Source organism: Pseudorca crassidens, chromosome 15 (genome assembly GCF_039906515.1).
Source record: "Pseudorca crassidens isolate mPseCra1 chromosome 15, mPseCra1.hap1, whole genome shotgun sequence".
Lineage (NCBI taxonomy): Eukaryota > Metazoa > Chordata > Mammalia > Artiodactyla > Delphinidae > Pseudorca > Pseudorca crassidens.
Genome location: NC_090310.1, coordinates 69,001,467 through 69,073,555, shown reverse-complemented (window position 1 = coordinate 69,073,555; position 72,089 = coordinate 69,001,467). Strand labels below are relative to the sequence as shown.

General features: G+C 41.3%; 1 long non-coding RNA gene and 1 pseudogene across 1 annotated transcript in view; one reads left to right on the top strand and one right to left on the bottom strand.

Annotated features, from left to right (window-relative positions):
* LOC137206449 (uncharacterized) overlaps nucleotides 1-4,421 on the bottom strand; it is a 10,838-nt gene extending 6,417 nt beyond the window's left edge. The window contains exons 1-2 of the long non-coding RNA XR_010934653.1: nucleotides 4,409-4,421; nucleotides 1,392-1,439 (exon numbers count right to left, since the gene is read on the bottom strand). This is a non-coding gene — a long non-coding RNA (uncharacterized lncRNA). The remainder of the gene's footprint in view (nucleotides 1-1,391; nucleotides 1,440-4,408) is intronic.
* A 29,875-nt stretch (nucleotides 4,422-34,296) lies between these two features.
* LOC137208062 (ubiquitin-like-conjugating enzyme ATG3 pseudogene) lies at nucleotides 34,297-36,791 on the top strand (annotated as a pseudogene).
* The last annotated feature ends 35,298 nt before the right edge of the window (nucleotides 36,792-72,089 follow it).

Here is a 72,089-nt window from a genome sequence, read left to right as displayed (position 1 = left end):
GAAAAAAATGCTGCCTAAGGAAACTACTCTGCTCCAGGTCTGAAACTCACTTCTAAATAAAGATATTAACTCATAAATACAGGGGTAAGGATTTTGGCCTTACTGAAGCTGACTTACTGGAAACAAGAGAAATAAACACATGCATACACATATTCACACATTCACATAATGTATTTAGAATTCAGATTTTTAAAAGCCAGGACTGTTGAAAATATAAAATAAAATCAGTCATAATTGTAATTGCAAATAAAGTTTGCATCTTGCTAGCAAATGTGGGCTATAAAAATTCCAAGATTTTGTGGTCTGGTTGAGGGCAAGACTATTTCCAGAGCTTCACACAGAGACACAGACAGCCATACAATCCCATACTCATAAAACACACACACAAACAGCTACGCATGCACATATACAATAACACAATGCAAATTTATTCACACACAGGTATATACACTGGTGCTCATGCTCTCATGCACAATGACACATTCACCCATATATTTTCACAAACACACTTATAATTAATCAAGTGCACCATCCCAGGTATCGCCATGGTAAAAATAAATGAATACATATTATAGATAAATACCAAGAACTCTGAAAACATCAATACAAAGGCCCTTATATACAAACAAACCCACACATACAGAGGCAAAGTCACACGATGAAAACAGAGGCAAGATGCAAATATTAATACATCCTATTCACTAACATACCATTGAATGAACACAAACACAAGAAACATTGGTACACACATACTTACAGGTATATGCAAACATAATCTCACATACACACACGTGCCCACCCACCTATGTACTCTACAAAGTCACAGATGCTCCCTAACCCCTATCTGCCTCTTCCACTTAATTGAGTACCACTCTTCCTTCTTCTTCTGTTAGCCCTCCTTCCATTCCAAGAACATCCTAAATTTTCTCCTGTTCCAACTCCTTTGCACATTCTTCTCCCCCAGCTCTTCATATGGCTGACCCTCTCTCACCCTTCAGACCTCAAGTTCAATATCACCTCCCCAGTGGAGCCTTCCTCCACTACTGCATCATTAGATAGGTCCCTTAGTTAACCCATCGTGTACTTTGTTTGGGTCCTAATAGGACTGCGTGCAACTTTGAAGTTATACATTTTTGTGTGATTGTTTATTATCTGTTTCTCCCACTAGACTGCAAGAACCATGTCAATTTCACTCATCATTTTTATCCTGAGTCTAGAACTGTGCCTGGCAAACCGTGGGCACTCAATAAATAGCTGTTGAATACACAATGCTTGGAAGGAAACCAATAAATAATGTATTTTCAAACTGGCTACATTGGGGAAATTCTGGGAAATAGTACAAATTATCCCACCCTAGGAGCAAATGGTCTGGGGCATTTATATACCAATACCTGACAGTCACTGATTGAGGGCTGTTTCTGGAACATCCATCCAGTCAGCTGTTAAAACAAGGCAGAGCAAATTTTCAGGGTTCTGGGAGGGAAAGCCTTTAGGCACAGAGATGCAGATTCTAGTAGTTTAAAGTCAGTGAGAGCACATTTAAAGATTGAAGTTGGCGCAGGACACCAATAGTTTCTTCTACCAGCCCCCAAGCTAGATTATCTTAACTGATGAGAACCGGCAGAGAGTAGGTCTATGGGAAAGGGGACCCTCTCGTGACTGTGGTTGGAGGTGACAACAGGGGAAATAATTCTTTAGTTGGCAACACTGGGGTGCCAAATATAATGGCAGTTACCAGGCCAAACAGACAAAGCCACTATGGCTGGTCTTTAGCTAGAGATGGCTCATGGCAAGTCAATCCCAAGAGAGGAGAGATGATTGCTGCTAAGATAAGACGTTGCACACTTGGAAAGTTCCAGGCCCTTTTGAATATAAGACTCTCCAGCTGCAGGATGGGAAATCCTGTGGTTAGGACTGTGTTTTGCAAACAACTCTAAGCCTTTGAAATACATGTGCAAAGCAAGAGTCATTTGGGGATGGATGGAAAATGTAACAGACTCAGCTGGTCTTTTTTGAGACACATGATGTACTGCATAGTAAACCTCATGACAGGGAAGCAGGCAGCTGTATTTCCTGCCTCTTTGTTCCCTGTCCATTTCCACTGCACCCCTTGCCCTCAACACTGGTGCTGATGCCAAGTATAAAGTCAGTTTTTCTAACACAAATAGAAATCAGGTCACAATCATTTTACTATGGGGTCCAGTCATCACCAGGGACAGAGACTATGTCACCTGCACAGATGTCCTGGGTTTACAAGCTGAACTATTCAAAATGCCAAACTCCTAATGAAATCACACATAGGGAGGGATGTTCACTTAAGAAAGCCTTCAGCTTCTCTTACCTTCTGAGATGGCCCACACTCTGTCTGTGGAGCGTGTTTCTCCCTAAATAAATCCACTTCTTATCTAAAAAAATAAGAAAGGCTTCTCTGCCCATAGTAACTCATGATGTGTAAGAGCAAGACATTGATGTATTATAATTAAACTCCTTTTTTAAAAATGCGTATAATTAACTCATGAAATCCAGTTCTGGAGGAGGAAGAGACGTTCTGGAGAACCTGCTGTGAGCAACGAAATTTGGGCCTCATAGCTGGATATCTCTAAACTATGACCCAGTTTCTACCACCCCACCACCAGCAACAACATCTTGGTATCCCCATAAAGGGCTCACCCTAGGTGCTCTAGATCAGTGGATCCCTAAGTATGGCTTCTGGACCAGCAGCATTAGCAACAACATCCCCTGGGAACTTGCCCAAATGCAAAATTGGGGGGCCACCCCAGACCTAATATCTTAGTCAGTTCAGGCTGCTGTAACAGAATATCATCAGAGACTGGGTGGCTTAAAAAACAGACGTTTATTTCTCATAGTTCTGGAGATTTGGAAGTCCAAGATCAAGGCATCAGCAGACCTTCTGTCTGGTGAGGGCACTCTTCCTGGTTTGCAAATGGCCATCTTCTCATTGTGTCCTCACATGGTGGAGAGCAGAGAGAGGGAAAGAAAGCTCTCTTGTCTCTTCTTATAAGGGCACTAATCCCATTCATGAGGGCTCCATTCTTATGATTTAATTACCTTCTAAAAGTCCCATCTCCTAATATTGGGAGATAGGATTTCAACATATGAATTTGGGGTGGGAGGACTACAAACATTCAGTTTATAACACTTACTGAATCAGAAGCTTTGGGAGTGGAGCCCAGCCACCTGTGTTGTAACAAACACTCCAGGTGAGCGTGTTGTACATTCAAGTTGGAGAAACACTGCACTAGATTAGCAAGCAGAACTCTCCATTTTCCCACCTCCTCATCATTTCCCCCTACACCCAAATAATATTGCTGCCTTGGAAGAACTAGGCAGTCAGATCTTGTCACACTTCCAAGGATGTTGCATTCAAAATGCTGTGAGCCAGATGAGTTTTGTTATATTGGTCAAGCATTGGCAATGGTTCTGGAAACAACAGCTGCCCCTCCCCAGACACCCTGTTGAATATCCCCTGGGCTACACTTATCCAGCAAAGATTTCAGCCTTTTAAAGCTGATGAGTTACCTCCCCTCAGCTGTCTGAAGTTCTTTACTTAGTGATAACTTTATTTTAAATAATTACTATAAAATAACAAGGATACAGAAGTGTGCAGAGATCATACAAAACGTTTCCATAAACCCATGTAATCACTACCCAGGTCAAGAAGCAGAATATCCCTGCAGCAAGAACATCCCTGCAGCTTCTATAATAATTAACCATTTTTACATCTTCCACCATCAATTTGTTTTACCTGTCTGAATACTTTATATGAAAGAAATCAGGACTTCCCTGGTGGCACAGTGGTTAAGAATCCACCTGCCAATGCAGGGGACAAGGGTTTGAGCCCTGGTCTGGGAAGATCCCACATACCACGGAGCAACTAAGTCTGTGCACTACAACTACTGAGCCTGCGCTCTACAGCTTGCATGCCACAACTACTGAAGCCAACACACCCTAGAGCCCATGCTCTGCAACAAGAGAAACCACCACAATGAGAAGCCCATGCACCACAGCGAAGAGTAGCCCCCACTCGCCACAACTAGGGAAAGCCCACATGCAGCAACTAAGACTCAACACAGCCAAAAATTAAGAAAGAAGGAAAGGAAGGAAGGAAGGAAGGAAGGAAGGAAGGAAGAAAGAAAGAAAGAAAGAAAGAAAGAAAGAAAGAAAGAAAGAAAGAAAGAAAGAAAGAAGGAAAGAAAGAAAGAAAGAAAGAAAGAAAGAAAGAGAAGAAAGAAAGAAAGAAAGAAAGAAAGAAAGAAAGAAAGAAAGAAAGAAAGAAAGAAAGAAAGAAAGAAAGAAAGAAAGAAAGAAAGAAAGAAAGAAAGAAAGAAAAAGATAACAGGGCTTTAAATAAAAAGGAAAAAAAAAAGAAATCACACAGTACGTATACCTTTGTGTCTGCCTTCTTTCATTCAGCATTATGACTGAGAGATTCATCGAACATACCAAGAGTATGAGTTTCAAATACTTCACATCTTCGCCAATATTTGGTAATGTCTGTCTTTCTCATTTTAGCCATTCTGGCAGGAGTGTGGAGCTCTCTTATGGAGATTTCAATCTGCATTTTACCAATGACTAATAAGGTTAAACATCTTTTCATATGCGTGTTGACTACTTGGATATCCTCTCTTGTGAAAGGCCTGTTCAAGTTTTATGCCTATTTCCTTTTGGGTTGTCTGTTTTTTTCTTACTGATTTATAGAAGCACTTTCTATATTACGGCTAAGAGTCCCTTGTTGAATATGTGTATTTTAAATATCTTTCACACTGTTGCTTGCATGTTCACTCTCTTGATGGTGTATTTTGATAAACACAAGGTTTTGATTTTAAAGAAGACCAATTTAGCATTTTTTCTTTTTATGGGTAGTGTTCTATCTTCCTTAAGAAATATTGGTTTACACTAAAGTCATGAAAATATTCTCAAATTTGTCTTTATAAAGTTTTAGTTTTTTTACCTTTTACATTTAGAACTATAATGCATCTGGAATTGATTTTTATGTATGATGTGTGATACAGCTCCAGATTCATTTTTTTCCATATGAATATCCAATTGACCCAATATAATTTATTGAAGAGCATTCTTTCTGCACTGCAATGCAGTGTCACCATTGTCATGAATCAAGTGGACATATATGTTTGGACATATTTATAGATCTCTATTTGTTCTCTATTTTGTCTTGTGTCAATACCATACTGTCTTAGTTACTGTAGCTTTAAAATAAATCTTGAGATTGTGAGTATAAGTCTTCCAACTTTGTTCTTCTTCAAAACTATCTTGGCAATTCTTGGCCCTTTATATTTCAAAAAAAATATTAGAATTATTTTGTGATTTCTGAATACACACACTCTCACACACATACACACACCATGCAGACATACACACAAAAGCCATGAAGATTTTGAATGGAATTGCAGTAAACCCATAGATTATTTTAAAGAATTGACATCTTTACAATATTGAAACTTCCAATCTTTGAACATGTTAGTTATATCACTTAGTTTATTTATTTCTTTAATTTTTCTCAACTATATTTTATGGTTTCCTATGGATAGGTCTTGTAAAACTTTTGATTTATTCCTAGATATTTGGCAGGTTTGATGGCATTGTAAACTATAGCACTTTAATCTCTTAATTTTCTACTTGTTCACAGTAATAGAAACATAATTGATTTTTAATATTAACTTTTTATTCAGAGGTCATGCAAAATTCACTTAGTAAGTTTTATAGTATCTGTGTACATTATTTTGAATTTTCTACATATACATTTATGTCATCTACATATAATGAAAGTTTTCTTTCTTTCTACTCAATCTTCATTCCTTTTATTTCTTTTACCTGACTTATTGCATTTGATAGGACCTCCAGTACAATTTTGTCTAGAAATGGCAATAGTGGCCATCCTCAGCTCATTACCAATTGCCAGAAGAAAACTTTCAACACACCACTATCAAGTATTATGTGATGTATGCTATAAGATTTTTTGTAGATATTATTTATCAGATTTTGTGAATTTCCTTCTATTCTTAGATTGCTGAGAGTTTTTATAATGATCAGGTGTTGAAATCTTCAAATGCTTTTACTGCATCTATTGAGATGATCAAATTTTTTTTCTCTTTTATCTCATTAATGCAATAAATAATATTATTGGTTTTTAATGTTAAATCAACTTGCATTCCTGGAGTAAGCACAACTTTATCTAGACATATTGATATAACCCTCTTTATTTACTACTGATTTAATTTGCTAATATTCTGTTTAGGATTTTTACAGCTATACAGAAAAATTGGCTTATAGTTTCCCTTTTGTGTAATGTTCTTGTCAGGTTTTACTGACCTTATAGCAACTCTATTTTTTCTATTTCTAATTTTTGCAAGTATTTGTATAATATTGGTATTATTTCTTCCATAAATGTTTTTAAAAGTTCATTGGTAAACTGATCAGCACTTGAAGATTTTGTGTGTGTTGAAAGATTTTAAATTACAGTTTAAATATCTTTATTAACATGTCACTATTCAGGTAGTCTCTTCTTGGTCAATTTTTTTTTTTTTTTTTTTTTTTTTGCTGTACGCGGGCCTCTCACTTTTGTGGCCTCTCCGGTTGCGGGACACAGGCTCCAGACACGCAGGCTCAGTGGCCATGGCTCATGGGCCTAGCCGCTCCCCGGCATGTGGGATCTTCCCGGACCGGGGCACGAACCTATGTCCCCTGCATCAGCAGGCAGACTCTCAACCACTGCGCCACCAGGGAAGCCCTTCTTGGTCAAGTTTGATTAATTATGTCATTCTTGGAATTTTTATAATTCATTCACATTTTAAAACGTATTAGCATAAAGTTGTACATTATATCCTGTATATCTGTATGAACAATAGTAACATCCCCTTTCCCACCATAAAATTGTAATTTGTACCTTCTCTAACTCTTGTCTGCTTAGCCTTGCTAGAGATGTGTATATTTTATTAGTCTTTCAGAGAATCAACTTTTGGTTTTTGTTTTTTTTCCCCTGTTGTATATTTGTTTTCTAATTTATTCTTTTTAAATTATTTTCTCTATTGCACATTCTTTGGGTTTAATTTGTTCTTTTTCTAATGTTTTGATATGAAAAGAATCATGAATTTCGAGCTTTTCTTCTTTTCTTATATATGGATATAGGATTGTAAATTTCCTTCTACCACAACTTTAGCTGTATTCCTCATGATTTTATATGTTCTACTTTTATTATCATTCATTCCAAAATAATATCAAATTTTCAGTGTAATTTGTTCTCTGACTCATAGATTATTCAGAAATCACTTGTTTAATTTCCAAATATTTGAGCATTTCTCATTTTCTTTTTGGTTCTTATTTCTAGTTCAATTCCACCCTGGTCAGAGGACATGTGCTAAATAGTTCTAATGCTTTAAATTTGGTGAAACTTGATTTCTGTCCCAAAATATAATCAATTTTACTAAATAGTCCATGTGTGATGTTAGAAAGTATTCTATTAATTTTCAATTGTATTCAACTAAGTCAGCTGGGTCTAGTCAATTAAGAAAATTAGACTAATTTATGTAAATGAGCACAAGTGTATTAATCAGATCTTTATTGTTACAGGTATACTTCTAAGATATTACGGGTTCACTAGGGGCAGGATGGGAATAAAGATGCAGACCTACTAGAGAATGGACTTGAGGACACGGGGAGGGGTAAGGATAAGCTGGGACAAAGTGAGAGAGTGGCATGGAAATATACACACTACCAAATGTAGAACTGATAGTTGGTGGGAAGCAGCCGCATAGCACAGGGAGATCAGCTCTGTGCTTTGTGACCACCTAGAGTGGTGGGATAGGGAGGGTGGGAGGGAGGGAGACGTAAGAGGGAAGAGATATGGGGATAAATGTATATGTATAGCTGATTCACTTTGTTATAAAGCAGAAACTAACACACCATTGTAAAGCAAGTATACTCCAATAAAGATGTTTAAAAATAAATAAATAAAAATTTTGAAAATTAAGAAAAAAAGATATCATGGGTTCAGACCACCACAATAAAGTGAATATCAAAATAAAGCAAGTCGCCAGGAAGGGAAGATGACGGAAGAGTAAGACACAGAGATCACCTTCCTCCCCACAGATACACCAGAAATACATCTACACATGGAACAACTCCTACAGAACACCTACTGAATGCTGGCAGAAGACCTCAGACCTCCCAAAAGGCAAGAAACTCCTCACATACCTGGGTAAGGCAAAAGAAAAAGACTAAACAGAGACAAAAGGATAGGGATGGGACCTGCACCAGTGGGAGGGAGCTGTGAAGGAGGAAAGGTTTCCACACACTAGGAAGCGCCTTCGCGGGTGGAGACTGCGGGTGGCGGAGGGGGAAGCTTCGGAGACGCGGATGAGAGCACAGCAACAGGGGTGTGGAGGGCAAAGAGGAGAGATGCCCGCACAGAGGATCGGTGGCGACCAGCACTCAGCAACGCAAGAGGCTTGTCTGCTCACCCGCTGGGACGGGCGAGGCTGGGAGCTGAGGCTCGGGCTTGGTCGGAGCGCAGGGAGAGGACTGGGGTTGGCAGCGTGAACACAGCCTGCAGGGGACTAGTGCACCACGGCTAGCCAGAAGGGAGTCCGGGGAAAAGTCTGGACCTGCCAAAGAGGCAAGAGACTTTTTCTTCCCTCTTTGTTTCCTGGTGCACGAGGAGAGGGGATTAAGAGCGCTGCTTAAAGGAGCTCCAGAGACGGGCGCGAGCCGTGGATAACAGTGCGGACCCAGAGACAGGCATGAGACACTAAGGCTGCTGCTTGCCACCACCAAGAAGCCTGTGTGCGAGCACAGGTCACTATCCACACCCCCCTTCCGAGGAGCCTGTGCAGCCCGCCACTGTCAGGGTCCCGGGATCCAGGGACAACTTCCCCAGGAGAACACACGGCGTGCCTCAGGCTGGTGCAACGTCCCACCAGCCTCTGCCACCACAGGCTTGCCCAGCACTCCGTGCCCCTCCCTCCCCCTGGCCTGAGTGAGCCAGTGTCCCCGAAGCAGCTGCTCCTTTAACCCCGTCCTGTGAGCAAAGAACAGACGCCCTCCAGAGACCTACATGCAGAGGCGGGGCCAAATCCAAAGCTGAGCCCCAGGAGTTGTGCGAACAAAGAAGAGAAAGGGAAATCTCTCCCAGCAACCTCAGGAGCAGTGGATTAAATCTCCACAATCAACTTGATGTACCCTGCATCTGTGGAATACCTGAATAGACAACCAATCATCCCAAATTGAGGAGGTGGATTTTGAGAGCAAGATTTATTATTTTTTCCCCTTTTCCTCTTTTTGTGAGTGTGTATGTGTATGCCTCTGTGTGAGATTTTGTCTGTATAGCTTTGCTTCCACCATTTGTCCTAGGATTCTATCCATCCGTTTTTTTTTCTTTAAAAAAATATTTTTCTTAATAATTATTTATATTTTAATAACTTTATTTTATTTTATCTTACTTTATTTTATTTTATCTTATTTCTTTCCTTCCTTCCCTCCTTCTTTCCTCCCTCCCTCCCTCCCTCCCTCCCTTCTTTCTTTCTTTCTTTCTTTCTTTTTTCTTTCTTTCTTTCTTTTTCTTTCTTTCTTTCTTTCTTTCTTTCTTTCTTTCTTTCTTTCTTTCTTTCTTTCTTTCTTTCTTTCTTTCTTTCTTTCTTTCTTTCTAGTTTTTCTCCCTTTTATTCTGAGCCGTGTGGATGAAAGGCTCTTGGTGCTGCAGCCAGGAGTCAGTGCTGTGCCTCTGAGAGGGGAGAGCCAACATCAGGACACTGGTCCACAAGAGACCTCCCAGCTCCACATAATATCAAACAGCGAAAATCTCCCAGAGATCTCCATCTCAACACCAGCACCCAGCTTCACTCAATGACCAGCAAGCTACATTGCTGGACACCCTATGCCAAACAACTATCAAGACAGGAACACGACCCAACCCATAACAGAGAGGCTGCCTAAAATCATAATAAGTCCACAGACACTCCAAAACACACCACCAGACGTGGACATGCCCACCAGAAAGACAAGATCCAGCCTCATCCATCAGAACACTTGCACTAGTCCCCTCCACCAGGAAGCCTACACACTCCACTGAACCAATTTTAGCCACTGGGGACAGACACCAAAAACAATGGGAACTACGAACTTGCAGCCTGTGAAAAGGAGACTCCGAAAACAGTAAGTTAAGCAAAATAAGGAGACAGAAAAACACACAGCAGATGAAGGAGCAAGATAAAAACCCACCAGACCAAACAAATGAAGAGGAAATAGGCTGTCTACCTGAAAAAGAATTCAGAATAATGATAATAAAGATGATCAAAAATCTTGGAAATAGAATAGACAAAATTCAAGAAACATTTAACAAGGACCTAGGAGAATTAAAGATGAAACAAGCAATGATGAACAACACAATAAATGAAATTAAAAATACTCTAGATGGGATCAATAGCAGAATAACCGAGGCAGAAGAACGGAGAAGTGACCTGGAAGATAAAATAGTGGAAATAACTACTGCAGAGCAGAATAAAGAAAAAAGAATGAAAAGAACTGAGGACAGTCTCACAGACCTCTGGGACAACATTAAATGCACCAACATTCGAATTATAGGGGTTCCATAAGAAGAAGAGAAAAAGAAAGGGACTGAGAAAACATTTGAAGAGATTATAGTTGAAAACGTCCCTCATATGGGAAAGGAAATAGTTAATCAAGTCCAGGAAGCACAGAAAGTCCCATACAGGATAAATCCAAGGAGAAATATGCCAAGACACATATTAATCAAACTGTCAAAAATTAAATACAAAGAAAATATATTAAAAGCAGCAAGGGAAAAACAACAAATAACACACAAGGAAATCCCCATAAGGTTAACAGCTGATCTTTCAGCAGAAACTCTGCAAGCCAGAAGGGGTTGGCAGGACATATTTAAAGTGATGAAGGAGAAAAACCTGCAACCAAGATTACTCTACCCAGCAGGGATTTCATTCAGATTTGATGGAGAAATTAAAACCTTTACAGACAAGCAAAAGCTGAGAGAGATCAACACCACCAAACCAGCTTTACAACAAATGCTAAAGGAACTTCTCTAGGCAAGAAACACAACAGAATGAAAAGACCTACAATAATGAACCCAAAACAATTAAGAAAATGGGAATAGGAACATACATATTGATAATTACCTTAAATGTAAATGGACTAAATGCTCCCACCAAAAGACACAGATTGGCTGAATGGATACAAAAAGAAGACCATATGTATGCTATCTACAAGAGACCAACTTCAGACCTAGAGACACATACAGGCTGAAAGTAAGGGGATGGAAAAAGATATTCCATGCAAATGGAAACCAAAAAAACTGGAGTAACAATTCTCATATCAGACAAAATAGACTTTAAAATAAAAACTATAACAAGAGACAAAGAAGGACACTACGTAATGATCAAGTGATCGATCCAACAAGAAGATATAACAATTGTAAATATTTATGCACCCAACATAGGAGCACCTCAGTACATAAGGCAAATGCTAATAGCCATAAAAGGGGAAATTGACAGTAACACATTCGTAGTAGGGGACTTTAATACCCCACTTTCACGAATGGACAGATCATCCGAAATGAAAATAAATAAGGAAACACAAGCTTTAAATGATACATTAAACAAGATGGACTTAATTGATATTTATAGGACATTCCATCCAAAAACAACACAATACACATTTTTCTCAAGTGCTCATGGAACATTCTCCAGGATAGATCATACCTTGGGTCACAAATCAAGCCTTGGTAAATTTAAGAAAATTGAAATTGTATCAAGTATCTTTTCTGACCACAACGTTATGAGACTAGATATCAATTACAGGAAAAGATCTGTAAAAAATGCAAACACGTGGAGGCTAAACAATACACTACTTAATAACAAAGTGATCACTAAAGAAATCAAAGAGGAAATTAAAAAATACCTAGAAACAAATGACAATGGAGACACGACGAACCAAAAGCTATGGGATGCAGCAAAAGCAGTTCTAAGAGGGAAGTTTATAGCAATACAATTCTACTTTAAGAACAGGAAACATCTCAAATAAACAACCTAACTTTGCACCTAAAGCAATTAGAGAAAGAAGATAAAAAAACCTCCAAAGTTAGCAGAAGGAAAGGAATCATAAAAATGAGATCAGAAATAAATGAAAAAGAAATGAAGGAAACAATAGCAAAGATCAATAAAACTAAAAGCTGGTCCTTTGAGAAGATAAACAAAATTGATAAACGATTAGCCAGACTCATGAAGAAAAAAAGAGAGAAGACACAAATCAATAGAATTAGAAATGAAAAACGAGAAGTAACAACTGACACTGCAGAAATACAAAAGATCATGAGAGATTACTACAAGCAACTCTATGCCAATAAAATGGACAACCTGGAAGAAATGGACAAATTCTTAGAAATACACAACCTGCCAAGACTGAATCAGGAAGAAGTAAAAAATATGAACAGACCAATCACAAGCACTGAAATTGAAACTGAGATTAAAAATCTTCCAACAAACAAAAGCCCAGGACCAGATGGCTTCACAGGCGAATTCTATCAAACATTTAGAGAAGAGCTAACACCTATCCTTCTCAAACTCTTCCAAAATATAGCAGAGGGAGGAACACTCCCAAACTCATTCGACAAGGCCACCATCACCCTGATACCAAAACCAGACAAAGATGTCACAAAGAAAGAAAACTACAGGCCAATATCACTGATGAACATAGATGCAAAAATCCTCAACAAAATACTAGCAAACAGAATCCAGCAGCACATTAAAAGGATCATACACCATGATCAAGTGGGGTTTATTCCAGGAATGCAAAGATTCTTCAACATATGCAAATCAATCAACGTGATACACCATATTAACAAAATGAAGGAGAAAAACCATATGATCATCTCAATAGATGCAGAGAAAGCTTTTGGCAAAATTCAACACCCATTTATGATAAAAATCCTCCAGAAAGTAGACATAGAGGGAACTTTCCTCAACATAATAAAGGCCATATATGACAAACCAACAGCCAACATCGTCCTCAATGGTGAAAACTGAAAGCATTTCCACTAAGATCAGGAACAAGACAAGGTTGCCCACTCTCACCACTCTTATTCAACATAGTTTTGGAAGTTTTAGCCACAGGAATCAGAGAAGAAAAGGAAATAAAAGGAATCCAAATCGGAAAAGAAGAAGTAAAGCTGTCACTGTTTGCAGATGACATGATACTATATACATAGAGAATCCTAAAGATGCTACCAGAAAACTACTAGAGCTAATCAATGAATTTGGTAAAGTAGCAAGATACAAAATTAATGCACAGAAATCTCTGGCATTCCTATACACTAATGATGAAAAATCTGAAAGTAAAATCAAGAAAACACTCCCATTTACCATTGCAAAAAAAAAGAATAAATATCTAGGAATAAACCTACCTAAGGAGACAAAAGACGTGTATGCAGAAAATTATAAGACACTGATGAAAGAAATTAAACATGATACAAATAGATGGAGAGATATGCCATGTTCTTGGATTGGAAGAATCAACCTTGTGTATATGACTCTACTACCCAAAGCAATCTACAGATTCAATGCAATCCCTATCAAACTACCACTGGCATTTTTCACAGAACTAGAACAAAAAATTTTCACAATGTATATGGAAACACAAAAGACCCCAAATAGCCATAGCAATCTTGAGAACGAAAAATGGAGCTGGAGGAATCAGGTTCCTTGACTTCAGACTATACTACAAAGCTACAGTAATCAAGACAGTATGGTACTGGCACAAAAACAGAAAGTTAGATCGATGGAACAGGATAGAAAGCCCAGAGATAAACCCACACACATATGGTCACCTTATCTTTGATAAAGGAGGCAGGAATGTACGGTGGAGAAAGGACAGCCTCTTCAATAACTGGTGCTGGGAAAACTGGACAGCTACATGTAAAAGTATGAGATTAGATCACTCCCTAACACCATACACAAAAATAAGCTCAAAATGGACTAAATACCTAAATGTAAGGCCAGAAACTATCAAACTCTTAGAGGAAAACATAGGCAGAACACTCTAGGACATAAATCACAGCAAGATCCTTTTTGACCCACCTCCTACAGAAATGGAAATAAAAACAAAAATAAACAAATGGGACCTAATGAAACTTCCAGGCTTTTGCACAGCAAAGGAAACCATAAACAAGACCAAAAGACAACCCTCAGAATGGGAGAAAATATTTGCAAATGAAGCAACTGACAAAGCATTGATCTCCAAAGTTTATAAGCAGCTCATGCAGCTCAATAACAAAAAAACAAACAACCCAATCCAAAAATGGGCAGAAGACCTAAATAGACATTTCTCCAAAGAAGATACACAGACTGCCAACAAACACATGAAAGAATGCTCAACATCATTAATCATTAGAGAAATGAAAATAAAAACTACAATGAGATATCATCTCACACCAGTCAGAATGGCCATCATCAAAAAATCTAGAAACAATAAATGCTGGAGAGGGTGTGGAGAAAAGGGAACACTCTTGCACTGCTGGTGGGAATGTGAATTGGTTCAGCCACTATGGAGAACAGTATGGAGGTTCCTTAAAAAACTACAAATAGAACTACCATATGACCCAGCAATCCCACTACTGGGCATATACCCTGAGAAAACCAAAATTCAAAAAGAGTCATGTACCAAAATGTTCATCGCAGCTCTATTTACAATAGCCCAGAGATGGAAACAACCTAAGTGCCCATCATCGGATGAAAGGATAAAGAAGACGTGGCACATATATACAATGGAATATTACTCACCCATAAAAAGAAAAGAAATTGAGCTATTTGTAATGAGGTGGATGGACCTAGAGTCTGTCATACAGAGTGAAGTCAGAAAGAGAAAGACAATACCGTATGCTAATACATATATATGGAATTTAAGAACAAAAAAATGCCATGAAGAACCTAGGGGTAAGACAGGACTAAAGACACAGACCTACTAGAGAATGGACTTGAGGATATGGGGAGGGAGAAGGGTAAGCTGTGACAAAGCGAGAGAGTGGCATGGACATATATACACTACCAAACGTAAAATAAATAGCTAGTGGGAAGCAGCCGCATAGCACAGGGAGATCAGCTCGGTGCTTTGTGACCACCTAGAGGGGTGGGATAGGGAGGGTGGGAGGGAGGGAGACGTAAGAGGGAAGAGACATGGGAACATATGTATATGTATAACTGATTCACTTTGTTATAAAGCAGAAACTAACAAACCATTGTAAAGCAATTATACTTCAATAAAGATGTTAAAAAAAACAAAAATAAGAATAAAAAAATAAAGCAAGTCACACAAACTTTTTGGTTTCCCAGTGCATATAAAAATTGTGCTTTAAAAAAAAAATTATGCTTACACTTTACTGTATTCTCTTAAATGTGCAATAGCATTATGCCTAAAAAAAAATGTACATACCTTATTTTAAAATAATTTATTGCTAAAAAATGCTAACCATAATCTGAGCCTTCAGCAAGTTGTAATCATTTTGTGGGTGGAGAGTCTTGCTTCAGTGTTGATGGCGACTAACTAATCAGGGTGGTGGTTGCTGAAGGCTGGGGTGACTGTGGCAATTTCTTAAAATAAGACAACAATGTGCATAGTATCTCCAAAATTATTATAGTAATCACATCAAAGATCACTGATCATAGTGCACCATAACAAACATAATAACAATAAAAAGTTCAAAGTATTGTGAGAACTACCAAAACATGACACAAATACACAGTGAGAAAATGCTGTTGGAAAATGGTGCCAATAGATTTGCATGATGCAGGATTGTCACAGACCTTCCATTTGTAAAAAAAATACAATATCTGCAAAGTGCAATAAAGTGAAGCACAACAGAATGAGGTATACCTGTACTGATTTTTTGATCTGTTTTTTTGCCTCTCAGTTCTGAGAAAATTATTTTGAGTTGGCCAAAAAGTTCGTTCGGGTTTTTCTGTAAAGTCACCCACTATGATTGTTGATTTATCTATTTTAAATGTTTTGAAACTATGTTAATTAGTTAAATATGAACTTAGAATTGTTACATCGTCTTGGGGATTTGACCCTTCCATCCTTAGGAAATGCCTATCTTTAGATCTGGTAGTACTTCTTTTCTTAAAGTAGGCCTTGTCTTATATAAGGATGATTATCCCAGATATCTTTTGCTTAGTTATTGCACCCTTTTATTTTCAAAGTTTGTGTGCCCTCATATTTAAAGCAAATACTTTATAAGCTGTATATGCTTTTATGAAAAAAATTTGCTTATAATTGCAGAATTTAGGCCATATACATTTAATAAAATTAAAGATATACTTTGACTTAAATCCAATAATTTACTATTTGTCTTCAGTTTTTCCATCTATCTTATGTTCACTTATCTCTCCTTTCTTGCCTTCTTTGTGATTAATCAAGTATTTTTTGTTATTATAATTCCATTATACCTTCAATTAAATTTTTAGCTATATATTTCTTTACTCTTCCTTTACAAGTTATCCTAGAGATTACAACATCCTTGAATTATTAGTTGTATTAAAGTTAGTAGTATTACCTCTTTTATTTTTGGTCATGGGATTGAACCCATGCCCATGCCCCTTTCAGTGGAAGTGCGGAGTCTTAACTGCTAGACTACCAGGGAAGTCCCAGTACTTTTACTCCTTCCCAGGTATTATGAGAACCCTAGAATACATCAATTCTATTTCTATCTCTGCTTTCTTTTGTTTTAATATTGCAATGACAAAACATTATTGCCATTTATTGTATAATCAATATTTATTTAGATGTGCCCACATATTTACCCCTCCTGTAGCTCTTCATTCTTTCATAATTTCCATGTTTTTGTCTGGAATTATTTCCCTTCTGCCTAAAGAACATCCTTTATCATTTCCTTTAGTTCATACTTGTATAAATTATATCAGGTTCTGTTTACACGAAAATGTATTTATTTCTCCTTCACCTTTAAAGAATATTTTTCTGAGTGCAAAATTCTTGTTAACAATTATTTTCTTTAATATTTTAAAGTTATTGTTTCAATGTGTTCTGCTTGCATAATTTCTGTTACAAAATCTGTTCTAAGTAGTATTTTTGCACTTTTGAAGGCAATATGTTTTTTCTCCTTTGGTTGCTTTTAAGATTGTTTTCTCTTCAGTTTTTTTTTTTTTTTTAAACATCTTTATTGCAGTACAATTGCTTTAAATTGTTGTGTTAGTTTCTGCTGTATAACAAAGTGAATCAGCTATATGTATACGTATATTCCCATATCCCCTCCCTCTTGCATTTCCCTCCCACCCTCCCTATCCCACCCCTCTAGGTGGTTACAAAGCACCGAGCTGATCTCCCTATGCTATGTGGCTGCTTCCCACTAGCTATCTATTTTACATTTGGTAGTGTATATATGTCAATGCTACTCTCTCACTTCGTTCCAGCTTACCCTTCCCCCTCCCGTTTCCTCAAGTCCATTCGCTACGTCTGCGTCTTTATTCCTGTCCTGCCCCTAGGATCATCAGAACTTTTTTTTTTTTTTTTTAGATTCCACATATATGTGTTAGCATACGGTATTTGTTTTTCTCTTTCTGACTTACTTCACTCTGTATAACAGACTCTAGGTCCATCCACCTCACTACAAATAACTCAACTTTGTTTCTTTTTATGGGTGAGTTTTATTCCATTGTATGTATGTGCCACATCTTCTTTATCCATTCATCTGTTGATGGACACCTAGGTTGCTTCCATGTCCTGGCTATTGTAAATAGAGCTGCAATGAACATTGTGGTACATGACTCTTTTTGAATTATGGTTTTCTTAGGGTATATGCCCAGTAGTGGGATTGCTGGGTCGTATGGTAGTTCTATTTATAGCTTTTTAAAGAACTTCCATGCCGTTCTCCATAGTGGCTGTATTAATTTACATTCCCACCAACAGTGCAAGAGGGTTCCCTTTTCTCCACATCCTCTCCAGCATTTATTGTTTGTAGATTTTTTGATGATGGCCATTCTGACTGGTGTGAGGTGATACCTCATTGTAGTTTTGATTTACATTTCTCTAATGATTAATGATGTTGAGCATCCTTTCATGTATTTGTTGGCAATCTGTATATCTTCTTTGGAGAAATGTCTATTTAGGTCTTATGCCCAATTTTGGATTTGGTTGTCTAGTTTTTTTGATATTGAGCCTGCATGAGCTGCTTGTATATTTTGGAGATTAATCCTTTGTCAGTTGTTTCATTTGTAAATATGTTTTCCCATTCTGAGGGTTGTCTGTTCATCTTGTTTATGTTTTCCTTTGCTGTGCAAAAGCTTTTAAGTTTCATTAGGTCCCATTTGTTTATTTTCTGTTTTTATTTCCATTTCTGTAGGAGGTGGGTCAAAAAGGATCTTGCTGTGATTTATGTCCTAGAGTGTTCTGCCTATGTTTTCCTCTAAGAGTTTGATAGTGTCTGGACTTACATTTAGGTCTTTAATCCATTTTGAGTTTATTTTTGTGTATGGTGTTAGGGAGTGTTCTAATTTCATTCCTTTACATGTAGCTGTCCAGTTTTCCCAGCACCACTTATTGAAGAGGCTCTTTTCTCCATTGTATATTATTGCCTCCTTTATCAAAGATAAGGTGACCATATGTGCATGGGTTTATCTCTGGGCTTTGTATCTTGTTCCATTGATCTATATTTCTGTTTTTGTGTCAGTACTTGATTACTGTAGATTTGTAGTATAGTCTGAAGTCAAGGATACTGCTTCCGCTAGCTCCGTTTTTCTTTCTCAAGATTGCTTTGGTTATTTGGGGTCTTTTGTGCTACCATACAAATTCTGAAATTTTTTGTTCTAGTTCTGTGAAAAATGCCATTGGTAGTTTGACAGGGATTGCACTGAATCTGTAGATTGCTTTGGGTAGTGTAGTCATTTTCACAATGTTGATTCTTCCAAAACCAAGAACATGGCATATCTCTCCATTTGCATAGTCTTTAATATCTTTCATCAGTGTCTTATACATCACTGCATGCAGGTCTTTTGTCTCCTTAGGTAGGTTTATTCCTAGGTATTTTATTATTATTTTTTTTTTTTGCAATGGTAAATGGGAGTGTTTCCTTAATTTCTCTTTCAGATTTTTCAACATTTGTGTATAGGAATGCAAGAGATTTCTGTGCATTAGTTCTGTGTCCTGCAACTTTACCAAATTCATTGATTAGCTCTAGTAGTTTTCTGGTAGCATCTTTGGGATTCTCTATGTATAGTATCATGTCATCTGCAAACAGTGACAGTTTTACTTCTTTTCTGATTTGGATACTTTTATTTCTTTTTCTTCTCTAATTGCTGTGGCTAAAACTTCCAAAACTATGTTGAATAATAGCAGTGAGAGTGGGCAGCCTTGTCTTGTTCCTGATCTTAGTGGAAATGGTTTCAATTTTTCACTATTGAGAATGATGTTGGCTGTGAATTTGTCATATACGACCTTTATTATGTTAAGGTTAGTTCCCTCTATGACTACTTTTTGGAGGGTTTTTATCATAAGTGTGTGTTGAATTTTGCCAAAAGCTTATCATATGGTTTTTATCCTTCAATTTGTTAACATGGTGTATCACATTGCTTAATTTGCATATATTGAAGAATCTTTGCATTCCTGGGATAAACCCCACTTGATCATGGTGTATGATCTTTTTCATGTGCTCTTGGATTCTGTTTGCTAACATTTTATTGAGGAGTTTTGCATCCATATTCTTCAGTGATATTGGCTGTAGTTTTCTTTTTTTGTCCAGTTTTGGTATCAGGGTGATGGTGGCCTCGTACAATGAGTTTGGGAATGTTCCTCCCTCTGCTATATTTTGGAAGAGTTTGAGAAGGATCAGTGTTAGCTCTTCTCTAAATGTTTGATAGAATTCCCCTGTGAAGCTATCAGGTCCTGGGCTTTTGTTTGTTGGAAGATTTTTAATCTCAGGTTCAATTTCAGTGCTTGTGATTGGTCTGTTCATATTTTCTGTTTCTTCCTGGTTCAGTCTCAGAAGGTTGTACTTTTCTAAGAATTTGTCCATTTCTTCCAGATTGTCCATTTTATTGGCATATAGTTGCCTGTAGTAATCTCTCATGAGCCTTTGTAGTTCTGCAGTTTCAGTTATTTCTCGTTTTTCATTTCTAATTCTAGTGATTTGAGTCTTCTCCTTTTTTTTCTTGATGAGTCTGGCTAAAGCTTTGTCAATTTTGTTTATCTTCTCAAAGAACCAGCTTTTCATTTTATTGATCTTTGTTATTGTTTCCTTCATTTATTTTTCATTTATTTCTGATTTGATCTTTATGATTTATTTCCTTCTGCTTACTTTGGGGCTTTTTTGTTCTTCTTTCTCTAATTGCTTTAGGAGTAAGGTTAGGTTGTTTATGAGATTTCCCTTGTTTCTTGAGGTAGGATTGTATTGCTATAAACTTCCCTCTTAGAACTGCTTTTGCTGTATCTCATAGTTTTTGGGTCATTGTGTTTTCATTGTCATTTGTTTCTAGGTAGTTTTAAATTTCCTGTTTAATTTCTTCAGTGATATCTTGGTTATTTAGTAGTGTATTGTTTAGCCTCTATGTGTTTGTATTTTATACAGGTATTTTCCTGTACTTGATATCTAGTCTCATAGCGTTGTGTTCAGAAAAGATACTTGATACAATTTCAATTTTCTTAAATTTACCAACGCTCTCCTTGTGACCCAAGATATGATCTATCCTGGAGAATGTTCCATGAGCACTTGAGAAGAAAGAGTATTCTGTTGTTTTTGGATGGGATGTCCTATATATATGTTAAGTCCATCTTTTTTAATGTGTCATTTAAAGCTTGTGTTTCCTTATTTATTTTCATTTTGGGTGATCTGTCCATCGGTGAAAGTGGGGTGTTAACGTCCTCTACTATGATTGTGTTACTGTCGATTTCCCATTTTATGGTTGTTTTCATTTGCCTTATGTATTGACGTGCTCCTAGGTTGGGTACATATATATTTACAATTGTTATATTTTCTTCTTGTATTGATTCCTTGATCATTATGTAGTGGCCTTGTTTGTCTCTTGTAATAGTCTTTATTTTAAAGTCTATTTTGTTTGATATGAGAATTGCTACTCCAGCTTTCTTTTGATTTCCATTTGCATGGAATATCTTTTTCCACCCCCTCACTTTCAGTCTGTATGTGTCCCTAGTTCTGAAATGGGTCTCTTGTAGACATCATATATACGTGTCTTATTTTTGTATCCATTCAGCCAGTCTATGTCTTTTGGTTGGAGCTTCTAATCTGTTTACATTTAAGGTAATTATTGATATGTATGTTCCTATTACCATTTTCTTAATTGTTTTGGGTTTGTTATTGTAGGTCTTTTCCTCCTTTTGAGTTTCCTGTCTAGAGAAGTTCCTTTAGCATTTGTTGTAAAGCTGGTTCGGTGGTGCGGAATTCTCGTAGCTTTTGCTTGTCTGTAAAGGTTTTAATCTCTCCGTCAAATCTGAATGATATCCTTTCTGGGTAGATTAATCCTTGTTGTAGGTTTTTCCTTTTCATCACTTTAAATATGTCCGGTGACTCCTTTCTGGCTTGCAGAGTTTCTGCTGAAAGATCAGCTGTTAACCTTATGGGGATTCCCTTTTATGTTATTTGTTGTTTTTTCCTTGCTGCTTTTAATATTTTTTCTTTGTATTTAATTTTTGATAGTTTGCTTAATATGTGTCTTGGCCTGTTTCTCCTTCGATTTATCCTGTATGGGACTCTCTGAAATTCCTGGACTTGATTGACTATTTCCTTTCTCATATTAGGGAAGTTTTCAACTATAATCTCTTGAAATATTTTCTCAGTCCCTTTCTTTTTCTCTTCTTCTTCTGCGACCCCTTTAATTCGAATGTTGGTGCGTTTAATATTGTCGCAGAGGTCTCTGAGACTGTCCTCAATTCTTTTTATTCTTTGTTCTTTATTCTGCTCTGCAGTAGTTATTTACACTATTTTATCTTCCAGGTCACTTATCCGTTCTTCTGCCTCAGTTATACTGCTATTGATTCCTTGTAGAGAATTTTTAATTTCATTTATTTTGTGGTTCATCATTCTTTGTTTGCTCTTTAGTTCTTCTAGGTCCTTGTTAAACGTTTCTTGTATTTTCTCCATTCTATTTCCAAGATTTTGGATCCTCTTTACTATCATTACTCTGAATTCTTTTTCAGGTGGACTGCCTATTTCCTCTTCATTTGTTTGGTCTGGTGTGTTTTTACCTTGCTCCTTCACCTGCTGCATATTTCTCTGTCTTCTCATTTTTCTTAACTTACTGTTTTTGGAGTCTCCTTTTCACAGGCTGCAGGTTCGTAGTTCCCGTTGTTTTTGGTGTCTGACCCCAGTGGGTGAAGTTGGTTCAGTGGGTTGTGTAGGCTTCCTGGTGGAGGTGACTGGTGCCTGTGTTCTGGTGGATGAGGCTGGATCTTGTCTTTCTGGTGGGCAAGACCGTGTCCAGTGGTGTGTTTTGGGGTGTCTGTGAACTTATTATGATTTTAGGCAGCCCCTCTGCTAACGGGTTGGGTCGTGTTCCTATCTTGTTAGTTGTTTGGCATAGGGTGTCCAGCACTGTAGCTTGCTGGTCGTTGAGTAAAGCTGGGTCTTAGCGTTGAGACGGAGATCTCTGGGAGACCTTTCGCCATTTGGTATTACATGGGGCCTGGAGGTCTCTGGTGGTCCAGTGTCCTGAACTCGGCTCTCCCACCTCAGAGGCTCAGGCCTGACACCCGGCCAGAGCACCAAGACCCTGTTAGCCACACAGCTCAGAAGAAAAGGGAGAAAAAATAGAAAAAAAAGAAATAAAGTTATTGAAATAAAAAAAAAATTAAATTTAAAATGTCAAAATGTAATAAAAAAAGAGAGCCACCAAACCAATAAACAAATCCACCGTTGATAACAAATGCTAAAAACTATACTAAGATAAACATAAATATTAGAAACTAGTCAGTCGCATACAGCAAACCCCAAGTCTACAGTTGCTCCCAAGGTCCACTGCCTCAATTTTGGGATGATTTGTTGTCTGTTCAGGTATTCCACAGTTGCAGGGTACATCAAGTTGATTGTGGAGATTTAATCCACTGCTCCTGAGGCTGCTGGGAGAGATTTCCCTTTCTCTTCTTTGTTCCCACAGCTCCCAGGGCCTCAGGTTTGGATTTGGCCCCACCTCTGCGTGTAGGTCTCCGGAGGGCGGCTGTTCTTCACTCAGACAGGACGGGGTTAAAGGGGCAGCTGATTCGGACGCTCTGGCTCACTCAGGCCGGGGGAGGGAGGGGTGGGGATGTGGGGCGAGCCTGCAGCGGCAGAGGCCAGCATGACTTTGCACCAGCCTGAGGTGCGCCCTGTGTTCTCCCGGGGAAGTTGTCCCTGGATCACGGGACCCTGGCAGTGGTGGGCTGCACAGGCTTCCTGGAAGAGAGGTGTGGATAGTGACCTGTGCTCGCACACAGGCTTCTTGGTGGCGGCAGCAGCAGCCTTAGCGTCTCATGCCCGTCTCTGGGGTCCACGCTGATAGCTGCGGCTCGCGCCCATCTCTGGAACTCCTTTAGGTGGTGCTCTTAATCCCCTCTCCCCACGCACCCTGAAACAATGGTCTCTTGCCTCTTAGACAGGTCCAGACTTTTTCCCGGACTCCCTCCTGGCTAGCCGTGGTGCACTAACCCCCTTCAGGTTGTGTTCACGCCGTCAACCGCAGTCCTCTCCTTGGGATCAACTGAAGCCCGAGCCTCAGCTCCCAGCCCCCGCCCGCCCCGGCGGGTGAGCAGACAAGCCTCTCGGGCTGGTGAGTGTTGGTCGGCACCGATCCTCTGTGCGGGAATCTCTCCGCTTTGCCCTCCGCACCCCTGTTGCTGCGCTCTTCTCCGTGACTCTGAAGCTTCCCCCCTGCCACCCCCTGTCTCCGCCCACGAAGGGGCTTCTAGTGTGTGGAAACCTTTCCTCCTTCATGGCTCCCTCCCACTGGTGCAGGTCCCGTCCCTATCCTTTTTTCTCTGCTTTTTCTTTTTTCTTTTGCCCTACCCAGGTAGGCGGAGAGTTTGTTGCCTTTTGGGAAATCTGAGGTCTTCTGCCAGCGTTCAGTAGGTGTTCTGTAGGAGTTGTTCCATATGTAGATGTAGTTTTGATATATTTGTGGGGAGCAAGGTGATCTCCACGTCTTATTCCTCTGCCATCTTGAAGGCCCTCCTCTCTCTTGTTTTTATTTTCACCAGTTTCACTGTGATGAACCAAGTGTGGTTTTATTTGGGTTCATTTTCTTGGTTAATTACATGATGTCTTTCATCGTATTTGGAAAATTGTTGGCTATTAATCGCTTAAAATGTTGCTTCTGCTCCATTTTCTTTTCTCTCATCTTCTGGAATTCCAACTAAACATATATATTCACCATGCCTCATATGACTTTTAAACTTCTCTATATTTTCCATCTTTGGTAAGATACTTAACAATTCTGAGATTCATTTCCAGCATGTGGAAAATTCAGAGATATTCATGGTCTCACACAGCATTGTTTTCTTTTAATGAAGTTTGTGTAAAGCGTGTATCCAAGGTTTATTAGACAGTAGTCACTCAGTAAATATTAAGTCCCTTTACCTTTTTTTACTGGCATCTTATCGCTCAATAATTCTGATGACAATCGCAGTTACACTTTACTAAGTTTTTCTGTGAGACAGGCAGGATTTTACATCTTTGACATATATTATTTTAATTTCCTTTATATCAGTCCTGTGAACTACCATTATTATATTCATTCTAGAGATGCGGAAACTGAGGCACAGAGAGATAAAAGAACTTGATTAGTTCGGTGGATCTGGCTCAGGGTCTCTCATGAGGTTGCAGCCATACTGTCACCCAAACCCCATCACCTAAAAAATAAATTTGAATTGCTCCCCAAAAATATTCAGTTGAACCACATGAAACTGAAGGTATTTGATCATTTTGACCTACAAAAATGTTACTTTCATATGGTTCAACCTAATAATATATGCTTCCCAGAACAGGCTCCATGACTGAGATGGTGCAAAAAAATACGAGAGGGGATTTTAATCCTACTAAAGCAAAAGCTATTTTTTTAATTTCTATCCACCTCCTTGATGTGGTAAGAGCCATGGGGGCGAGGCCAGAACTCAAGAAAGCAACATCTGGACGGAGCAGGAGGGATCAATTTTTCTGTGGTCTTACGATAAATTAGCAAATGGAGCTTCAAGAGTCTGGGACCGAAAAAAACCCTCCTCTTCCTCAGTCCTTATCCCCCCTGCTTGCTCCCCTCCCCTTCTTCTCTCTCCAGCATTCTGTCCCAATCCACCTCTTCAGAGTCTGGTTCGAGTCCTCTAGAGACGTGGAGGAGTCATGTTATATTGTCTGGAATGCCCCAGAAATTCTTTCTGGTTTTCATAATATCTTCATTTTATAACCAGCATTGTGGTTGTTTCAGGATTCACAAGAGAGCGATTGCAGAGCCCTTAATTTGAGGGAATTGACCCTCATTAGGACAGTCCATGCTCTAAAGAGGAAGCCCCCAAAGTTGAAGCCATCACAGAACTGGGAATAACCTACATATCCACCAACAGGGGAGAAGCTAAATAAACTCAGCTAAATTCATATAGTGTAATGTGATACGGTATTTCAAAGAAGTGAGGTAGAGTGTTGTGTACTTAGATGGAAAGTACTCCAAAACAAAAACAATACATTGCAGGTCAATATGCAAAGTGGATAGTGTGCGTGTGTAGATGAATAGAAAGTGTCTGGAAGGAGAAACACTAAAATAATGACAATGGTCATTTCTGGGCGGGGAAGTTATTGGGGAAGAAGGTCAAGGGGGACTTTGAAAGTAACTGTAATGTTTATGAGATTATATTTATGTTTCCTTGTACAATTAAAAATAAGCCATTTGTAAAGTCATAAAACATTTTTTGCAGCAGGCTTATGCCTGAAGTTAAGAACTATCCTAGCTTAGTTTCTCCAAAAGTAGATCTTGAGATAAGGATTCAAGTGCAGTTGTTTTACTTAGGAGGTGATTCAAGGAAATACCAATAAGAGAGTGAAGAAGTGATCCCACCATGGGCAACTGGGGTGTAATCTGCTGGGAACCACGTACTGCAGAGTATCTCACTTGAGGGGTAGGGGGCTGGGGTGTTTATACACCAAATTCCATCACTCTTTGTTAAGTTTGCTTCTGAGGAACATTAATTCCCTGGCACTTCTGACCTGCTACACAGCTGGGCAAGTGGACCCTGATGGCTAGAGAAAAGCCTTAAGTAAAGAAATGACAGGGTTGAAAGTTGGAAGTTGGGCTGGCATGCACTTGAGTCATAAGGACGAGGGGATTTGCACAAGATGCCAACAACCTCTACAAGAGCTATAGCTATACCCCACTATAACTCGGTATTGTTCAGGCAGACTCTGGGGTTCTCTCTGGATAGATATCTGAGGTGCGTGTCATCTTTCAAGAGGAGAGGAACCTCTGAGACACGTCCCCAACACTGCTCATGGCTAGAGCATCATATGGGTGTCATCTCTCTGCCTAGGAAAACCCAGTCAGCCAATCTCTCTGACTTTCATGGGAAGCCCCACAGTCTCAGCTTCCCCTACAGGAAAGGAACATTCTCTCTTCTTCAGGCATTGGCTGCAGATGAGCTTGATAACAAAACCCATAAATACAGAGCATCACTTTCTGTAAGACTCAGCCCTCCAAGGGACTGTATAAGATGGTGATTAGAAACCTAGATTCAAACCGAACTTTTCCTATTTGTATAACACAGACAGGTCACTCCCTCTCTAAGCTTCATTTATAAAATTTGTGAAATGAGAATATCTACCCCCATAGGCTCATGTGACACCCACAAACATTTTCAGAAAGCATCCATAAAGCACTGAGCACACTTCTTGGCACACAGTTAATATTCAACAAATGTCAGCTGGTCCAGAAACTAAAATTTCAAAAATTAATTTCACACCTGCTGTTTTCTTAACTTTGTTCTGGGAGCCGTGGGAAAGCAAAAGAGAAAAACCTCATCTCTCCTCAAGCAGCAGTAATATGTCCTCATGAATCACGAGGTTATGAGTCGTCAGACAGGAAATTGAGTCCCTGGGGACTTGGAGAGTTTGCAGCCAGGAATGCAGAGGTGGAGCCCGAAGGAGAAAACTGCTTGGGAGAGGGGGCAGTCTGTGACCCTGTAAGTCTGGGCAGTAGGAAAGTAGCCCCCTGTCCCCTTGCAATCTGGTCCAGCTAATCTGAGTGCTGCAAACCTGTTTCTATTGACCAGCCTTGCCCTGATTTAAATTTCAAACAGCCCACAGTTTTATTCTCTCCTCACCACCCCTGAGAACTAACCATTACGGATTTTACAGGCCTCGGAGCCCTCGGCTCACACACTCGATTTGCACAATCTTTGCATAAGGAAAAAGGCAGTCGATGCAAACTGAATTAATTGTAATTGACCATAATATGCTTACAGAAATGCCAAGGAGTTTTCATTAGTAGATAAGCCCCAAAGTTATCTGCCGATGATTTACATCGGCACGAACACGCTGCATGGCCACAGTTAATTACGAGACCTGCCACGGAAGGTGCTTCATCGAACCCTGGCAGAGGCCTTCCGAGGGCCAGTGACACCTCCAGGGACCGACACATCTTGACTCGCTTCTTGCAAAGGGCTTTGAAGTCACTGCCTGGGAAGGCAAAGCCAAGCCAGCGCCGTCGGGCTCAGGCTGGACCCTCTTTGATGCCCCAGCCTCGGTGTCCTGCTGTCTCTTCCCTTGGAGCTGCCAGTCTCTCCCACCCCATCCCACAGCCTCAGTCCTCTTCCATCAAGTCATCATTGAACTTGTGTCTTGGTTCACATAATAGACCTCCATTCATTTATTCTTTTTTCAACAAATATTTCCTACGTGTTTCCTCTGTGATTGTCTCCATACTAAACTGGGAATGCCACAGATATGGGCCCACTGCACAGAGCTGAAAACTCAGTGATAGGCTGAAAGAGTGAAAAAGCATGAGTGCCAACAGGTGATAATGCGATGAGAATAAAGAAGAGGGTAGGGCTTCCCTGGTAGCGCAGTGGTTGAGAGTCCGCCTGCCGATGCAGGGGACACGGGTTCGTGCTCTGGTCTGGGAAGATCCCACATGCCGCGGAGCAGCTGGGCCCGTGAGCCATGGCCGCTGAGCCTGCGCGTCTGGAGCCTGTGCTCCGCAACGGGAGAGGCCACAACAGTGAGAGGCCCACGTACCGCAAAAAAAAAAAAAAAAAAAAAAGAAGAGGGTAATAGGAAAGAAATCAGGAAAATCAGGGCATTTTCTCAGAGGAAGTAATATCTAAGCTGAGACCTGAAGCATGAGAAGGCATCATCCAGGTGAGGTGTTAAGAGTATTCCAGGTAGAGGAAGTAGCATGGGCAAAGGACTTGAGGCAGGAAAGCAGCTGGCAACTCTTGAAGGCTCATGAGGCTGGAATATCCCAAGGGAGGAAGAGAATGAAGGAAGGTGAGGCAGGACAGCAGTCGGAGGCCAGAACAAGGACTTTTGACACCAGGCTGACAAGGACCTTGAATTTAATTCCAAAAGTATTGGGAGCCATGAAAGAGATTAAAGTGAGTCTATTTGAGTTGATTCAGGAATTTTCTTAAAAAATCACTCTGGCTATTAAGAGTGGCAGAAAAATGGATTCTTGAAGAACAAAATGGAATCAGGGAGACCGGTTAGAAGAGGCTACTATTAGAGTCATCCAGTCAAGAGGTGAAGGTGTCTGGTGGCACGTCGGGATGGAGACAAGCAGGGAGGGTATAGAGGCCTCTGTCTTCTTGGGGCCCTGTGGCTGAGTGCCTTTCTCTGCCCAATACCTTTAAAACTCAGGGCTCAATCTTGATCTCAGTAGCCTCTGTCCTGGAGTCCACAGCCTCATTCCTGCATCCCAGTAGAATCCAGTATTTCTGACACTGACAATGACTATTTCCTGCCTGAATTCTCTAGAACAGTGCTACCCAATAGAAATAGAATGTGAGCCACATATGTAACTTTAAGTCTTCTAGTATGCCTTATGTTGGGTTGCACCACGCAGGCCTGCAAGGCCCAGCTTCAAGACCGAAGAAAGAGCTCAGAGTCAGCAATAATGGTTTAATGGATGGGGGAGCTTACTCACGTGAAGCAAGATCCTGGAGTGATATTCCAGGGTGTTCCCAGTTACAGGGGGAACTGGGGAATTGACATCAGGTTGGCTCATTGGTTACCAGCGAAACTAGCACAGGGGCAAGCCCTTCACAACCACTATAATAAGCTATCATGGTGAAGATGTTCTGATCTAAAGGTTAGAACAGTCACGAGCTGGGGCCTGGAGCAAACATGTAGGAAGGTCAGTCATGTGAGTAGGGTGTAGGGGAAGCAGGCATTGGTCAAGCAGGGGATGTGCAGAGAGTAAGAGAACAGCCATCTTGGGTGGCCTGATCATACACCTTAAAAACATAAAATATAAACAGGTGAAATTTTAATAGTATTTTATGTCACCCTGTATATCCAATAGTGTCATGTCAAGGTATAATCAATATGAAAATTATTAATGAGATATTTTACCTTTTTTCATGCCAAGTCTTCAAATTCCAGTGTACATTTCTGCTTCGAGCATACCTCATCTGGACTAGCCATATTTCAAACATTCAATAGTCACCTGTGTTTACTGGCATCCTTACTATATACTGCAGTTCTGAATCTGCTCATGTGAACTCCTTGCCATCCTCTGCCCACATTTTAGAAAGTACATACATTTACCAAGGACCCAAGGACCCATTTTAAGACTAGATTGACAGGTCATGTAATGCCCAGAACCATGAATATCAGATCTTCTGATGACTAGAACACAATTTTACCAGGCCCTTTGATAAAAGACCACATCATCACATGGTTATGTGATATCTGGGCCACATGACTTCCAAGGCTTCTGTTTAGGAGCTTTACCCCAGGCTGAAATTCCTCTAACATTTGCAATCTGGTTTATAAATCCAGTGCAAGGTTTGTCTTTTGGAAGGGATGAGGAGCTCTGTCAAAGGGCCAACTTCCCTTAGGCTTCCCTGGTGGCGCAGTGGTTGAGAGTCCACCTGCCGATGCAGGGGATGCCGGTTCGGGCTGGGCCCGTGAGCCATGGCCACTGAGCCTGCACGTCCGGAGTCTGTGCTCCGCAAAGGAAAAGGCCATAACAGTGAGAGGCCCGCATACCGCAAAAAAAAAAAAAAAAAAAAAAAAAAAAAGGACAACTTCTCAATAGCATTTTATCAGTAAGCAAACTGGGAGGGTGTGCTGAAGTCCTGAGAGAGATGACAGGCAGGCTGGCACGTGAGGGCTGACCCAGAAGTCCTCTGTGAAGTAGGTCACGGTCAGAGATAGGCATTGTGCTTCAGCAGCACCTGTGATATGGATGACGATTATGAGAATCATCATCATAATAACACTTATTATCTCATTTAATTCTTTTAACCCCCTTAAAGTTGGGTACTATTATTTCCTCTGTTTTACATGTAATGAAACCGAAGCTAAGAAAAGTTCACTGACTTGCCCAAGGTCACATAACTAATGGGTGAAGGATCTGGAATGTGAGTCCCCATTCTACTTGTAGCCACTGTGCTACCCTGCCTCCTATAAAAACCACCACCAAGGCTGCCCCTTCCACTTCCACGACCAAGCTGTGGAGCTCCCTGGGAGCCAGACACTGTGCTATAAGCTTCACACGCAGTCACTCACTGAACCCTCCAAACAAACCTCAGAGGTGTGTATTATTATGACATCCTTCTTGGAGATAAGGAAACTCGAACTCAGTTGAGTTAAATAATTTGCCAAAGGCCAACAGTGAGCAAAAGGAAGAGGCAGTTTCAAGCCAGCCTCTGGAATCTGCACTCTCTCCCACTTAGGGACAACGGCTACTGGTGGTGGTGACATAAAACCACTACCACTGCTGCTGCTACAACCATTACCACCACGCACACTGGTGAGCAACTGGTGGTGTGCCCGGGCCTGTGGGAGGTTTGTGTCTATTACTTCTAATCTTTGCAATATCCCAGTGTAATCGTTTTCATTATTAACATTATGTCGTGTAGCAGGAAACTGAAGATTAAAAGGTTACTGGTCTTTCCCAAGGTCACACAGCTGCTAAGCGGTGGAGCTAAGACCGGAGTCAAGATCTGCCTGTCTGACCAGTTGTGCACTAGAGCTGACTCGTATTGGTTTGGAAGAGTTAATTGTTAAATTATTAGGAATTTTGCAGACCAGTTGTTAAACACGGCCATTATTAAAAATTAAATGTTATACACTTACAATTATATAAATTATATTCACAAAAGATAATAAATACTCAAAAGTCATAAATTCCTAATTATTTTATTACTATTACATTGGTATAATATATATAATATGTATATATATTGTACTATTGTCTATTGTCTATGTTTTTAGGGTTATTTACATCTATTGTGTCTGTATGGTGAGGTGACCATTATAATGGTATGTGGTTGTCCATCTCTTTCCAGTTCCTCATTTAATGACATTAATTGCCAGCTTTAAATTGGCCACAATGAAAGCACTTACCCCATATAAGTAGTAAACATTACAATTTGGGACTTGGTTTTTTGAAGAACAAGTTGTTAAATATTTACCAGTCCACCACTATATGGGACCCACATCTTCCCACCATATCTTGCAGTCTTCCAAATCTTAATGTTCCTGCTAATGATCAGTGGTCCTCCAGCCTCCATCCCTCTGAGAACATGAGACTCCACCTCAGAGGATACAGGGGCGTCCCTCACGTGGCCCTGGCCTTCACAAGGAATGGAGAGATGTCAGTCTCGGAAGTGCTTGCCAAGCAATGCCTGCTTTGGAGAGTCCTTTCTCCTCCATCCGTTTCTCCTGCATCTGCTCTCCAAGCTGGAGTCTACATTTAAAGATGTTCAAGTTTTTCCCACCTTTCTGGAGAGGAGGACAGAGATCATCTCCAAAATAGTCTGTCAATTCAAGGCAATGCCAATCAAAATCCAAAAGGAAAATTTCCCCAGCAAATGGAATATAATCAGCCACAAAAAGGATAAATAGGAAAATATATTATGACTTGAATATATGCTTGTGACCTATTTTGTAGGGAGGGGAATGGTAGAGCAAAAGTAGAATTTAGAGTATGCTCACATTTTAATTTATAATATATAAACACATTTATACATGCATATATACCATATGATTTATGTATTATATTTTATATGTGTAGTGTATGTAGATATTTACTGTATGTTATATACATATATTTGTGTGTGTGTGAGAGAGAGAGATAATACATTGGAAAAATAAAATTGCTGGTAGTTGGATCTCTAAGCAGTGGCACTATCATTGATTTTTTAAAAGTCTTTCTCATATTTTGGGGAGAGGGGGAAGGGATTAAGATTGTGCATTGCCATAATGCTGGGATGTGTCAGACTGACCTGGGTTCACATCTCATTTCTATCCTTCTGAGCTGCATGATTGCAGGCAAATCACTAAACCTCTCTGACGCTAAGTTTTCTTGACTGTAAAATAGAGACTATACTAGTACAAGCCTCATAAAGACATTACAAGTGTTAAAAGAGATTACACACTTAGTAAAGAGCAAATGCTTGGTGAGTATGAACTCTGATGAGGAAAAGGAAGAGGAGGAAAACTGCACAGATGGATAAATATACAAACTATTGAAACTCGGTTTAGTACCAAATTTCCCCCACGAAGAATCCAATTTCTTGGGAATATGCTGTGACCTTTAGTTGGCTTTATATGGGAAAGAAAGAGTGGAGAGCAGACACAAGGGCTGTTTTGTGTTTCCCTAAAATAAATTCAGTACCAAAAAGAATGACAGAGTGATAAGTGTGAAACAGAGTCTACCTGTCTCTACCTTCCTCGCTCTGTTTCCTCCTTCTTCCCATGTCTGGAGCCAGGAAGCCCTCAGAGGTGTCTGCCCCACGTTGCCCCAAAACTGGAACTCTTTAGCTCCAGTGGCCAGCGCAGCTCTCCTCTAGAGCTGCAAATCCACAGGAAGGCAGAAATCCATACTGAACATACTGTAAGCCCATTTCCCCAGACTAATAAAAGCTCAGATCAAGGCCAGGTAAGGAGGATTACAGAAAAGATTCAACCTTTTATCCTGCATCCTCTGCTAGGTAACATGTGCTGGACGTTTCTAACAACTGCAGTTAGCACCCTTTAACGTTGTAATAGAATTTAATTAAGCAAGCTCCATGCTGTGTGGTTCCTTAAAGCAGGACACAATGCAAGGAGCAGACTGGTGATAAGCTAGGAGAAATTGCTGGTCCTCTCTGCCTGGAAGCCATTCCTTAGAACCACAGACACCCAAGTGGTGGGACTCAAGATGTCTGTGCCTGTGGACATATGGGAATATCTTCATTTCAACACCATCCCCTTCATTTCCACACACATACGGAGTTTCACTCTTACGACACGCTCTCCACGCTTCTAAATGCTCACATATGCAAAGACAAGTACATCAGCATAAGCGTGGACTCATACACATATGTGTATATACACCCCAGTATATACAGGGACCCACAAGAATGCATGTACAATCACATGCACCCACACTACCCTCATTTTTTCAACAGCACCATCCATCACTTTGTCCCAAGCCAGAAACTGGAAAGATATTTGCAGCACTCCTTCTTATTCCCCACTTCCAACCTATCATCAAGTTCAGATGACTCTACCTCCTTTATAATCTTTGAGTTACTTCCCATTATTTTCTTGCCAATAGCCAACACCCTGATCCAAATCCAGGTCACCATCATTTCTCTCCTGGATGACTGAGTCTCCAAATATGAACAGAACAACTAGGCATGGTATGCAGGAATAAGAGGAAATATCAAAGGCAGATTCATGGGGCCAGGTAAAGAACCAGACCAGGGGACAATTTTAAGAAATAGGGAAACTGAAGCCAATAAAAAATAGAGCTTGGAGAAGCTGATGTGAAAGACAAGGAGGAAAAAGGCCAGAAATATGTTTTAATAGAAACCAAGGGAAGAGAATTTTCCTAAGAAAGAACAACCAAATGCAACGTATCGCAGGAGGTAAAATAAGAGCTCATTGAATATTGATCTATAAATTTGACCACAAGGAAACCAATGATGATCTTGACAAGAGCAGTTTAAGAGGGACGTTGAAAAATATTCAGAGGTGATTGGAGGTGGAAAAGTCAGGTGAGTGAATATAGACTATTTTTCAAATAGGTGGCTTTGTAATGACATTAAACCATGAAGAGGAAGAGAGAGAGGAAGTACTGGGTAAAAGGGGACGGGGTAATCATTGATTGCTCTGTATTCCCATTATCTGCACACTTTTCCATAGGGAACTGCTCTCCCAGAATTCCAACAATGAGATCCAGATAAGACAGCCAACATGAGCCCTCAGAGTGCCCCATTCCCTTGACCACTGTGATTGGTTCAAGGATAAACTTATGACCCAAGCTGAACCAAATAGAATTCTTCCTCAGATTTTTTATTATTCAAACTTGATGGCGATGGCCCATTTTCCTTGTTGATCATAAGCTACAGGAATTTGGTCTGGCATGACATACAGACAGGTTTTCATCACGTGGAAAAAACTGACCTGAAAGAATAACTCTAACATGAAGACACGAGTAGAGATGAAAATGAAATAGTGGTCACATCTCAGAGTTCAGTTGTCCATGAAGCCAGCTCACTTCTGCCTCTTCCATAATTTGTTTATGTCATATAATGTTTCCTTTTTTCCCTCTGCTAGTTTTAGTTGGGTTTCTGTCCCTTGCAACCCAAAGAATGTAAAACTGAAGGTCATTCATTCCATTGATGAAAGCAATTTCCTTCAATTCTTTTGGATGAGCATATGGTCGACTGAAAGATGGCCATCAGTAGAGGGAGAAAGAATGAAAGAACACAATATTATTGATGGAAGGAGGTCTTCGAGGCAACACATACAGGTAAAACTAGAGGGATTCACCTCGAACATTCAGTTGGTGGGGGTAGGATTGTTTATGTAAATTGTGGGGCCCAGTGAAAAAGGAAACTGTTGGGTCCTTTGTTCAAAACTTATAAAGAATTTCAAGATGGTGATAGCAGAACATTAAACCGAACAAGGAGAGAAATCTGAGTGTATTTGACAGCACACGTCACTGCCCATGGAGCCAATTCCTCTGAGATGTAAGGTCAGGAGGGACAGATGGCATGTGACAGGAACATTTAAGGGTGACAGTAATAAATTGAGATGGAGACACTATTTCCCCAAAGGAGAGATAGACTTATCTGCTGTGAAAGAAAGGGTTGGGTATGAGAGGGTGCAGAAGGAAGGTAAAAAGAAAGGTAAATGGACACAGAAATATGAAACACACATTCCCTGAAAATGTGCAAACTCCCCATGAGGATGATGTAGCAGTGATGAGCTGGAGCACCTTTGAGAGCCAGGCAGAGTTTGATTATACACCACGGCATGCCCGTCAGCTGCCAGCCTCCCTACACAACCATTATTTGCTTATTTCAGGACTACCTGGCTGTTCTCTAAAATCAAAGCTTTACTAATAACCATATTTAGCGTTGAACAAGCGCTTGGTATTTCCCAAGGACTTCACAAGCACTAATTAGTTAATAATTCAATGTAGTTGAAGAAAAGGCATAAATTGCACATCTGCAAGAACCAGGTGCCTTTCTTGTTTGTGATGTAGGGAAAGGATCCTTACACCAGGTAACAGGGGTCTGTGAGTCCTGGAATTTTATGCAGTGTATGAGTGTGTGTGTTTGTGTGTCTGTCTTTCTGTGTGTGTATATGATTGTATGCATGTATGTATGTACACACATGTGTGAGTGTATATGCATGTGCGTGTGTGTACATGCACATGCATGTGTGTGAAAATACCTTCATTGGGTCCTCATAGAAACATCTGGGCCAAAAAGAGTTAATGATCATAGCATTGAAGAAGGAACTTAAGATACAGACTCAGAAAACTTGGGTTAGGACACAGGTTCAGCCACCTACTGGTTATCCAAACTTGTACATATCAACTTCCCTCTTAGTGCCGGCGTTTCCTCATCTATAACATGAAAAGAATATCTTTCTCTCATGGTGTGAAGATTAAATAAAAGTCCTACCACAAAGTCAGAATTGATCAGTGTCTCAACTCTATCTTGCATTTTCTCATTCATTTCATAGCTGGACAGCAAAGACAGTCTAAAACTCCAAATTTGCTCAGCTATATGTTAGGAGAAAGAGGAGGAAGATGTAAGAAAAGCTGCAGATATGGAAGAATATGAAGAGAGTGAATTGTTGGAAACAGATGAGTCTACTCTCGGTGCAAGGAAAATAGTAGAAATTTGAGAGCTAAGGCTGAGGTTGCTAGTTTGCAAACCAGAACTTACGACCTTTACGTCACTTATGATAAGTATTACCAGATCCCACAACTATGGTTGTGAACCATGATGAGCCATGGCAGCCTTTATCAGTTGAGTACATGTGTGAAGTCAAGTTCATTTGAAGAAAACAGTGACCATTTAAATCACTGTTATCTCCCACCACCGCCTATGTGTTCAGTTCCCCCAGGCAGGCATGCCTAATGATGAAGAAAACCATAGACTGTTGCAGAAGGAAGGGTGTTCATAAGTATCTTCTAATTTTCTTGAAATGTGTTCGAACCATCATTCCAACAATAAACTATAACTACACTAGACATTAGACAATGAAACAAGTAGAGCATGGAAGCTATCCTAATTATTGGTTCTGATTTTTAAAGAATTTACCCATACACATGACCATTGGTCATATTCACCAATATGTACAATTTCCCTAATAAAGGGACTTACATGTTTATGTATTTAATTTTTTAAATGTCCCATTACAAAAAAAAAAAAGTGTGTGTCCCTAAGAGGACCTTACACACAGTTCCTGCTTTGTGTTTCTTGCCTCAATACAGAGATTCTTCCATTTCACTTGCTATTAAGGAAATCTTGTATCTTTAACACAGTCTGCTGCTGTCTTTCTGTTAATCACTATCTTCATGTAAATCCTTCATAGAATCTTTTAGTTTGATTGATACATTCAGAGGCTTGACCACAAGGTAAGGGAGAAAGCCAGACTTCAAGTTGAGATCTGCAGTCCAGTGTTCTTTCCTGGACACCATTCAGGTTTCATTATTGGCTTAAAGCAAAATGTACTGAAAAGATCCTGAAATAGGAATGGCTGGGCATAGAGACAGTGTATCCCAGCCTCTGTCTTCACCATCCCCCTCTGCCTCCAAATGACTGAACTCACCAGCTCTGAGAGCTGAAAACAGACAGACCATCTCTGGGTGGGAGTGATTCAACCCTCTCACACCATGGATTTTAAGAAGTAAAGAGACCTGAGAAAGACTCACCCTACAGAATCACCCTGACATTGGGGTAGAAGGTTGATAATAGTTATCGATGACTAACAGTGAATAGATCAGCTAAGAAGACAAAATTCTGGATTTGGAATTAGGCACAAACTTGAATATTTATTTAGAGAAAGAAAATAAATCACAATAAACTACATTTTTTTTAAAGTGACAGATAACACTAACATTACAAAATCCTGGAAAATAACACAATATTTGTATTAATCAGCACACAGATGCAACACTGTAATAGTTCTTACCTTTGGTTTGCTGTGTATTCTTTGATCTCCTTTTCACATGACAATGAGCATGTAATGTTTTCTATGGAGAGAAAAGAAAGTGAACTCCGAATTTCTAAATTATTTTCAACCTGGCATGGTAGAGCGAAGCTGGTCTGTTTTTTTGTTTGTTTGTTTGTTTATTTTCCAGCTTCACCAATTCATTATTGGAAATGCCACCAAAATGTTTACAATTGTTGTGCAAATTTGAGAATTCTTCTATCAAGTTTATTTTCTATGTGAGCTATGAAATTTTAGGGAACTTCAAATGTTTTCTTGTACAACAAGTAAAGAGCTATTTGGATGGGCAACATTCATGATGCAGGGCTTTGGGAAAACCCCATGCAAATAAGAGGCCCTGAAGTTAACTTTTACTAGCTTCTCAGTAAATTCATAGCTGATTGCCTTACAAGGTCCCGCCTTGATGGTCCTTGGGCACCTCTTCCAACTCATTGCCTATCACATCTCCCTTTGTTCAGTCTTCTCTAGCTGCTCAACCTTCGTGTTTTCACCTAATGTTCATGCTTTACTCCCATTGCCAGACCTTTGCACAGGCTGTGCCTTCTGCCTGGAGTTCCCTTCCTACTACATAGTTCTTCATTTCACTAAGTCCTTCAGATCCTCCTTTAGTCTCCGTCACCATTTACTTCTGAATTCACCATTCTGCCTTCCCTCCCTTTATCAAATCCCCTACCATAAGCTTACTTAACACAATGCACCTCTCTCTCGAAACACCAGACACAAGTTTACATGTTGTTCTAGGATTAATTCATCTCTCTGTCTCCCAAGAGAGCTCCAGGAGGCGGGGTGGGGCGACCACATCTGCTTTTGTTCCTGCATCATATTCCCAGTGCCTACTACACAGTATGGATCATAGTGGGAGTTTAATAAATATATACTGATTACATATGGATAAGTAAGGGAGAAGAGACATAAACTGAAATTGATCAGTAATCTCCCTCTCCCTGTGAGAAAAAAAAAATCTAGAAAACAAACTTTGGTTTCCCTTTGGCTTCACTTCACCTGAGTCAACTGCCTGTTGGTGGATCTCAGATATCTAGCCAGCCTCTATGAAAATATCTTCATCCTAAAACACGCCTTTTGCACTTTGAGAAACCACAGATAAATACCAGAGAAAATCAAAAGTTGAGGTCTGGGGTGAAAAGAAATATAGATGAAATGTTTAATAAAATATTTCAGGAGAGGATACAGATGTAGAGTAGCTTTGAGGAAAAGTTGAGGTTGGACAGCTGTGTTTTCCAAAAAGATCAAATATCCCTTGTCCTACCTTCAGATGCTGGCCCAAACTCCACACCAGAGCATGGCTTGTGGATGGGTCTTGGCCTGTCTACATGGTAGGAACACTGGCTCCTGAAAAGGTCTCTCCCTCTGGTCTTTTAATCCACATTTCCACTGTTAGAGGTAACTTTCTTGTACTTCTAAGAGTTTTTGACCCTGCCTTCTCCAGTTCCATGCAACTCCCTGCACCGGGGCCCAGCCGTTTCTGATTCAGCCCCTCTCAGTCCCTGAGCAATGCTGATAAGAGGGACTCTTAGCCCACCAATGGGTGGGATCTGAAATTATATATGCTTCCCGTAGATTTTAAATTACACGAGACCCAGATATCTACATGCCTTTTAGCTAGTTCTTTCTTCTAATGAAGACTGGGTAGTGGGTTTCAAATTACATGCCAACTTTGTTGCTTGTCAGGGGTACTTGAGAAAGATTCCAAGTTGAGCAGGCTCCAAATCGTGTTTGATTAGCAATGTCTGCTCTGATCAAGGGAAAGGATGGTAATAGCATGCATACCGCATATTTGGTTTCCCTGTTCTAACTCCTAACATTTGGTCCAAGCCTTATGACTGGGTTTTAGCCCAACTTTAACTTAAGTTTCTCCAGAAGCTGAACATCTGCCCTGAATCCAATTGACATGCTATAATATAATATTTCACAAGTGCTGCCCTGACCCAGTTTTGAAGTCATGGCTAAAACCTCTCAATTTCCCTTCATGGGTAGTTTGCTAAGCCTCTACACCAACCATGTCCCTTATTGGGGTCCTGTTCTCCAGGGCCAGGTACCCAACAACTAGCTAGGGGCAGCCCCTAAACCCAGTAATTATTCAACTTATCCAGTCTCCAGAAAGCTTTCAAAATCTGCTCCATTCGCCATGCATAAGCTCCTCCTACAGCTCCAGTTTTCTGTGACCCAGTCCCCAAGTGTAACCCCTTGTGCATCCCTGCATGACAGCCTTCTCTTATTCTCTCATTTGGTGCCATAGTAACAAAGAGTTCTGCTTTTCATCTATCTGAGAGTCAGTGTGTTGTATCCGGTTATCCAAAGAATCTTTAGAGCTTATAAAACACATGTATCCAAAGGCCTTGTCCTGCCTAGTCACTGCCATCCCTTGAGAACTAGACACCCCCTTCCAAAACTACCAGGAATGTCTGTGCATTTATTTTATATCGCAAAACACTTTGTTTTCTGGGATGATTTCTCAAGCCTCCTGAGAAGCCATTTTAGCTAAAATTCTAGCTAATATTCGCTCAGTGGATCATTACTTCCACCTCTGGCGTGTGAGGGTACTGTTTGGGATGTGGGACCTGCAGAGGCCCTGAGGGGTCCCACTTTGTATCTGAGGCCCCCTCTGCCCCCTCTGAGAGCTCTGGCCCACAGACAGCTGCAGAGCCCGGTAAGGATGCCACCCTCAAAATATCTGCAAGATAGACTATGGCAAAAGCAAGGAAACTCCATTCCACCTTTCCATATTTATAAATATTCTCCTTTTTCTTCCTCCACCTTCTCTGCTTCCCAGGTTTGCTTCCTTCCTGAAAAGAAGATCACGTCATACTTTCCTCTTCCTCCCAGTCCTTGAGACAGACTTTCTCCTCAGACTAAAGAGTGTAAACACTTTTATAACCACTAAATGGTCAATTCTGAGAAAATACCGAGAATTGGGGGTAACACTGAAAGTTCTTGTCGGGATCTCCAGGATAGATTTGTTTCATTGGGAAGACAGAAAGGGGCCATGAGAAAGGGCCAGTGGGGGGCCTAAAGCAGACAGAAGGTCCCCTGATTCATATGGGTAAAGGCCAGATCTTGTGGGACAGAGCACCCCCAGGGAAATTCAAAATGGGAGAAGTTCACGCAAATTCCTAATGAGAGAATTTTATCAGTGGCAATTCAAACCAAGTTCTCTGGCAGATGTGCCACAGTGGGAGGACGGTTTCTATTCCTTGAAGCCACCTTAACCGTAGATTTACAGCTTGGTCTGGGTTACAGCAGACCAGGATGGAGAGGGGCTAGGACACATATACTGTGAAGGCTTTACCAAAGAACTAAGGACTCTGATCCTGGAAAAGAGATTATCTGTGCTCAGAAAGAAAGAAATTAGAGCAGCCTCTTATTTTAAGATGATGATGATGTTAAGAGCTAACATCTACAGAAAGTGTGCATGTGCCAGACACTTTACTTCTTGTACCCCACATCAACGTACTTCATAGGGTAGGTGCTACCATTATGCTCATTGAACCAATGAGGAAACCAAGGCTCAGAGACGTGAAGTGACTTGTCCAGCTCATACAGCAATAGCCGCCAGAGTCAGGATCCAAACCCAGACCAACCTGGCACCAAAAGCAAGTCTCTCAGCCACTGCCCTACCTTACAAAGAACAGGTGTCCATTGTGACACCAAAGCTGCATCAGGTCCACAATCTGACTTCCGGTGGGGTGTCCTCCTGTGAGACTGCCCAGACTTCAGTTCCTCTAGTCCCTGCCAGCAAGACACTGGCATGGAAGGAGCCTCAGTAACGGCAGTCATGTTGATCTACAGAGCAATGGCATGATCAACCTTCAGGATACATTTCTGTGTGAAAAGTCAGGTGGAGAAAAATGTGTGCTTTGATTTGGATTACCCTAGAAGCAGACTAGGAGACAAAGATTTGAGTACAAGCAGTTTATTTGAATGTGATCCCGGAAAACTAGTAAGGCTATGAGAAAGTGAGATCAGGGGGAAAGGGCAGCCAGTAAGTATGAGTTTTCCAGCAAGTTTCCATGGTGGGTAACTGGAGCTTCATACTTCTGGAGAACTCTGGGGGTTCGTGTAGAACATTCTGTTTTGTCGATCTGATTTGGAACCATGTACACATTTTATGTAATTATAATGTTATAATTAATTTTATAGATTTTTTAAATATCTTTATTGGAGTATAATTGCTTTACAATGGTGTGTTAGTTTCTGCTTTATAACAAAGTGAATCAGTTACACATATACATATGGTCCCATATCTCTTCCCTCTTGTGTCTCCCTCCCTCCCACCCTCCCTATCCCACCCCTCTAGGTGGTCGCAAAGCCCGAGCTGATCTCCCTGTGCTATGCGGCTGCTTCCCACTAGCTATCTATTTTACATTTGGTAGTGTATATATGTCCATGCCACTCTCTCACTTTGTCACAGCTTATGGAATCTAAGAAAAAAAAAAAGTCATGAAAAACCTAGGGGTGAGACGGGAATAAAGACACAGACCTGGGCTTCCCTGGTGGCACAGTGGTTGAGAGTCTGCCTGCCGATGCAGGCGGCGCGGGTTCGTGCCCCGGTCCAGGAAGATCTCACATGCTGCGGAGCGGCTGGGCCCGTGAGCCATGGCCACTGGGCCTGCATGTCTGGAGCCTGTGCTCTGCAACGGGAGAGGCCGGAGCAGTGAGAGGCCCGCGTACCGCAAAAAAAAAAAAAAAATACACACAGACCTACTAGAGAATTGACTTGAGGATATGGGGAGGGGGAAGGGTAATTTTATAGATTAATGTGTATTATTTATGTATTAAATTGTGATTTTATAATTAAAATTTATAAAGGCAATCACTTTAAAAAAATAAACTAAATAAATGAATAAATCTATGTATTGAGCTGGTGGTACAATCACACAGATAGAAATATGTCAGGTGATTTTAAGATACAGTAATCTGGCTGTTCATCCCCTGTGAGATATGCCTAACCTAAATGAATTTAAGAAAAAAAAAAACCTTACACTATGTTCAATAATCATGTCATTGGTGGGAGTGTTACTCTGAGACAGTTCAGTAGGTATAAAATAAATGTTTGCCTTTGGGAACTGGAACATTATTCTACAGGAGAAACAGGAAATGCAGGTGTAAGATCAAAGAGGGTAAGTAAAAATGATGTCATTTCTTAGTTGGAAGTTTCAATGAAAACTCAAGATATATTTTCTCTTTAAAATGAAATATGTTATGTCCTACCTGTATCCACTGAAAAGCCCTAGAAACAGTGGCCAACCCAGTAGCAATGAACACCTCAAAACCCAAATTGTGGATGTCTAAATGTCCTTCGCCACTGAATGAAGAAAAGGGTTGTTTAGGTTTGGGAGAGAAAACCTACAAGATGAACCTGGAACATATTGTCAAACCAGACAAGAAGAAGCTATCGAAAACCATGTGGTCATGTCAGAAGGACTCAAAAGTGAACTTAAAGAGTCGCCCACAGGCCAAACGCAGGAGACTTTGATCTCAGTAAAAGAACAACTGTGACGGACTGAAATCCATCAAATACTTTAAAATCCATGCATGCAAAATGATAGTCATAACAAAATAAGCTCACTGGTGTCCTACATCGAATACTAGAGGAGCAACTCATTATTTTGAAAACTAGAAAATAAAGAAATCAAGCATTAACTTGTCTTTCCCATATAAACTGTATCTCAGGATGACAAATAGTTGATGAGAAGAAGCTTTTCTTCAAAAAGTGATTCAGAAAATGAATGAAAAAGAATGATGGGATTAAAATTATTGTTGATTAAAATGATCATCAGTGGTTGCTACCATCAGAAGAGCCAACCAGACTTCCTAACATACAGTACACTGTACCATGAAGTATGAAGTATTTTTGCCAAAAGCCAAAACCTGAACCTGATCAAAATTCTAGATCTAACTTCTAATTTACAGGAAATACCACGGGCAAAGGAACATTTCAACCACACCACTAAAATGCAAACAGCAAAATGCAGACTATGGGGAATTCTTTAAGACAAGCAACCAAGTTTTTTTTTAACAAGTAAATCTCAAAGGGGAAAAAAAGTAGATCAAAAGAGACTTAAAATACTTATGAACCAATTGCAATGTATAGACCACATTTGGATCCTGATTCAAACAAATAAATTACTTTAAAAATTATATAATAGGGGCTTCCCTGGTGGTGCAGTGGTAGAGAGTCTGCCTGCCGATGCCGGGGACACGGGTTCGTGTTCCGGTCCGGGAGGATCCCACATGCCGCGGAGCAGCTGGGCCCGTGACCCATGGCCGCTGAGCATGCGCGTCCGGAGCCTGTGCTCCGCAACGGGAGAGGCCACAACAGTGAGAGGCCCGTGTACAGCAAAATAAATAAATAAATAAATAAAAATTATATAATAAAATTGGGAAATTTGAACAGATCAGATAATAAATAATTATTATTAATATTTTTGGATATGATCAAAGTATTTTGCTTGTTTTTAAGAAATAATCTGTATATTACAGAGATAGGTGCTGAAGCATTTAGAGAAGAAATAATATTTGGGATTTGCTTCAAATAATACAGGAGGGAGGGAGGATACAGAAAAACAAGATTGGGCACTAGTTAATAATTTTTCAAGCAGAGCAAAGGGTGCACGGATAGAGGTCTGTTATACAATCATGTCTACCTGATTTCTGCTTAATATTTTTCATCATACAACTTAAAATTACACACACACACACACACACACACACACACATATTAAAAGTTAACAGTGGCCAATTTTGCTCCAGAGAAGAAGGGATGGAACTGAGCTAAGCAGAGGCAAATCTGGAACAAGCAGAGTCAGTCCAAAGCATCCTTTGCCTCTGCAGAAGAGGTAGGTTTGGTGTCATCCAGGATTGTGAAGACCTCACAGAGCTGCCTGGGCAGGAACTCGAGAGCCTGGACCTTGGCATCAGGCAGGTCAGCCAGCTTCGTTACTTAGTTACATAGAGGTGCTCCAGTGTCCTCATCTGATGGGTGGGGTTCACAGTGGTATCCACCTTGTCCATGATGGAGAGGCTCAGATGAGCTGATGCATGGATGATGCTTAGCAAAGCTCCTACTACACAATTAATAATTGATATAATTATCTTCATCTTCCCTGTGAGCTACCTTGGCCCAAAGAGATGTTGTTGGCACAGTAACTCAGAGGAACCACAGCTGGAGGCCCAGACTCCAGACCTGTCTGCATCTCTCATTGGTCATCCTTAGCAGCTTCTGTTTATAGTAGGCAATTGGAAAAATGAATGGAGCACTTATCTCAAACCCCCATTTTCCAGAGCCTCCACTCTCCCCCATTCCCTCATTTTCTCTCCTGTTCCCTCTCTGTTTTTTCCTCCATCCTTTCTTCTTTCCTTCTTTCTCCAAAGCAGCACTTTCCAAGTGACAAGTGAAGCAATAATATAAGCAATAATTTAACTCCTTGCTTCCTACTTAAAAATCCCCTAATTACTGGGTAATGGGTCCACAGGGGCATTTGGGCTGGGTGAGCTCTGCCCTGCAGGCACAGCTATAGTTCATCTGTCTGCTCCCTAATAGCACTCTAAAGTTCACCCTTATAAACATGTCACTGAGTCTGTAATTGAGTGACTGGTCATTAGGTTCCACGAGCAGTACCTGTGGGTCACCGATCACTCAGGGATGATGGATCTTTCTCCAATACCTCGTCTGGGCTGGCTACAGAGCTCTCTATCACCTCTGAGCAGAGCATTACTCTCCAGGAAGTCTACAGCGAGCCCTGGTGGGCTACCTTAAGCTTGGACTTCCACGGGGAAGTGCCAGACAGAGGAGAGGGTAGGAACATACATCCTCTGCTTCCCTCACTGACTCTCCCAGAAGCCTATCCTGGAAGGGTCTTGTAGGAGACACTGAAGCTAAAAGACACCATGAAGCAATAAGGATTCACTGCAAGAATAACTGCTCTGTAGAGTTCAAGTCGATTTGAGAGCAGGTGCATTGTTGCAAGACAAGGAAAAAAGGATTGGAACTTTGTGTTACTAGACTTAGCTTAATGTACCAGAAATGTCTATCACCTCTGCGCTGTGTTCCCTTGAGTAAGTCACTTGACCTCTCTGTTCCTTGATTTCCTCATTCATGAAATAGAACACTTCCCTTCTACAATTATGCTGAAGATTATCTGAGATAATACATATTAAAGTGTCTAACAGGGTCCGGCACCCAGTAGGCATTCAGCAAATATTAGCTCATTCTAAATAAACCTACCATTTTCCCTCTGCTTCCATCAGAAATGCTCTTTTGTCTTTTTGATGATGATGGAGACAGAATAACATAGTGGCTAAGGGCACAGGCTCCGAAGCGAGGCTGATTAGGATCATATTCTGATTCTACCGCTTAATGGCAATGTGACCCTGAGCAAGTTACTTAACCTCTCTGAGCCTCAGTTTCCTCCTTCATAAAATGGAAATATTAACAGTAGCCAGTAGCCATCTCAAAGAGTTCCTGTAGGGCTCAAATGAGATCATACACGTAAATTACTTACCATAGTAATTGGCAAGTAGTAGGAAGTAATCTTTCAATAAATACTGGCTCTTTTTATGGGGCCCATGTTTAAGGAAATGAGGAAGAAAAAACAACCTTATTCATACTCCATCATTAAATATAATATCCTGAAGTTAAAAGTGCCAAGGAAATTCAACTTTTAAAAAATTTAAATCTACCTCCGATTATACCTACCTGAAAGAGTTCCTAGCCCATTTAGGGGAATAAGACTTGAGGAAGAGAACAGCTAATTCAGAATAAAATCAGTCTCTCGTTTAATGCTAGACTGAGTGATACAGAGTGGAAATCCCGCAGGGGTCTGAGAAGGAAGAGACAGCTGTGAGGAAGAAAAGGATCCAGGCGAGGTGGGGCTCTTCTGGGCTATAAGAACTGCAGGGTGAAATGGCAGGTAGAGGTGAGCTGGGGGAGGAAGCATCCAGATGGGGCCATGGAAGTGAAAACCCACAGGCAGGGACATGAGGGCATGAGGAGTCTAGCCTGCTGACCCCCAGGGTTTATGCTAGGAAGGAGTAACTAGGTAATTCAACAAGCCAAAAATATATAGTGAAAGCCTATTCTGTGATGAGCATTAAATTAAATATCTCATTGGTTCCCATATCAACTCAGTATAGGGTGGACTCACGTTTTTAGTCCATTCTGCTACACACTTCAACCACCTTTCGGACGACACATTTGGATTCTCGAGCCCCAGGACAAGGTGGCTCTGCCCTGGGACCAACCCTTCAGCTTGGGCAGCATTTGCACCTTCACCCACACACCAACATCTCTGTGATCTCCTGTTGGTATATTTCACTTTGCTTTTGTCATGTTATACTGCTGAGTGCTAAAAAGGGGGAAATGCAAAGGCTGATATTAATTCTAAGAAACACAGGTGTCAGGAAAGTGAAGCAATTGAAACAAAGATGGACATACTTTGGCATTCCCAAAGCAGAAGAGATTTCATTCCAAGTTACCCTCTTTTCTTCAATTGGTCAACTGTATATTCAATTGTGGAGGGAAGGATGAAAACATATTCATAGTTAACAAATACTCATTTAGAGCTGACTAGGTGCCACTCACTGCTTTAAGCAATTTACAAATATTAACTCTTTTAAAAATTAAAGAAACTAATAAAAACTATGACGTATTAAACAAATAAATTGAGGGACATTCTGAAAAATAAATGCCCTCTCTTTAAAAATGCCAAGGTTAATCAAAGGCAAAGAAAGAATGAGGAAATATTCCATATGAAAGGAGACTAAAGAACATGACAATGAAATGCAATGAACTATCTTTGTTTGCATCCTGGATCAGAAACTTATATTTATTTATTTATTTATTTATTTATTTATTTATTTATTTATTTATATTTTCATTTTTATTTTTTTGCTATAAAAAACATTAGAGTAACAATTGGAAAAATTTGAATAAGGTCTGTAGAATATTTAATTTTACTATACTAATGCTAGCCAATTTCCTGATTTTCATAATGTTTCTGTGGTAACGTAAGAGAGTGTCCTTGTCTTTAGAAAATGCAAACTAATATATTTTAGGGGTAAAGGAGCATCACGTCCACGTTTTACTGTGAAAATGGTTCATAAAGAAATAATAAAACTGAAAGTGGTTCATAAAGAGAAAAATATAAAGCAAATATGAACATGCTAACATTGGGGGAAATAGGAGTGAAGGTATACAGGAATTCATTTTATTATTTTCACATTTTTTTTCCATAAGTCTGAAACTATTCAGCACAAAATTAAAAATAATAGAAAATATATAATGAAAAATTGTTTCTAAACAATACAGTATTATTTTAAATTTTAGAAAGTATTTTTCTCTCTGGGACTAAACACCAATTAAACTTAGAAATATTGGCTGGTTTTTGAAATTTTCATGTATGCCTTTAGGAAGGTGCTATGTGAAAAACAAGAAACAACACTGACAATGAAATTCTCCTGCAGGAATTCAAGTGAGAGATGAGGTTGGCCTGAACTAACGTGGCGTCTATGGATTGGAGAAGGTCTGTGTAAATACAGAAGATACTTGGAACAAAGACTTCCCTGGACTTGGTGGCTAATTAAATATGGCCAGAAAGTGAGGGAGAAGAGGAGCCTGAGGACTTAAGCCTTGGGAACCTGGGGAATCCCAGCACTTGACAGACCTAGAACTAGAACAGGAGCCTGATGACTGAGGTTACCTCTGCTACAACTTTACTGTATGATCTTGGGCAAGTCACTTACACTTGCTGGATCCCATTGGTAGAAAGATGCTTTTGGGTAGAGTGATTCCTGCCTTCCCATTCTGAAAGCATTTTCTATGAATCAGTTTTGGGAAGAGCAGTAGCCAATAGGCAGAGAGGTGACTAGGAGCTCAGGTTGTAGTGTTGTATAATGTTCAAGGTGACACCATTTGAATGGAGATCCAAGGAATATCAGCTTGCAACTTATAAAATAGCTGTTTTTGTAAGACAAACGTGTTCAAATGTTACTAATTCCAAATGGCTTAACCTAATATGAGAAGTGTAAGACAGGAACTGAAAGAAGCCAGAGATGGATTTACAGAGGTGGAAACTCCACTAGGTGAAAGTGAGAGCTTTCGGAAGATGGAAGAGTGTGGAGGAAGAAGAGAATAGAGCCCAGGATAAAACGTTGCTGGTCACAGAGATTACATGAATTCATTAATCACAAAAATGAATATTTATTGGAACCCAGCTCTGGGCCAGGCATTCTGCCAATGGTACAAATCCAGAAGTGAGTTAAGCAGGTGCCTTCCCTTGAGCTCTCAAAGATCTTAGTGTAGAAGAGAAAGAGGAGCCAGGAGGCAAGTATAACTATAGCTACTATTAACATCGCTATTTACTGATCACTTACTGTATTGTCGTGCACTTGGATGAAAGCCAGACATGGTGCCCTTGGTTTTCACTGCACCCATCTTAGCACTTCATCAGATGACCCCTGCCCAAGATCCAGATGCAGAATACATTAACAGTAAATGGATATTTTATTGGAGGAGGAGATTGGAGGGAAAGCTTCACATTACTCCCCATACACAAGAAACATGAACAAATTCCCTGTTCTCCCAACATCCCAGTTTTGTGTAATGTGTTCCTTTCTCCTGCCTACTGCCTTGTCTCTCTCCTCTCTCTACTTGAGCATGGTGTTGGCCTCTCCAAAACCACTCTGCGACCCCGTGCAATCTCATTCCTGCCTTCAGCTTGGGTATTCCACTCATCCCAGCGGGGAACAAAATGAAACTCTGTGGCCCTTGAGGCATGTGCCTGGGGGTGTCTTCTCTGCACCTTCCCCTGATCCCAAGTTGCTTATCAAAGTGTTCTTTATGGATGAATTCTTCAATTCATCAAATTCAGGCCTCATGAAGGAAGCAGAAGGAGAGGCAGGGAGAAGATTCTCTACTGAGAATGTAAAGTTTCCAGAAGATATGAAGAAGGCAAAAGGGGCAGTGAGAGTTTGCCAAAGAGCTGGCTTCTTTCCAGACATGACACAAGGACACAAGATTGCACTTGCCACTCACTACCTCTGAGTACCTAAGACACAGTGATATTCTTAAGGCCAGAAGAAGAAAGAATCTCTAGTAAACCATGATTCCGATGGCATTACCAGGGAAAAACTAGGCACTGGAGACCTCCAGGGGACACATACCAGGTCCTCTCCCCCCTCCTCACTCTCTTGCACAATCTATAGTACATCACCATTCAAGGTGACCCGTTTTGCACGCCAGCAAAGCCAGTATATGGTGTTAAAGGCTTCAGGAACTTTACCCCATGTGTGGCAGGTGAATAAGACTGGTTCTACAGAGATCATCTCCATCCTGTCTCTCACCTTTTAGAAATCCAGCCTCCCCTGGTAGGTCACAAGAGCCTGCTCTGGGGAGTACCAATCATGGGATGAGGGATGGTTGTCTTATAGCAGGTCACCAGCATTCTTCTGGCTTACTGAGCCCCAGAACTTGGACCCCACTGAGAGCTGACGGCTGATCCCTAGGGCTCTAGTCCAATAAGGACTGTGATTTCTCTACATTAAGGACCCCTTCAATCTGGTCTGTCATACTCCCCTGCCCAGACACTGGTAAAAGCTCCACTTTCTTACAAAATATCTGTACTTTACCTTACCCCTAAGATGGCATGAGTTGGCATGGAAATAGTAATGATTATTATCTTCCATTGAGTTCTTATAGGTCAATCTCATTTATGAATACAGATTTAAAAATGTAAGTTCTACTATGTGTTGGGCTATGTGCTTTATTGGATTATTGAATTTATATAATAATAAATACTATCATATTCCTACTTCGTAGAGGTGAAAACTGAGGATCATAGAGGAATCAAATCTAGGAAGTGACAGAGATGCATTTTGAACCCAGGCCGTTTGATTACAGAACCTACACTTTTAACCACTAAGGTACATGTAATTAAATTATATATCAATTTCTTTTATTGAGAGGTGCATATCACAAAATATAGTGTTTTTGTTACATTGTATACATACTATAAATGACTATATGACCTATCTATCGGTGGTAGAAATTCAGGAAATTTTTATTTTCAGCTTTGTGCTTTCTTTATTGAGTTTTTACTGTGAACATGTGTTACTTTAAAATTAATTACTTTGGCTTGTTGCAAATATTTATATAAGTACAAGGAATAATATACCAAAACTACATACTAACCACTCAAATTTAACAAATACTATTATGTCATATTGGCTTCATAGGAAATAAAACGTTCCAAATACAAATGAGAAACTCCCCACTCTACCACCACATCTTTTCATACCTCCAAACTCACCAGTATCCTACTGTTGGAGTGTTGCCTTCTCATCTGTGTTTTTATGTCTTTCCTACATATGTATATATTTGCATCAAGAAAAAACATACTACATATGTATGTTTCTATAAATAACATATAGTAATCCTGCTGGCTTTTCATGTGTAACTTCCTTCCCCAGGCATCTGCAGCTGGCTTTCCTCTCCTCTGCTAAGTTATTCATTGTACTCAGTCCACATTTTGTAAAACTTGTATGGTTCAAGATTACAGATGTCTCTTACTTTCATCAAAGATAAAGTTTGTACTTCTGTTTATTGTTCTTTGTGTTGTTTTAGGCTGCTTTCAAAAGGAGGAGGGGAGTATGAAACCAGATATCTCTGATCCTTTTTCTGCTTCTATATTAAAGAGCATATGGTTTTCTTCTTTGGTCTGATAATAGTATGAGTTACATTAATAGGTTTTCCAATGTTAAACCATCCTTGAATTCCTAAGATCAAGTATACTTGGTCATGATGTGGTTTTATTGCTCTTGGTCTTGTTCCTATTGTTGCTGCTACTGTCATTTTGCTGGATTGGTTTGTTAGTATTTTATTTAAGTTTCTTCATCTATAGTCATAAATAAGATTGACTTTTAATTCTTCTACTTTTACTGCCCTTTTCCATTTTGATATCAATGTTAATTTGCATCATTTAATAAGTTGGAAAACTTTCCACCTTTCTGTGTTTTCTGAAATAACTACTCACTGAAATTTTGATAAAAGATATCCATAAAACTATCTGTGTCTAATGCTTTTGTAGGAAGATTTTTTTTATTACTGTACAATTTATTTAACGAACATGGATTTATTCATACTTTCTATTTCCTCTGAAGATAATCTGGATCATTTATAATTTTTGAGAAAATTGCCCATTTTATCTAAGTGTTCAAATTGATTGATGTAATATTGGTCTTATTATTTTCTGGTTTATAATCCTTGTTTAGCTGTAGTTCTATGCCAGTTTCATTTTCAATATTGTTAAGCTACCTTCTTCTTTTTCTATCGTCCAACCTTGCCAAAGGACTGCCTGTACTGCTAGTCTATAAAAACAGAGACACAAACAAAACTTTTTCTTATTCCAGTGTGTTTTTACATACATACATACATACATATACTGCTTTCCCAAATAAAAATGGCAGAACAGAGGTTACATCTGCTTTTACAAAGACACTATTCTCGCCAACACTCAGGGGGTAAACAAGAGTACCCATAAAAAATGTGGGTACTCTTTTTTACTAGCCTTGGGTATAATTTCTGTGGGTACAACATACCCTGCTCAAGACACTATCCCCCTCAATGGAGGCAATCAAGCTCATGATTTGGAATCAGATGCACTTGTGTTCAAATGCTTTCCTTTCCTACATGAGTGACCTTGAGCAAATGGAGGTAAAGATACCCATCTCAAAGGCTTTGGTAAGGATGACCTGGAAGAGTCAGGATGGATGACGGAGTGAGTGTGAGAACTAGAGCTGGGGAAACCTGGGTTTGAATCCCAGCTTAATCTCTTGCTGGCCCTGAGCATCCTACTAGTTTGTAAAACTGAGATAAAAATATACTTACCTCCAATTTCTGTAGGAATTAAATTGTATTTTGCAAGGTACTTAACACAGAGAGGGCAAATATTTAAGAATTGCTGTTGTTACTAACACAATTATTCTCAGCCTTATTTGCGTGATGGCCTTAGTTCAAGTCTATTCAGAGTGCAGACTTGGAGTCCCCTTTCCTTCACTCCACTCTTGGCTGAAGCCGGACACGATGAGGACAGTGCAGATCTGGCAGGTCTAAACTTGGCTCCGCTCTGGTCCCAGAAGCCAGCACACTCACCCTAACAGCTGCTCCCAGCAAGTAGTAAGTCTCACATTTCTAAGGAGTAGAATGTGGGTTTGAAAATACAGAATCCCATAATCAGTGATTCCCTAGACATTCTATCAAAACTCTCAGGAGTAAAATTATACCCAAGATCAGTAAAATTATACCCTGTGTCTGCTTGTATACATGGTGGTTTTTAAACTGAGCTCCCCAAAGTCCTAGAGATTCCATAAACCAACCTTCCTTTTTCCCTTACCACACACTAATGGTAGACAGAACACCATACCCTCCCATCTCAATTCACCCAGAATTTTAGATTATGACCCTGAATACAAACCTTCACTTGAAGAAAGTTTTCCACGACTTAAAGCACACCCAGAACTGTGAAACACAAATGTCTTTCAGAGCCAAGATTTTCAATCTGCCTTTTAGCTTCATGTCTAAGATGTTTAACATAGAGGAAAATGTCATGAACTCCTTTGGGTCTCAGTTTCCATATCTATAAAATAAGAAAGATGAGAACTATCTGACAGCACTGTGTGAGGCGGAAATGAAGAAATCCACATGAAACTGTAGTATGAACTGTGGGATCATGTACACATGTTAAAAGTTATTTCACGTACACGCACATACACACACACACACACACACACACACACACGCCCCAACATCTTTGGCTCCTTTTAGCCTAGCACTTTCCCCTCCTGGAAACATGCCTAAGTTGTCTAGAGAGAGTGTGATGAAGTGAGGAAGGCTGAAGGAGATGAAGAATAAGCATTTAACAAGCCCAAGGAGGATCTGACAAAGTCGAGGAAGAAGCAGAAGAAAGCAAACAACGAAAGAGATTGATGCTACAGAGGCACATGTTGACATGTCAGGGTTGAGCAATTCTCAAGGATCTCTGGGCTGCTTCTCACCAGTTTTTCCTAGTTGAAGCCTGAGCAGCGCTGCTCTCCCCTCCCCCACCCCACTGGAAACGGCAAAGAGGGGCCTATGAGCGGCTTCTATACAGAATCACGAGAGCCGGAGCAATCCCTGAACCATGCAGTTGGGGTGGCAGCTGTCAGATGAGCCAGGGGGCAGGAGGGCTGGCTCCTTATCGGTCCAGTTGAGAGGGGTGTGTTCAGACTACGAGGACAATGTGGGCAAATTGGTTTCATTTCATGAGCATATCCAATTGATAGGCGGTGGCTGCCTGGAACATCGTACTGCTCACTAGCTCCACGATCAAATAGTGATGTCTGTTATGGGCAAAGGATGAAGGAGGGTAGTATCTATGCCATGTGTTTGAACCTTACACTAGACAGAATTAAGTCTCCTCTTCCCTTCTCCCATGCACCATCTCCACAGAGGATGTGTTCTGATTTGGCTAAAATTATGTGCCAAACACTGTCAGATGCTTTATTTGTATTAGCTCATTTAATCTGCCCAAAACAGTGGTAGGCTAACTGTGGTTATTGTTGTTTTTCTTAAACCCTTATCTTCTAGAATACATATGATGTGTTAATGGACAAAACACAATATTTCTGAATCTGATGTCCACTTCATAACAATCCAGGAGTGGTAGTAAGTAGGGTAGAGTTGGAAAAAGAATGTCCATGAGTTCATAACTGGTCAGGTGACTGATACACAGAAGTTCATTATGCAGGCTTATTACTTTTGTGTAAGTTTAGTGTATGTTTGAAATATTCAATATAAGAATTTTTTAAAAAAAAAAAAACCCTGTTAGATATTTATGATATTAGCCCCATTTATGTACATGAAAACTGGGGCTCAGAAATTAATTACATTCCTAAGGTCAAAGAGTCAGTAGGCAGACTATGGTGGATGCCAAGTTATCCTGCCCAGAAGCCCTTCAAGTGAATTACTCACTGCCCATCTGTAGCAGGGACAGTCCAGGGAGAGACTCCAGTGGTTCATCCCCTTCAGTGTCTGTCTCAGCTGCACAGAACCCTGTCACCCAAGGTTGCAGCCTTCCTCATGAAGCTCACATCCCATGGTGAAGCAAAGCAAGATTATAAAGGCTCAGTTATTTCAACTTAACACAGGACAACTCAGATAGGCACCGCTCTCTCCTGGGTTGGCCCAGCCTATGCTGGACGTGTATCACAAGTTGACTTTTCCTTCTGCCCAGTCCTGCTGTCCCTCCTGCCTTTCAGAGGAGCTGATCCCCAAAAGCATCTTGCACGTTGACCTCCATCTCATCGTCACCTTCTGGGAACTGAACCTGAGCCAGGAGAGCTAAGATCTGAGCCTGGATCTGTCTGACTGTGCGGCATGTTTGAATCTGCCAGGAAGGGGGCAGTTATCAGTGTGCAGCCCCTGACCCACTCCCCCAGCCCCGTGCTGAGGAGACCTACATAGATCAGGACATGAACAGGACATGGACAGGACATAGATCATGAACATGGAGAGACAAAATGTTAACACTAGTCTCGAGTCTAGAACTTTCTGAGCTGCAGGAGAACACAGCTGCTAAGTTCAGAGAAGACCTTCCCCGGCATCAGTCCCCAGTAGGCCCAGGTGGATGAAGTTGCAAGAACACTTGGAAGGCAGCAGCTCATGCCCTGACCCAGGAAGCCCACCCGAGGCCTCCCAGCATCCCAACCTCAGAGGGCAGGCCCACTCGCCACACTTCCACATGGAAGCAACTCAGCGAGACGCCCAAGCCAGCAGGTGGCTCTAAAAATACCCCATGCCTTCAGAAATCTCATTTCCATTCCTGGCCTCTGGTTTGCATGGCAAAGAGAACAGTTTTTCTGGAATGAATTATTCCCTCTCTGCAGATGTCTTCAAAGGTTTATAATCCAAAACGGGCTCTCCAAGACACAGCCTCCCCAGGCTGCCCGTGCACACAGGAAGTCACTCCTTTGCGGGCACAGATGGGCTTCTGAAAATGTATCAACAGTGCTGATGTGACAGAAAGTGCTGGTTGTGAGGGAAGGAGTCAAGCGTCCCTGATGGCTGGATCATGGAGGAGCTCAGAGTACTTTTAGCTTCATCATTTTTTGTTTTGTTTGTTTTTTAATTTTTAATTTTATATTAGAGTATAGTTGATTCACAATGCTGTGTTAGTTTCAGGTGTACAGCACAGTTATTTAGTTGTAGATATACATATAATCTCATATTCACTGAGGTTGAACTGGTTTGCCTAGGACTGTCCCACCTTTAGCCCTGAATGCCCCATGTCTGAGAAACCATTTAGTCTTGGGCAAAATGGCCAATTGATCGCTCTACCTTCACTCACAGTTTGCCAGGGTCTCAGGAAGAAACTAAGGGTCAAAAAGGAGAGGGGTAAGGTCAGTGAACTCCATTAGTGGCCAGTTAGTAATAAGGCCCTTCTCCCTCAATCAAAATGAAAACACACGTGTGTGTGTGTGTGTGTGTGCATAATATTATACATGCTATAGATATTAAATGTATAGATATTAAATGTACTATAAATACCATAGATACCATATACATCAGCATGCTATAGATATTAAATGTACTATAGATGCCATAGATACCATATACATCAGCAAGGTAGCCAATCATTCATCTATCCATTTTTTTAGCAAACATGTATTAAGTGCCTACCGTTTGTCATAGCCAAATAATAGCATGAATTCAGGAGTTCCCGGTCTAATACGGATTGTTTACCTGCCAAGGTCCATAGAAGGCTTCCTGGCAGGTGTGGAGTGGGTGGGGGGAGTCTGTAAACACTAAAATTACTGCAAAACTCCCTGTGTTCAGGGACTCCATACCTAAAAAAGTTGAAAAATCCCTGGATACAGAAATAAACCTGTAAATAGATCATTACACACTGTTTCTCAAAGTGTGTTTGGTGGACCACAAATATTAAAATCTTCTAGCCTCTTGATCCTCAAAGGGTAGTCCATGAGCCAGCAGCATCACGCAGGAGCTTGTTAGAAATGCAGATTCTCTGGCCAGACCCCGGACCCATTGAATCAGAACCTTCTTTTCACCTGATCCCAGGTGATTTGTGTACATGTGAAAGTTTGAAAGGATCTGGTTCTGGGGCAGCTGCTCACATTGGGTGCCCCCAGTAAACCACACCTTCCAGTGGAAGTGATATTGGGCCGGTTCCAGGCCTTAACAAGACAGAGCAGCTTCTGCTTTTGCACTCTCAAGAGCTCTGAGACAACACAGAGAGAGCGAGGGGCCCAGCGGAGCCAATCCCAACCAACCCACCTGTTCAGTGTAGCCACGAGAATGACCCACTCCGAGAACTGCCCAACTGAGTCCAGCCCAGATGGCAGAGTTGTCAGGAAAAAAAAAATCAGTAATTTTTTTAAACTGCTGCGAGACCACCCCCAGGTCTTCATGGCTTGAAACAACAACCGTGATTTGTCGGTCTCTCCCCGTCCACATGGTGTCCTCCCGTGGTCTCTCCGGTGGGTAACTGGACTTCTTACATAGTAGCTCAGGGCTCCCTAGCATGCAAAAATGGAAGTTTCCAGGTTTTCTTAAGGCTTAGGCGTAGTGTCACTTCTACTGTGTTCTATTGATTAAAGGAAGTCATAGCCCAGCCCAGATTCAAGGGAAGGGCATGAATACCCGGAGGCATGATTCTTTGAAGGTTATCAAATGTTATGGACTACCAGAGTTCTCAAACGTAGCTGCACATTATAATGACTTGGAGAGATTTAGAAAGCACTGATACCTAGGTTCCATCTCCAGAGACTCTGATTTTGCTGGTCTGGGATGCATCTTGGGTAGTGGGGTGTTTTGAAGTTCCCTGCTTAACTCTAACATTCAGCAGAGTGTGATAACCACTGATGCAACGTGCTTGCTAAAAAAAGTACAGGTTCTTTTTAGCAGAAGTTCAGACTTCTTGAATCTGAGACTTTGCAGTTGGGGTCCATGGAAGACTGCCTTCTACAGTGGGTCCCAGTGACCCTCAGTCCAATAGCCCCCAAGGAACTGAATCCTGCCATCAACCATATGAGAAAGTTTAGAAACAGATTATTCCCCAGTCAAGCCTGACACCACAAATTTGGCAGCTAAAAAACACCACAAATGTATTATTTCACAGTGTTTGTGGGTCAGGAGTCCAGGCACACATTAGCAGGGTGGTGGTCTCATCTGGAACTCTGGGTCCTCTTCCAGGCTCCTTCAAGTTGTTGGTAGAATTCAGTCTCTTGCTGTTTTATGATTGAGGCCATGTTTTGCTGGCTGTCAGCTCTAGGTCACTTTCAGTTCCTAGAGGCTGCCCGCAGGTCCTAGTCACGTGGTCCCCTCCATATGCAGTTTACAATACGGCTTTTGCTTTCTTCCAGGTCAGCAGGAAAGCATCTGCTGCGGCTTCTTGTCTCTGTTAAGGCCTCACTTGATAAGGTCAGGTGTACCCAGGATAATCTTTTTATTAACTCAAAGTCAACTGCTAGGGACCATAATTTCACCTGCAAAATTCTTTCTCCATATAACGTATCATAATCATGAAAAGAACATTCCATCACATTTATGGGTCCTGCCCACACTCACAGGAAGAGGGTAGTATAGGACATATACACCAGGAAGCAGGCCTCTTGGATGCCATCTTAAAAATCTTCCTATTGGAGTATGATTATCCACTCTTTGCTGATAAGAAACTCAAGCCTCAGAGCAGTTAAGTTATTTGCCTTGGGTCACACAGCATGTAAGTAGGGAACCAAACTGATTCCCCTTTTTCAGCCAGCCTGGGCTGCAGACAGATGGAGTCTGAGGCTGACCCCAGATGCAGACTTTTATAGCTTCCAAACATATTTAGTTTTTCCTTGTGAGAGGAAGGAGTCACAGCAGAAGGAAAGAATAAAAGTCTGGCTCAAAGATCCACCAACTTAAATGCCTTTAGGAATGAGCCAGGAAATATAAATGGATGAAGCACCCATGGTGGTTACTATAGTGGGCCCAGCCTAAAGGCACTTAAATTCAATTAAAATACTCACACATACATATTCTGTCCTTCAAACAAACCAAATATGCCAGCTGGAATAGCCCTTCTAGCCAATACTTTGCAAATCCAGGTCAAGACTATTTTTCCTCATGACAACTTTGCTGAAAGGACCTCAAGGTAGGAAAAAAGCAGAAATAAGAGTCTAGGCCATTTGGGGCAACCCCAGATGAAGGCTAAAGTCAGAACCGCCTACTTCTCAGTTTCCTACCAATTGAGCCAGAGAGATGCAAAGTGAGCTTCTAAAAAATTATATATATATAATTATAATTATAATATATACTATATATATACTACAATTATATATAAATATACATTATATATATATATATCACAGTGACGTAGAGTAGAGTTTGGTAAACTTTCTGCAACGGGCCAGATAGTAAATATTTTAGATCCTGTAGGCTGTGTGTCAATTATTCAACACTGCTGTTGTAACACAAAAGCTGCCATAGATAACACATAAATGGGTGTGAGTGGTTGTGTTCCAATAAAACTTTATTGATAAAAACAGGCAGTGGGCCAAATTTGGCCCATGAGCCCTAGTTTGCTGACCCCTGATGTAGTGCATAGGTTTTGAGGTCAGGAGAACTGACTTCCGTTACTGGCTCTTCCTTTTACTCTCTGTGTGACTCAGAGCAATTAAACTGTAAAACTATGTTTCGTTGCTTATAAAGTAGAAATGACATGTGAAAGAGAGTACTGGTGACCAAGCATACACACAGTCCTCTACACTTCCTAACCTCACGGGCAGTGAAACTGAGTTCTGGTCAATGGGATGTGGATGGAAGTGATGTCAGCCACTTCCAAGCCTGACTTGACTCCTAAGCACATCCTATGGAAGTCTCTAGTCCTCTTTTCCTCCACTGCAGTGACCTTGGAGGCCACGTGGTCCAGATGGTATAACTATAACTTGGAGGAGGGCCACCCAATCCCCATGGGACTGTGCAAGAGTGAGAAATAAAACCTTACCGTGTTAAGCCACTGAGATTTTGGAGTTTGTATGTTGGGACAGCTGCAGCAACTACTGTGATACAAACACTTGTGTCCTGAGGTCTTTGTGAGGATAAAACAGGATTGGTATGTCAAGCACCAAGCCTGGGACTTGACACATAGAAGGCACTCCATACATATTAGCTATTATGATTAAATGATTACAAATGCATCACAAGTAGTTTATGAGTTTTTTTCAAAAAGAAGATCAAGAAACTTCAGTGGAAATAAATGAATGAACTTTCCAAAAGATATCAGCCCACTGAGATTTTTTTATGTTGAAAATAACATTTTGATAAGGAAAATCCTGATTCTAAACATTATACCTTGAAAAAGACATCACTTACTAACTCTTTTTAAGAGAAGGAAGGAAGGAGGAAAAAAACCATCTAATTTCTGCATCCTCATTCATCATTTTCTCTACTCAGCACAAGTTTCCTGAGCAGGTCCACTCTGTGTGTGCCTTGAGTTCGCTGCTGACTCAGCCACGGTCCTGCTGCCCAGCAGTCAGAGCAGGTGGCCACCAGGCCTCTGCCAAGGGTTATCAGGCAGTAGAACAGGGAGCTCCATGCTATGAGCTGGGGTGCTACAGGCTGTTCCTCTAACCCAAAGACCCTCCATCACGTGTTCCAGGAAGGGCTGAGGTCAAAGTCCTACTGAATGTCAATAAAGCCTCCACTGTGGAAAGAATCCATTGGCTGGCACTTCGATGTTTCACACTCAAACTAGCACAGGGAAGAAAACTTCCCATCCCTAAATCAAAGGAGAATTAATATATTTGTGAGCTGAAGATAGACACTGAGAAGGGAATTTTGAAGGGGAAAACATGGGGAAGGCCCAATGCAGTGGAAACAATGACTACAGATGTTTCCAAAAGCACACCCAAAAAAGAAGAGGAAATCTTTGATCCTGTAGATGAGAAGTGTGACTGTTGTCCAAAATGCCAACAGGAGAGCCAACAGGCCAGCTTGCCGTTCATGCACGACAAGCTGTGAAACAAGATCTGCTCAGAATGGGGCCAAATCCAAGTGGAGACTCGTCACGACCTTCTCCATGCAGCTGATGTTTAATGAACACTTGGCAGGCCACAGAGCACAGCTGAGTGCTCTACCTAAATTACGTCCTGTAACTAACTCACCACAGCCCTGAGAATTAGGAGCATTATTATTGGTATTATTATTGGCATAGATTCCTGATGAAAACATTGAGATTCAGACACCATAAGTATATTTCCCCAGATCTTACAGCTATGACAAGGCAGAACCAGGATTTTAATACAAGTGTCTTGGTCAGTTTGAGTTGCTATAACAAGATAACATGAACTGGGTGGCTTAAACAACAGAAATTTATTTCTTACAGTCCTGGAGACTGGAAGTCTGAGATCAGGGTCATGTTCTGATGAGGGCCCACTTTCTGGCTTGTAGACAGCTGCCTTCTTACTGCATCCTTACATGACAGAGAGCAGAGAGAAAGCAAGCAAGCTCTCTGGTATCTCTTCATATAAGGGCACTAATCCATCCTGAGGGCTCCACCCTCATGACCTAATCATATCCCAAAGGCCCCACTTTTTAATATCACCCCCACCGGGGGTTAGGGTTTCAACATATCAATTTGGAGGGAGGGACACAAACATAACAAGAAGTCATATTAATTCCAAAAATGGACCACTTAACTACTAGTTTATAACATCTCATAAACAAGCACTATCATATACGAGGCACTTTTCTAAATACTTAATGTACCTCATTCAATTTTTACTACCTTATGAGGTTGGTACTATTATCATTCTTCCCATCTTACAGATGAAGAAACCAAAGCTAGGAAAGATTAGGTGACTTTCCCAAAGTTAGAGGACTAACATTCCAGTTCTCATTCCAGATCTCACACTCTGAACAATGGCCCAGAGTCCCAGAGTCATTTAGGAGGCTCCCTGGGGTTGGTCACTGTGCTTGGTGAGACTCTTAGGCCCAGATCCCTGTCATTTCCTCTAGTCCTAGGTGCCTGAAGCCTGTGATCAGGCACAACTTGACTAGAAGACCAGGCACCCAGAGATTTAGTGAGTGTGATTCTAGTTGAGTATGACCTCCACATGTGCCAATTGACTTCAGAGGCATGTAAATGATGGGTTGTAAATCAGGAAGCAGGGGGTCCCATCATGAATCATCCCATTCCCTCCAAGCATATCATGACAGACATGCATAAATTCCATGTAGGCTGTGGTAGGTGCTGTCCTTTAGATTACAAATTAAATGAACACTAACTGTGCTCACTTCTCAGTGGGGAGGCTGAGCATTAATATGGTAATGAGCAGTCCAAGAGATGTTCATGGAAACCTCCTTGTGCTGGTGTGATCCACGACCATCTGCTCTTCTGTCCTGTTTAGAATGGAGTAGAAACTCAGGCAGGTGGGTCTGTGAGGGAATGGGGAATGCTTCGGGTGAGGGGCCACAGATGCAGGGTGACTACAATATCACCATCTGCAAACAAGAGGATGCAGGGATGCTAGGGCTACCCATTCTCCTGCTAGATAGGCCAACATGACTTGAGAATCCCTGGCCACCATTGTACCACTGAGGGATAACTCTGTCATGCCCTGCAAAACATTTTCAGACCATGTGTTTCCAATGGCCCTGATTGCAGGACAGGGCATATTTTTATTGGGAGTCTCCAAGTTCTCCTGGACTAAACATGGGCCTTGGCTAACTCCTGTGTCTGGTGCATTCTCATCGTTTGTCCTTAGGCAGTTGGCTCCAAATATCCGAGCATCAGTTTGATCATAAGAAAGTAGAGATGTGGGAAGGTCAATGCAAGACTTTGTATACGATATATCCAATAAGAGCAAATGCTTTGACTCTACTGTATTATTGTCACAGTCTCCTTTTATTCTTAGTGTGACAGAATAGGGTTTCTGAAGCTCCTTAATCCTCTACCTGGCTGTGGACATGACTAACTCCCTTGGAGACCCTGACCCTTATCAAGGTAAAAATATAAAAGGTTACTGGTAAGAAGGAAAAAGACAGAATAGGCTAGCATAACTACCATAGTCAACATAAGAAAAAAATTATGTATCTTTTAAGTGCCTCACTCTACTGCAAGACCTGATGGGGCCATTTTCTTCATACCAGTAGAACCTAAAAGACCCCAGATCCACATCCCAGCCTTTCTCCAAGCTCCTTAGCATTGAAATAAAATGAATGGGGCTTGGTGTCTGGAGGTAAGTGAAAAATGAGGCAAGAGATGAAGGCGATCATAGAAGGGAGATCAAAAAAGAAGGAAAGCAAAGAAAACGGTCTCTCTCTTCTCCATCCAGGGAAGACATGGTATGTATTCAACACAGACTCAGCTGGAAAAGCAAAATGTTGCTTTGCTTTGCACTGTCCTCTGGCCTCTGTGTAATTGTCAGTGATTTAACAACAGGAATTTCTCTGTTACGGACTATGTCTTCCCAACATCCCACACAACACTGATTGTCTGGGACTTCCCTGCTGGTCCAGTGGTTAAGACTCCGCGCCTCCACTGCAGGGGGCAAGGTTCGATCCCTGGTCGGGGAGCTAAGATCCCACATGCTGCAGAGCATGACCAAAAAATAAAAACAAAAAAACGAAGAAACGAAAAAAACACTAATAGACTATAACGGAGCCGATTTCCTTACAGAAGGCATAAAATCCCCCAAAGCACCCCATAACCTTCTCAGATTTTAAAGTACTATTCTAATCTGACTGTTTCATCCAAAGAGTAAGGAGGTCCCATCATCTCTATCCTTGAGCATAAGGGACCCTGGGATTACAAAAGAGTAGTCTCTAACCCGGTTTGGAAGGTCAGAAAAACCTTCCTGGAGGCAGTAAGATCTGAGCTGAATCCTAAAGGACTAATGGATGATGATAAAACAAGGTGAGAGAACAGCATGTGCAAAGGCCCAGTGGCAAGAGCCTCCAGCATATTCAGGAGCTCCAATGATCCAGTTTGGAGGAGATTAGAGGACAAGGGGTAGAATGGATAAATATGAGGTTCAGGGGATATTCAGGGACCAGGTCTTAGCTAAGGAGTAGAGCCATTATCCAGAAGACAACAGGGAGCCATTGAAGAGTCTTAAGCAAGTGAGGAATCAGAGATTAAATGTGTATTTTAGAACGATTTCTCTGCCTGCTTTCTGAGAATGGATTAGAGGAGAACAAGAGTTATTGATGTCACCCCAGCAAATAAGGATGGCAGTGCAGTCCAGCCCCAGGTGACAGTATCTGGAAGAGAGAGAAGGCAGGGTTTTAAGAGAGAAACTGCAGGCCTAGCCATTGACTGGATGCCTTCCAAGATCCAGATCGGATTTTAGCACTGGATGGAAAGTTTTGCCATTCTGTAAGCTAGGCAACGTCAGAGGAGGAGCAGGTCTAAGGAGGAAGGATTGTGAGTCCAGTTTATGACACAACATGTTGGAAATGACTGAGGGGCATCTAAATTTACATGCTCAGAAGGAAGTTGGAGATTTTTCTCCAGTAGATTTTGAGCATAGAAGGTTTGGACAACATATGTAAATTGCATCCATGGACGTGGTTAAAAGAATGGAGATAGGGCAAATGCTGGGAAATAGGTTCTCGACTCTAAAAGGCATTTTGACAACTTCTCTCCCAAATCCATACATATTTGGAGAAGTGAATTCTTTTGAGCAAAACTTATACATCTGGACTGGAGAGATGACTGATCGTGTAATACAACAAGTGACTTAATAATCAAGCCACTGTCTATTAGACAAATGCCAATGCCTGTTGGTGAGTGCTAGGTCCTGTGGTTGGCTTTATCACATCCAATATATTTTGTCAGTGATTTGGATGAAAATGTAGACTATGGATGGTGTGAAGCCAGGAGGAAATAAGTGAATAAGGCTGCAGGAGCTCATAACACATGGGAATGAAAGGTCAGACATACAAAGTAACACTGAATAAAGACACTAACCTAGTCTGCAACAGAGTCCCAAAATCACCTGCAGAAGCAGAGGATGAGGGATTCACTGCTTGGTAGCAGCTTCTTTGAAACTAAAAATAAGTATGTAGGACATGTTGGGGCTTGGGCTGACGATAGATTCAGTCTCATCTCATACTGTGATCTGGTGATGGGAAAAATAGCATTCACAATACAAATGTTAATTAATAGAACCAGAAACAAAGCTCAAAAGGCAGTTAGGGCAAATTCTGGACAAAAGATACAAAGAGACCAAAAAAGCCCAAATGCCACATAAGAAGAGCCTGGAGCAAAAACAGGGTGTTGGGAGATAAAACAGGGTGTTGGGAGCAAAAACAGGGTACTGTGCATACCCCCCTGCACTCAACACCACCAGAGGGGTGGGCAAACCACCTAAGCCACGGCCCGACCCCTGGACACACCCCTACCCTCACGCCATATAAGGAAAAATTTCACCGCCCCCTCAGAGAGCAAGCCAGCAAGGGAAACTGTTACTTATTCGCACTCCCCCCTGATGCAGCAGGGCCCCCAATAAAGCCTTGCCTGAAAAAAAAAAGGCCAGAGTTCTAATCTCAACTATGCATCTGGCTGGAACACCTCAACTCTGTGGATTCAGCTCTGGGTACCAACCTCCAAGAAGGAGGGCACTCCGGATAGTGAGTAATCCACCAATAATCATTTAAGTTGGAAATGTAAGACAGAGGTGTACATATGGATGTATTCTAAACGTCAAAAACTGCCCTGTGGGAAAAGAAGTAGGGTCCATGGATGGGAGTTGCAGAAAGGCGAATGTCTTTCAGCTTCCAAGACTTCCTACAGTAGCCGGCATGGCTTGGCAGGCAGGATGCTCAGTCCCTGGAAAGTCCAGGTAGATGTTAGGGCCACCTTGACGGCATAGGATAGAGTAACACAAGAACTGGGCAAGGCATCAGAAATGATCATCTGTAAGTCACTTCTCAATCTGCAATTTTAAGACCTTCTGTTCTCCAAATAGATTTTTCAGTTGACTCATGTTAAAATTATACATATATGGGGCTTCCCTGGTGGCGCAGTGGTTGAGAGTCTGCCTGCCGATGCGGGGGACGCGGGTTCATGCCCCGGTCCGGGAGGATCCCACATGCCGCGGAGCGGCTGGGCCCGTGGGCCATGGCCGCTGGGCCTGCGCGTCCGGAGCCTGTGCTCCGCAACAGGAGAGGCCACAACAGTGAGAGGCCTGCATACCGCAAAAAAAAAAAAAAAAAAAAACCAAAAAAATTATACATATATGAACATATATATATACGTATATGTATGTATATATATATGAATTGTATATACTCAAGATGAATCCTTTCTAGGACAATATTTCCAAAAACTATGTCCCCTAGACCACCCACCCCCCCAAAGAACGTTATAAAGTGTTATGAATGCAAGAATCCCATGGTGGATTGAGATAAAAGTCCTCTGATGCCAGACTTATAAGAGCCTTTAATATGGCAATATGCACTGCAAATCTCCAAAATAAGATGGGGATAGACTATGCCATTTTCCCGAAAAGCACCACCCACTACTGGAAGGTACTACTAGAGAAGGGAGCAGAGCATCATGATCTGAAGCTTAGGCCCTGGAATAAAAACTGGGCTCCAATCCTGACTACACAGACACACTATTGAGTACATCAGCCTTACTTCTGTGAGCCTCAGTTTTCTTGTATAGAATGGAATAATAATAATGCCCACTTCAAAGTATTATTGTATTAAATAAGCTAATGAGAATAAAATGCTGAGCGCACTCACCAACATGTGGGCCTCAGTAAATGTCAGATCTTTTCATTATTATTATTCGTTCCCTCTCAATTCCATCGTTATAGAGAAATGGCCTGTTTCCCTTGAGCCTCATTGTGCTTTATCCATTCCCTCAACAGGCAGTGGAGGAAGATCTGGTCATCCAAGGTGTCTTTGATAAGCATATCAGTCAGAATCTAAACAAAAAATAGAAACCATTGAGCATTTAAAACAGAGGAGCTTTAATTGCCAGGAATTCATCACACAGGTGATGGGGGAGCTGAGACGCCAAACAGGATCCAGAGAGTGAGCACAAAAATAAACAACAGCAAGAGACAACCTCCATGCCCAGGCTGAGGGTCAGAGAGAGGAGTGAGATTACAAAGGGCAAGGGTCATCTGCTGGAGGTTGGGACCATGGGGGTCTGGCTCCACAGAGGGGACCAGCTACTCCTGGAGATGCCATCTGAGTCAGAGAGGTGTACCTACCCCTTCCCCTTCCTCCCTTCTTTTGTCCTCCAGTCCCCACCAGTACTTCTCATTGGCCAAAGCCAACGAAAGCCAGCTAACCAGGGAGCCTGTGGGCATCAGGCCCCTGCCAACTGCCCAGATTGGGGAAGGGAGAGAACTAACATGGAGGCCAATGGATCATGGGCCAACAAGGTTGCATATTTGCCCTCTGAAAGTGGGCGGCAGATTCCCCCCACAAGAGCAAATCTCTGGTTCATTTGACCAAGCTGAGAGATGACAGTGAAAAGGGACAGTCAGTATCCAACCACTCACTTCCTTCCTGAGGATGGGGCTCCCCTGGCCCTTCTCAAGCAGTCCAGCTGCGGGAGGGTGGCCAGTGGTCAGCCCGTTCCAGCCCATTCCAGGGAGCCGCTCATCCATCCAGGGTATCCTAGCTCTTCTCTCCCAGCACTGCCTCGGCCCCAAAGCGAAACCAGTAAAGGCTACACTGATCTCAGAGTTCCTCCGGTGTTTGCTGCCCCAGAGTTATTTTTATATCTCATTTCCTCACATTATTGCAATTTACATACTTCAGCAGAGCACATTAGTGTCCAAAACACAAACCAGGAACAATAACACATCACCAGGAGCTTCGCAGAAACCCCAACCCGGAGGAGGTTTCGGAAATCAGTTGCTAAGACAAGTGGTTCCCTCATCCCGAGTGGGAGAATTCTCAGCAACACTTGACAATAAGTGGACGTGATGAGGACCACACAGAGCCGTAATTCGTGCCGGATTGCACATTGAAAGCTGCATTCAGCCCGCGGAACCCATCAGAGGGGGCATTGTTGCGATGAATACAGAAAGGATTGCAGTGAATTGCTGCTTCATTGCCAAGTGTTTCCAATTCCCTGCTCCTGCCATCTGTGTCCTCCGGAAGACATGCAGAAGCAAAGGTCCGAAATGGGGGTGCAGTGAGGGAGCGGGCTCCGGGCTGGTGGGAAGGACAGCTGGGCAGGCAGAGGGAGCCCCAAGGAATGAAATGGAAGCAATCGTCTTCTATGGTGTAACGCAGAGTAATGGAAAGACACTCGGGGTCGGGGACTGCAAGAAAGTCTACTGTCCCCACATAGTCAAGTTCTAGGCTTACAGAAACCTAAACACACAGGTGTAGGATCCGCACGTTTGCTGGAACATGCATACCCTCACTCTCAGAAAGACAGCCCAAATCTGTACTCACATGTGGACACACACACAAACAGGCATACATGTTCATCCATTCAGTAAATAGTGAGCGCCTACTCTGTACCAGTGACTGCTAGGCACATGCCTTCTACACACACACAACGTGCACAGACACAGCCACATTCTCACATGCAGGCACATACACATACACTCATAGACACACACAGGCACACACCCAAGCACGCAGACAAGTCATACATAAACATGCCTGACAAACTCAGAAATCTATTCTCTCCCTCCAGTTCCACTCAATCACATGCACACACTTTATACATTTTCACAACTAAAATGCAGCACCAGCCAGGGGAAAGATGACAAACTAATCAACTGTCTAGTTCTGTTAAATTCTGAAAACCTGTCTCTATTTTAACGCAGAGGTCCTTCACCCAAGACTATCGTTACTATCAAGAGCTTGGTTTGTCTTTGGTTCGTCTGTTCAACAGTTCTATATTTAACACTTTGGGTTGCTAATATCCCTGATTTAAGTTTAAACAACAGCAGTGATGTGCCTCCTTGGGAGGGAAATGTAGCAAGCTGGGCAATCTCCTTCCATGGTTTAATGCAGTGTAGTGGAAGGATGCTATCTCCCTGCAACTGTCCAGGAAGAACTTTCCCAGGTTCTCTCTTCAAGTTTTATCTAACGACAGCAGCCAAAGCAAAAACAATGATAGCGAATGTTTATTGATCACTTGCTGTATGCAAGGCCATATGTTAAGTGCTTTCCTTGGACCATTTCATTTCATTCTCTCAACAATCCCTGGAAGAGAATACTGTTATTGTGCCCATTTTGCAGATGATAAAACTGAAGTTCAGCAAAATTAAATACTAGCTCTACTACCACTTACCTGGTAGTAGAGCTAGTATTTAAATCCAGGAAACTGTCTTTAATTTTGCTATCATAAACAAAAAGGGAAATATTAGGTTTTGGCAGAGCTGGACTGTAAGTACATAGGTGTTTGATGTTACTCCCTATACTTTTCTATCTTTCACCATCATTTCATCATCACAGTTAACTCTGTTCTCATCTTCTTTCTGTTTATTTGTAGATTGTGATATTGTTTTGGTTGAAATAATTTTTAAGTAATAAATTTTAAAATCTAAACAAAACACAAATAAATAAAAAAATCCAGGCAAACTGACTCTAGAGCTTGAGTGTTCTCTGTATCAGTCAACTACTGACCCAAAAGAAATCAGCCCAACATTATTATCTCACATATTTCTTCTGGGTTGACTGGGATGAGCTAGGTAGTTCTTGCTAAGATCTCTCACAGGCCAGGATTAAGGTGAGATGAATGAGGCACTCAGCTGGGGCACAAATTTTAAGAAGATGCCCAAAAACTCAGTAATCAAGATAAGTAATATCTTAAACAACACTTTTCTAAATCAAAATTAATACCCAAAAAATTCCATGATGAAAAAATATCAAAGTTGTAAATACAGGCAAGGTCAGCATTACTGATTTTTCTCTTTGGCCTTTTCTTTTGGCTCCAATATGGCTCAGTAGAGCACTGTTACTGATTCTCATTAAACTCCTACTGGTCTCGGCCCTCTCTCATGGAGTTGGAAACCTCTGAAGGCTCACTCACTTGTGTCAGGTGTCTACATTGGGAAGACATGATCAGCTGGGGTCTGCGAAGGCTGGAGCTCCTTGGACATGTCTCCCTATCTCTATGTGGTCTCTCCATACAGTCTTCCAGATGGCAGCTTCAGGGTAGCCAGACTTCTATGGAGGTTCAAGGCTACAAGGGCATGTGCCCCAAGAGAGAACCAGGAGGAAGCTGCATATCTCTTATGACTCAGCTTCAGAAGTCACAGAGCGTCACTATCGTAGGATGCTATTTGTAAAGCCAGCCCATATTGAAAAGGAGGGACAAAGACACCACCTCCTGATTTGACACATGTCCTACAACAACCACACTCTCAAACCACAGCCCTGGGAATGGGCAGTCTCTGTCTCCATGCCACAGCCCGCAGTGAGCCACTGTCCCCAGGGTATTCTTAATATGGTAGTCACTTAGGTCACATGTCATGTAGTTGTCTGAGTATCTCTGTGTCAAAATCTGGGCCCATCAATGGGAAGTCACCTCACATGTGAATATCTGGCCTGGAAAATAACATCCAAATTTCAGAGCGGGGAATTAAAGACCTGTCAGGGCTGTCTGTACTCCCAGGAACTTTCCTGCTCCCCTTTTTACCACGAGGTCAATTGAGGAGGTGCCAGCACCCTTGTTCAGCCAATGTCATTAGTTATTGGGTCTTTTACTTAAATTAAGAATAGACTCAGGAGTTAAAATTTTGTGAATGATGGTGGAGAAGAAAGGCTTCCCCAACTTGAGGGGCAGTGGCTTGAACCTGGGCAGATGATTGATCATTGTTACGGAATTTTTCCTCAATCACCTTGATCCCATATCTCCCCAACCCTACCCTGGCCAGTTTGTGTGAGCAGCACAAAGCCCTCAGCAGTGGAATCACTAGATTATATCAGAGATGGAAATGACATTATCACGCTAAAGTGTTTGTATCAGTCAAGGTCTAGCCAGGAAAACAAGCCAGTTAAGTGTTTACCACGGAGGGAATTTATTCCAGGAAATTAACTACACTGGGTGATGAGAGGACCAGGAAACAAAAAGTGAGGAAATCTAGAGACTGACAACAGCAGGAAGCTGCCACCACTCTGAGGGACAGAGGGAGGAAGTAGTGTTACTAGAGCCTCGGGACCACAGTCATCTGATGGAAAGTGTCTCATAAGAACAGGAGCCACCAGGGAAACACAGCCACCGCCACACAAGACAGAGAAGGAGAACAGTACCCTGGGCTCTCCCTTCCTCCAATCTCCCATCAGTGCCTCCTATTGGCTAAATCCAGCCAGAAGCAGTTTGATTCAGAGTCCAGAAAAGGTGGCCTGCCCACCCCCTGCGATACAGAATAGAGAAGGAGAAGGACACGGGATGAAAGAAATAAGTCAGACACAGCACAGTAGCCATCATTTTAAGGCCACAAAGTCCAGAGGTGGGTAATGGTGATGATATATGTAAATACTAATTTTAACTAAAATCATTATGCTATAACCAAGTTCCATTATGTCCTTTAATCCTCACAACTGCCTATGGTCTAGTGTTATCCCCAGAACAGACAAGGACACTGAGGATCAGAGAAGTCAAGTTCCTCATTCCAGGTTACAGAACTAACAGGAATGAAGCCAAGATATCATACCCAGCAATCCAGACCCAGATCGCATGACTCAGAGCTGTTCTGCTCAGAACCGAATTGTGTGCTTTGGAATCAGGCAAACTAACTTGAGTTCCAGATCGCTCATTTCCTGCTCCACATTTTCTCATGCTCTCTGCTTCCTCCCCCACAGTGTAGGGATAATAATTACTTCACCTACAGGGCTGTTGTAAGAGCAAGTTTGATCAGCAGCGTTTAGTAAGCACTGAGCAATGTGCTGTTAATTTCACTACTGCTTCTCCAGGATCAGGCTGTGAAAATTCCAGATCCTGTCCAAAGGAGAGAGAGGACTCAGGATGCAGAAACTCTGTGAGGCAGGAGTTAAAGGTCAAAGGTGACTGCAGAGAGAAACTGCCTTTGATTGACCCTCGCTAGTCTGCGGAGACGCTGTCAGGGTACCTCCCACATCACCGGGAACCCTGGAGATCCTGCAGGTGCGCTGGACAGTTCCCATACACTAGGAAGGCCCTTAGCTCAAGCACCTGTATCTTTCTGCCTGAGGCTACACGCTACCTGGGAGACATGTTCGGCCAGCACGTGGGACAGTCCAGAAATGCCAGAGATGCCAGGGAACTAAGACAAGAAGCAGCCCTCAACAAATGAGGGGCAGGAATCACTGGTAAATGCCCCAGCTTCTATGACCTGTGGTGGG